Raw genomic sequence first — 72089 nt, forward strand, 5'->3', positions numbered from 1 at the left:
TGTTGATCCTTCCCCACCCGTCCTTCTTCTTCGATGTCTCCCTTTTGACTGATACCTGTCCATTCAAACTCTAGACGGGCCCGTCCCAAAGTTATTAGTGTAGCCGCGCCCGGCAGCCGGCGAAAACTAGAGTTCTCAACAGGCCAGAAGCTTAATGTCTGGCCCACCTGGGTCCTCATCAAACCCTGTACACTCAAGACACTGCCCTGCTGCCACCCTTAGATATCTATATGGACCTGACCTGACATTCCTTATGTTGATCTGACCTCATCAAACCCTGTACACTCAAGACAAGCTCCATATATGGCCAGTACAGAATTAATTCCATATGTTGATCTGCTATTTATTATTAATAAAGGGTATACGCGTGACATCACTGCCTAGTGGCAAAAACCTACTTTCTGGCCTCACTTTGGCAAACTCACTAGTGAATTCTCAAACTCACTGAAACTGCTTGTGAGTTTGTTACCTCGCTGATTCCTCAAATTCACTGTAACTGTGTACATAAAACATAATAGTCTGTTGCTCAGTGTAAACAGCACCCTGACATATCATACCGCCGTCATTCCCTGCTCCAGGTTGTCCCAAACATGGCTGCCCAGCAGTCTCCTCTCTCCAAGGAAGCATTGGTCCAGTTCAATGAATCAACTGACTCAGCGGGTTTGCCCAGCCAGCGACGGAGGGCTTCCATCTCTACCCGACGCAGCTCTCAGTCCAGAGATTATCAACCGTTTACAGTGAGCACAATGTTACAGCGTGCTCGGCACACAATTTATGTTTTACCTAAACACTTTATGCATGCATGTGCATATACCCTCTACACAGAGATTATGTAATGCACATTGATACCCATGTGACTGCTTGCTCTTAATTACAAAACAGTTTTAGTTGCAGCAACTTTAGGTTTACTGAGCCAATTCAACAAAATAACAATAAATCAACAGCACCCACGTTACTCACTATACCTCTGAGGGCTTTGCCCACAGTGCAGACATCCACTACAGGGGCTCTGTCACTGTCAGCAGCTAACTAACGTCCTCCTTGGTGCGACAACAGTCCTCTGTTCTCAGCAAGAGGTTCTCCCTTGGAGGTTGGCTGCCTGCTGGAAGGACCAGTTTCTCAGGCCTCCTCCTTCACCAGGTCTGTATGTATTAAGCAATAGTTGAAACAGAATGTGTTGTCTCTCATGGGAATTAGCCTTGTGTAGTTGGGAAAATGGTTAAATTATGATTTCCCACTTTCTACGTTTCTGTCCAACAGCCTCCACTACAGAAACTGGAAAACACCTATCGGACCGAACCAGAACAACAGTGTCGGTTTAAAACATCCCGAGTCCAGGAACTAATCCAAGCTGTACTGGAGAGTCACCTGGATGGAGCCCAGTATAATGACTCCTGCAGCCACCTTGGACCGCTCTTGGCAGACATGTTGAAGGGTATGTTGTTCGGAAACATCATCGTGTGATGCAGTGTTCACACTGGCAGATACAAAAGAGAAAGACACAATGCTACTGCACACAGCATCATTTGTATAATGGTAGCCTGTATCAATTTGTACCAGTGTGAATGCAGCATAATGAGCAGTACTGTAGAAGAGTGGTAGGAAGAGACATGACAACTTCTCAATATAGGAAACTCTTTTTACCGCAGCTTGCACTATAAAAGTGTCTCCAACAATGTTCAACCCAACCATCACCCAGGATTCCGCAACAAAGGCCACATAACTTATATAACATAACATAACATTTGTCACCAATAGTACACAGACAGCGAACATGAATCACAACAAACAAAAATCACTTCTTATCTCAAACAGTCAACACAGCAAGCCCAACTGGCACACCCAACTGCCGGCCCTCCCATCAGGCAGAACAGGCAGTTGCCTAGGGCATCATGAGGGGAGGGGGGGCATCCACCAAGCAAAAAACAAACAAACACAGTGCTTTAGAACACAAGGGGACCATGGTCATTTTTCAAGGGGAATCATGAAGAATTCTGCCTAGGGCACCAAATTGCTCAGGGCCGGCACTGCACCCAAGGATGGTATCCTACAAAGCCCCCACCTCTAGCTTATAGTTTATTAGCAGTAGCACATTGTTAATATAAAATACAAACATCAATACAAACATCAAAAGAAAATAAGTTATTGCGCTACAAAAGGAAGAAGCCAATATGCTTATTTGGAATCTTTTCCATAATGGAAGAGGTCATTAAATAACATACATTAGAGTTAAATAAGAACAATACAAATTAGCTGCCTTACAAAGAGACCAGCAGTGCAATAAAGAAGTGAAAACACAAAAGCACAGAAAAAGAAAGTCAAACAAATGAGTTAGAATTACATATCAGAACTAAATCTACAGTGTCTTCACTTTAGATTGAAATAATATAATCAGGTCAATGTAGAAACCTCATATATGGGTATACACGCGTGGCATTGTCAAGGTGATCCGTATGCAGTTGGCTGGCATCATCATCATGACACGCATCCAGTACAACCCAAAGAGGTTTAGAGCTAGCTAGCAGCATTTGCTACGCTCCTCACGACAGGATATTTGGCCTTACAACCCAGATATCCTCAGCGATGTCTGGCCTTACAAGCCAGACACCGTTGTGTCAGAGATTTCGGCATCTCGGTTAAGTTCTCACCACTGCAGCGGGTTCTAACCCAGACAACCAGCACTAGTTCGAGCTATTTTATAAGCATAAAGGGGGTTTAACTGTCCCCAGTAACCAGAGCACCCAACACAAAGCCCTGGAGGTGTCTCCTTCACTTACCAGGCACTGTATTGGGACAGGGCGTCAGCGTTCCCATGGAGACGGCCCACCCGGAGCCGGAGGCACACCTCAAAATCATAATCCTGGAGTGTCTTATGCCACCGGGTCAGGCTGGCCAGCTGTCACTCTGGCTCTCAGGAGCCCAGGAGCCAGGTCAGAGAGGCGCAGAGACTGCCTGGAGCAGGAATCGTTGACCTTGTTTTCAGTGACATTTCAATGGCCGTGCACACATTGTACAAATGTCTTACTGCACAACCACACCCATCTGGGTGAAACACCTGTTTTTTAGGAAGTTGCACAGTCTACTCTAGGCAGTGCTTGCTTAGTCAGATTGTTGAACATGACAGGGTGGCAGCCACTTAGCAACCATTTATGGAAACTCAGTGTCTTGACACTTCAGGGATTGAACCCTTGTGACTCCCTCCTGAGCCACACAGTAAAAACATTACTATAAATATCAGATGACATATCTTCTAAATCTAAATGAAATGGTGCCGTGCCGTGCAGGCTCTCATGAAGGACTAATGTATTTGATCATGTTCTACAGTAGATTTGATCAGTCCCAATCTGTCTGATTGATGGATCCTAACATAGTACTTTCTTCATTTCACAGGTAAAGTAAAAGAGATCACCCCACCCAGATACAAACTGGTGTGCCAGGTTGTGATTGGTCAGAGAAAGAACCAAGGTGTACGAGTGGCCAGTAGCTGTCTCTGGGATGATCAGCTTGACAACGTTTCTGTGGCCGAGTTCCAGAACCACTCACTCTATGCTGTCGCTATTGTTCACAGGGTGTATTTCGAGTGAGAAAGTGTTATAATGGCTTCTATGGCCTCCAAGCGAACCCATTAGCCAGTGACGTGTCAATTTAATATATTAGATTCCAAGAGTATGAGATTACTTAGCGTTGGAAAGAGAAAATCGGATCATTTTTTAACGAAAGCTGTGATTAAGTCATGTGGCCAACATGGTGCCATTTAGCATTAGCAGGAAGATGACATTTCATGGCTCATTATCTGGGTTAAGTGATTCATGCAGTGTACAGTACTGTACAGTACAGTACAGTACAGTAGAGCAGGGGTTCTCAACCCGTGGGTCGCGACCCCTCGGGGGGGTCGCCAAATTATTTTAGGGGGTCCCCAAATTATATTAAAAAAAAAAGCAGACCTACAAGCTCGTAGCGCGCCACTCGGTGGCGCGCTATGAACTTGTAGATCTGCTATTTTTCAATAGCTAAATTATAACAATGCTTAAAACACCAAAAGGGGTTCCCGCCCAAAATGGTTTAAGGTTATTGTAGCAGTCAATTTATATTGGGGGTCGGGAGGGGGCGGGGCGGGGGTCCCGAGACGTTGCCAAAGCATTTCCGGGGGTCCCCGGCCAAAAACTTTGAGAACCCCTACAGTAGAGGTATGTCAAATCATGCCAAGGAGTGTTCATGGACAGACGAGAAGAGAAGTCAAATCATGGGTTAGTCCTTGGGGTGTGTGGGAACCAATAATTCAAGAGATTCACAAGTAGCAATATATTTTTATGGCCTAATGTCTTGATGCATTGAGCATCCATTTTTCATACGAGTCCTTGGTTGAAAAATAAGCAATCATGTTCGAAGTACAGTGAATTTAAAAAGTCTACAATTCCTCTTAATTTTGTTTAATCTGTGCACTGCAGTACAAGTTCATGGGAGAATGTGTAATAAGTGCCATTTCAAATTACCATACACATGCAGTATGTTGTATGCTTTAAAGGAGAATTCCATGCTAGAATGCTTTCTTACCTTTCTTTGTAGTAGTTACGTTCCCACCAAAGAGGTCCAGGTGTTTTTTTTGTGCAAAATCTCCTTATTGGCTATTTCCCCTACCATAAGCCCTCAATGAATTGCATTGAATGGGGCGTTATGCTAATTTGCTTATTTCCATCTAAATAAGTAGTAAAGTGTGCCGCTTGGGATATTATTTACATTATGAATAGAGGATATATACAAAAAAATAATTTTGAGCGATGGAAATAAGCGAATTAGCACAACATCCCATAGCCCCATTCAATTCATTTAGGGCTTATGGTTGGGGAAAGCCAATAAGGAGGTTTTGGACAAAATAACACCTGGACCTCTTTGGTGGGGACGTAACTACTACAAATTAAGGTAAGAAAGCCTTCCAGCATGGAATTCTCCTTTAACTTGACCTTTTAACCGGCATATCAAAATGCTTCCCATCTACTACAGATAAGGGGTTATGGGCAGATTAACAGAAATGCATGGTAACAGTACTGTAGGCAAGACAAATCCTGTCAGTGTGCAGAAATAAAACATGATGCAAGTGTGGCAATGCATTTCAGAGAAAGAAGCATATCAAATTGTTTCTTTTAAATAAACTTTATTCTTAACTTTTCCCAAATACAGTACATAAAAAAGGTGAGCGGAATTGAACATTATCCTCATGTCAAGACACTAACATTTACACATTAATAAATAAAAAATAACCACGTATAAATAAAAATAAATAAACAAGGACATTATGTGCCAAAAAAATAAAGATTCTTCTGAACTGGCAGATGGCTTTCACAATGTTGGATTTTTGAAAACAATACCTGTACATGTGTATAATACTTGCATTCAGGATCACAGTTTTTAAGGATACAACTCTGTGCAGAGAAAGCAATGTAAACCAATGAGGAATACAGTACAACGGAGTACAATTTGTTTTCTTTTATCCACACTAGATATTAATCAGCTAAATATTTAGTATACCAGTTTTATTCAAAGCTTATACCAGGTAGTGAGACTGTAGTGCCATTAGACACATTTTAAACGCAACTCTAGGTAAAAAGTAGATCCCACTCGCAGAGCCCCATCTATGATCCCGTTAGTATCTGGTTCAACATTCAGAAAAGGGCTGTTATTGCACCATAGACATCCCTCAGAAAGGCACTTTATCCTCCTCTCCTCTCTCCTTGAACTCCAACCAACCGTTTTCTAGTTTACCGAGCGCAGTCCTTTTCAAGTGCGGCACACGCGCATAAAACAAAAACAAAAAAAGAATCAAAGCCTTTTGGTATCTATATATTATTAAAAACTAATAAAAGAGCAACACGTGGATGTAAAAATTAGTACAGCTGTACAAAGGAAAATACAAAAAAAATAATAATAGTGCAAGATTGTGGTGCCCCAAAGCCCCTGCGTTATGCCGTGTAACCATCAGTGAAGTTTGTTTCTCGTTTAAAAGAAAATAATACACTTGATGTTGAGAGCATGACTTTCAAAAGCTGCTTCTTAAACATCAGAATCAAAATTAAGGCCAGGTTTATTTTGTGTGCGTGACTGTGAGGTCAAGACCGTAGTGTGATCCTGTAGATGTAATAAACAATAACTGGCTCATACATAAAAGAAATAAAACTGTTTTGAACGTGTGCACCATATTCCAAAGAGGCCCGAAACCAGCCTCGGGTAGGAGGGTCTCGCTCTTTGATCAGAAACTGATTTACCAAAAGCAGTTATTTTTTTACGAGATAATCATCATTCCAATACAAGTCAATGGCCTAACGGTGATCTTACAGTCCAAGATACTTTTGAACAACACAGCTTAAAAGCATTGCGGCTTTAGGATCAACTTTGTCCCATTCGCTGGCAAAGGAACAAAGATCATTTCACTGTCCAGGTGCCTTTGGGAAGCCATGCCTGGTGTTGCGGGCTCCCAGGGCGAGCATAAAGCAGCAGGCTGGTTGGTTGGTTGGTGGCATTAAGGGATCCAGCCAAGAAGCAGTGGTCCGAGTGAGTGAGGAAAGTCAGTCAGTAGTTTGGGTAGTCCGTTAGATATCTGCCTGTGAGGCATCCATCAGACTTTGGCCAAAGAAGCCTGTTGCATGTCCTGCAGTACAGAGCAGTCATCAATGCCACCCAGGTAGATGACTTTCGAGGCATTAGCTGGATAGGCACAAACCCTTGATGCAGCAACCACCCGACTGGTTTATGTCAACCAAGACAGGTCTTCTAGCTTATAGCCATCAACCCGATAAGCAGCTGCCTCAAAGGCATCAGTTTACAGAGGACCCAATAAGAAAAAAAGGTTCCATGTCCCTTGAGGCACCTGCCAAGGAGAAAGCCTGCCTTCAGGGTCGTTAACCAGTCTTGGTCATCTCCAAGGTTATGGGTGGGTGGGCCTGCCGGTGAGGCACGGCGCCCCTGCACCCTCTCAGGCATCGGCGTGGTGCTGCAGCAGCTGCACCACGTACCGGAGGCGGTGCCGGAGCTCTGCGGAGCAGCCCAGCTCCGTCAGCATGCTGAGGAGGTACGTGTAGGAGACGCGATCGCGGCTGATGTAGGTGAGCAGGTAGGAGCCGTCGGACGCCTTGGACAGGATGACCTTGGTGTGGTCCGTGTAGAAGTTCACCTGAAAATGACGGAAATGGTGAATAAACAGTGTTCAAATTCAAATATCACAATTTTAACAAATCTATCAATATTATGATATTTTGGGAATGACAGTTGGTGCCTTTACAAAATGTATGCAATAAAATCGATAATCAGTAATGCCTATATAGTAATGTCTATATAACAAAATGGTTAAAGTTAAAAATAGAACAATCAGGTAACTAGGTTTAGAAGTTCACCAGTTTAGCCTTTAAAAGCAGGACAAAAACACTTGTGCCTCAGAGTCATCATGATATTAAAAATCCACAATCCCAGATTATGTCTTAACGATATGTATCGATACATTGCCCAGCCCTAGATTTTGTGAATACAATTGTATTGTTGACTGTTGAAGATGAGGGTCTAATCGGTACTAGGGCCAGTTGTGTCTAAAGTTGAATGAGAGACACACACATGCAGGCACATTTGGTAAAGCCTGAAAACAAGCCCTTGTGTCAACTAGCGACTGACGTCTTGTGAACTCGTACAGCTGCCATTTTCCCCACACGCAATAAAGTACACAGAACAACCCAACGTGTGCAGGACATCTACCTGCAGGGTGGCGTTGTTGAAGAGCATGACCAGAGCATGGTCCGTCTTCACCCACTGGAGCAGCAGAGGAGGAGCCTGAGCAGCCTCCTCGTCACATTGCAGATCTCCACCCTGACAGAAAACAAGACATTTATGGAACATTAGAGCCAATACGATCATCAATCTCTTCCCCCAGATATTACCTATGACGCCAAATGTCAACACTCATATTCTAGCTAGTTAAAAAAAAAAAAGGGGGGAAAAAAAACACATTAACTTTAAAAGCCCAATTCAAAATGTGTCAATCAGGAGGTTAATTGTGTACTCTGTACCCAGGCTCAGAAGAGTCCTTTAAAACAAACATCTGGCATGCTAAAGAGTGAAAATATCTGATCCGTGTCATACCTCCATAAGGTTCTGCTCCATATAGTTTGCCATGAGCACTACAATTTGTTTCTGGCTGTGGAGCTGCTCGGGCAAAGAGCTGGCCTGGAAAGTGAAATGTTTGTTGTTGGTCAAGCAGTAGTGGATCGTCCTGTTGGGAAAGGCAGAAAGGAAAGAAAGAGTATACCATTAGTGAAAAAGATAAATACGTGTGTTGGGAGTAATCACTCAACTTGAAAAACCAGAATGTCCTCTACAAACAAACCCGATCAATACAAGCAGCCGTAAGCTATTCTTTTTTATAACACTCTTTGTCTAATGCTTCATGCTTTCAGGGGAGACTTGGATAATCATTCTTAGTCCCACAAAAAGAGCAGCAGATGCAGGTGTATACATGCAAAACAGATACATGTTAAGAGTTTGTTAAAGGGCTCTTACTTGCGCTGGTTACAGAGACTAAGGTGCGTGCCCTCGTTGAAAAGCACGCCAACACTGTGGTTGGACAGCTGGTACCCGAAACCATATTTGTTGGAGTAATCAACCCATTTAGTCACCCACAAAAAGGACTGTGGTCTAGCCAGACAGGGAGGGTTTCTGGTTGCTAAGGAGGAGAGAAAAGAAAGTTAAATGTTAGATTTTAATAAATGTCATATGAGGAGGGAGGGAGGGGGGTAGGCAGGGGCATTTGGAGTTAGAATATCTGCTGAGGCATATTTGCGGTTATTTGCTAAAATGATTGAAAGGCTGAGGTAAGGAAAAGCTTTGGGTGATGAAACCAAAATGATCCATGTAATGCATATCTCTGTGTCAGAAGAAATAAGCAGTGTGAATTAGGCATATCCACAATTTGGCTAGTGTTGATGCTAATAGATGATCATCCATCTTTGGGGGCGTAATCTACCTGAGATTTAATTGTATCATTAAAATTAATCAATTAAAAACAAACAACCATGTCATTTCTCATTATAATAGTGCTGCCGTTTGCATGTGGAGTCTTTCCAGTGCTGTAGCTCTGCGAAGCTAAAGTGAGTGTTGCGCTGCTGCCTGGGAAGCTAACCTACCTGATGGCATGGCAGCCAGACAGCTGTTGAGAACCTTCATGGCTGATTCCGCAACAGCTGCAGGGGTCAGCACATCCTCGCACGCTGCAGGAAAGAAAGTGCGGGAAGGGGAGGAAACATTAGACTTGATATACTTCATAATGCGATTTGTTTAAGCTGTAGATCGGCTATTGTCAGTGCGCGACACCGGCATACAATTTAAGTATAAATCCTGGTTAAGATGTTCATATTACAAAAAAAACATTCCAATACAAGGACAGCTGACAGGCCAGTGTGAACGGAGCATAACTTGAACCTACGTTCAGAGCTGCTGGCCACAGTGCCCTTGAAAGAACGCGAGATCGACTTCCTGGATTCCTCTTCAGCAGGCGTAGGTTCCAGAGGCACAGAGCTGACCAGCTGACCGATAGGGGATGGAGTCTGGACAGACAAGACAGAAACAGTATTTAGATTTTATACTTTTTATGATGAACACTCACATGGTAATGTGTTTGAAGTCATGCAATTACCACATATGCGTTTAAAATACACATGTCAAAGGTTCATTCTTTTCTCATGTCAAGCCTAGGGGTACAATAAGTCCTCCTCCACTTAACATGTCACAAAAAGCTGTTATTACCATTCTGCATTTAGAATTTTACGTTAAAGAATTTATCATGGAAAACCTGTTTTGGAAGCCCATGGTTATTTCTATGCAAATGTGCTCCCAAGGAAACAACCTAATGCACTTGTGGCTAATGACTTGGGCAGTTACAGAGTAAATATATGGTGCACTGCTTACATGTAGCCATTTTTAGAACATGCTCAATGTCTGGCCAATAGTCAAAAGGGCAAATAATGTAGTTTGAATTGGAATCACGCAGGCTCTATAAATAGTTAACTTGACCAGGGCGATTAAAGGATTCGCCAGCTGCTGTTCTGCAGCAATGGGTCAAACTATTTGCTACCTGCCGGCGCTTGCTTGCTTACTTATCCCCGTAGACTGACAAGTGGCGAATATTGGTTAAACATTTAAGGCTGCTTCAATACTTCGTCCATTCATTTATGTAACAATTTTGACATGTTGCTTGTTTCAAGTTCATTCTTACGCCTACAATGACATGCCAAAAATAAGGATGCCAGGTTTCAAGTGGCTAATTCTGAATGCAGTGAATCACTTCTCTCCATCTTCTACAACAGAAGTATTCTGCCTCTCCAAATTTTACCCGTCAACAACGGGCTTTATAGAACGGAAACATGGCATAGATCCACTGAATTGCAGCGTCAAGTAACCAAGGTGTACATTCAAAATATTTTCTGGTGAACTATAAATATGCCTGACAGGATGCTTGCCTTCTAGCTGTTGAGTATATAACTTAGAATCATGTCTATTTTTACACATCATACGCATCTACATAGTTTATCAACAGCTTCAGTGGAATTACTACCCCGCCTTAGTGAAACACAACCAAAGCCGTTAACGGACGCTTGCACGCAACACTTTGAAGTAGGTCTTTCGTTTACATAATGGAAATCATACAAAGAAGACGTATCTTAGCAGTGGGGGCGGGTGCAAATTCAATTGAACTAAAGATAAGCCATCACGATATGTGGACTCTCTTGTGCTGGAATCCATCTATCCGTCCATTTATTTTGCATACATGATGTTGCCTACTTCTTTGATTAGTTGAATAATCTCAAATTATTCAATTTAGGAAATTCGAATTAATTCATTAGAATGGACTAAATCAACTAGTCTTATCAACAACTTAAACCCCATTTTATACTTTGTCTTTAGTCCGATTAACTGTTGCTGATATTTAGTCACTTTCCTGATAGCTGGGGAGTTTTATTTCTTTACAGAAGCAGGGAGAAAACACTGTACCTCATTAGATCCCACTGTCTTGTAACTGATCTGTCGACTGATGGAACATTTGACGATGCCAGAGACCAGTTTAGAAATATCTTTCTCATCCTTCTCTTCACATGGGCTCTTATCTGCTGAAGAAAAGAAAGTACATGTTAAATATGGTTCTTATCTAAAGATGTCTACAACAGTTTACATTTCTTCGGTTAAAGACAGAGGCATTTCTGAGTAAATTCCAAAACAAAGAGGACAATTCCAAACCATAGAGGACAATCTGTAAACTGTTGCATCTACGGTTGTGTGCAAATCTGCATAAAATAATAATGCCTCTCCATTATACGTACATGTGTGTGTGTGTGAGAGATTTCAAAGTGTGTGACATCCAAGGGGTGGCCTTGCTGCTTACCTTTGGATTTCTTCTTGCCAAAGAGGCTCTTGGCCATTTTGGTGAAGAACTTCTTGGCAGGGCTGGGCGGATGCAGCTCTGGAACTGTCACACAGCTACTGGGAGGCAGCTTGTCAGGAGTGAAACCCTGAGAGCCAGGGAGAAAATAGAGCGGCGGAGAACAGTCGTTTAGGATGGGGCACGGTTGGTGCAAGATTCTCATTTCAATGCCGTTCCTGGAAGTCAGCCGAGACTGAACAAAATGATCCAGGCCAAATTCCATATGTGAGCCAATTAAAGTGAGTAAGTAAAAGTAAGTAAAGTAAGTAAAAGTAAAGTAATTAAGATTACACATAAAAAAGGCATACTTTGATGAAGAACTCATGGTTGAGAATTTGGTCCAGGTTGAGTCTATCACTGGGGTTCTTCTGGAGGATGGCAGAGATTAGTTTCTGGGCAGTATGGGAAATGGTGGAAGGCAGGTTGTACCGAACCTCCTTAATACATTTATAAGTCTCCTTCAGGTCCAGGGTCTCAAAGGGAGGGTTGCCACACATCAGCGTGTACCTGGTCACAAGAACAAACATTTGTAAGTCAGCTACAGTACCACGAGTTTAATAAATGTAGTTTTTTGGATAAATACATGTCGCATGCATTCAACCCCAGATTAAATTGATAGTGAAATGAACTCATTATGCAATAAAACATACTTTTCTTCATAAAGATTTAAATAAACGACATCCAGTCAGATCGAGACTTGGGTCATGGTTCAGACACAGAAAAGCAAATATTTAAACGCATGAGGGCACAGCAAATAATTGGATTCGATTTAGTGGGGCTGTGTGCCATCGTGTAAAACTGAAAGTAGGTGAACTCACATCACACAGCCGAGGGACCAGACATCAGACTCTGTGCCGTGACCTTGTCTGTTGAGCACCTCGGGGGCCAGGTAGTTGGGGGTTCCACAAATTGTTCTGTGATGAAAAATAAATAAAAAGTACAGGATATTCGATGTAGTGCTGCAACCGTCGATTAGCTTCTTAGAGATTATTCTACAGATTACTTCTTCAGTCAATTTAATTATTGAGTAACACTTTTTATAATAAAACAAATGTATATACTGTTAACAACTAATCAATGTGGGGTTGAAAAAATGCTTATTCTAGTCTAAGTGCCAATGAGGCAACATTATACATTTGAAGATGACAAAGGAGGTGAGCCCAAGCCTAGTCACCACAACCATCTATACAACTTCAGTAATACAAGCTACTGTATCGCCTCCAGCACTTCATTCAACCCTTGGGAACCGGTTGTGCTAGGTACTTTGGAATTACATTATACCTATATTACATATATGAATGTTGAAGGTGATTAATGACTGACATAATGTTAAAACCATTCCAAAATGTTGCATGAAGCCATTGATTTAATACTTACAAGTTGAAATAATCTATTATACAAACAATGCATTATTTGAACAATGTAAACTATATCAGTTCTGATGTGCATCTTTTCTTTCTAGCAGTATAATAATAAATCATAAACCTGATTCGTGAAGAGAATGTAGATATGTCTATTTAAACATTGTTCCATATACAGAATAACTAGTATTCAATATTATTTATTACAAGAAGAAAATGGCCTCACTTTTTCCTCAGCTCGACTGTCTCCAGCTTGGCAGCAAGGCCAAAGTCTCCCAACCGTAGGTCCATGTTCTCGTTGACAAAGAAGTTGCCTGAAAGAAACAAAGGCGTTTGCTCAGTCAGCAGTCCGTACACCACAGTTGCACATACCAAAAGGCAAAGTGGATTCCTCACATGCCACTGTTGAGGAATTTGCATGAATGACATATCACAACAATGCAACGCTCAACATTAACACAAGGAAAACAGCTAAAAGAATTCAACGATGACAGATGCATTCATTGGTCAAACAGGTCGGTGGACACGTCAAATAGACTTGTTAACTGTGCACTCTTAACCTCGAAAACCCTATGCTTAGTTGACCCAGGGCCATATACTAGGTACACTCCTTTTTTACTGACCAATACAACAGAATAATTTTATATCATAAAGCTGACAAGTCACTGACAAGTCACTGACCAAGTCACCACATTGCAATTCATTGTGAACTTGTACATTGTGATCTTTTGCCAAAAGCTCAGCCCAGAACAGAGATGCTAGGGGTTCATGTGTTACACACATACCTAGTTTGAGGTCTCTGTGCAGGATTCCTCTGTTGTGGAGGTATTTCAGGCCCGATATGATTTGTCTGAGATAGTAGCGCACCTCTGGCTCCGTCAATGTGTGCCGTGCCTTCCAAATGTGTGCCAGGGACTGCAGAAGAGACAGGACAATGAGTGTACAGTCTAGCCTGGGGCTGTACAAAGCCGTGATAAATGTAGCAACTTGGCCGATAGGCGAGGACATAAATTCAAAAGGGAGATGTGCTCTGTTTATCTGACTGCACCACTGCAGAGTATACATACAGTAGCGAGCTTTAAACACACACATCGTAGTCTCACCTTGCGACTGCAGAGCTCAAGGAATATGTAGATGTTATCTTGGTCTTCGAAGTAATGGGAGAATTTTACCACGTGCTTGTGTGACAGGGTTTTGTGGAGCTCTATCTCATTTGTGATCTGTTGGGACAAAATGACAGTGCAACTGAAGCAATCGACAACTACCGTAAAATCCAGAGGATGAACTGGTGTTGTTATGTTGGGAGGGGGGCAGATAGTTAGGAGAGGATGACCTGGTGTCGTTATGTTGGGAGGGGAGCAGATAGTTAGGTTTGTATACCTTGTCCCTTTGATGCGGCTTCGACACCCTGCTCTGTGGAATCACCTTAACGGCATACATTTTGTTGGTGGCCTGGTCTGTCATCTCATAGCATCGTGCAAAGCCACCCTTTGGAGAGATAAAAAAGAAGCAGACATTGTCACATTAACATTCAAGACAGGTCGGTTATGGTGGCTGTGGGTCGTAAAGCAGCAACAGCAATCGATCATTGGTCTCGGTGGCAAAAGCCTCAGATCCTTCGATCAATAGCTGTGCTATGGCCAAAATGATTCAACAACAATGGCATAGACTACTACAGTCTGTTCTGCTAGGCTGGCAGGGAGAAGAAGGGGCTTCACATAATGGGAAACGATCCATCCAAGGCATCTGATCCAAAGACCTACTGGAAATACTTCATCAATTCATTCAGTAAATCAGTAATCAGTGGCCATCTAGATTCAATCTACATAATTCATTGGCGATTTGAGTGACCAAAATCCTATGTCCTCATGGGGGGCTCAAAATGAGCTTCCATATAAGAGGACAATTGATCTACAGCTTGCGTTTATTCGAGAATGTGATCAAAGAATTCAGCTTGTCGGCCTGAGGGATGAGGCAGACTGAGCTACTGCATTCATTAACCGTGAAATTGACAAGACGCTCAGCTATGCGGCAGGCAGCAGGAGAAAAGGAGAGAGAAAGGGACTTGGCTGCACGCCTAAAAGCAGCGTTTGGATGACGTGCAACACGTTGATGTACAACCACTCCTCTCCATTCATATAAATACAATTTCACACACAAAAAAGGAGTCGTCGTCGAAGGAGTCAAATCGTGTCCCAATGAAAGCTCGTGGATGTTCAAGTCGCGAATTGGACAAATTTAGTGGCTGTCCTTGGAACAAATATTCGTCACCCACACAATAGTGACACTTGATTGCCTGGTGAATAATGTTGAGCAGCACACACAAAAGGTGTGTGCGGACACACCTTGATTCATTCATCAATGACGCGCTCGACTCAATCAACCACGAGGCCATTACTTATCTTTTTTTAAAACCCCAAAAAATAGATGTACAAGCTCACAAGGAGTCGCATCGCGCCCCCCTGTGAGCTTGTAGATCTGCCATTTTCGAGACACTCGTACGACGGAGACAGAGACACACTCGTATGACGGAGGCTGTATTCCAGCATAAGACATTCAATCTATTGGGAGTCGGAAGATGTTTTTTTCCACCCCCAGTTGTCGCATCAAGGAATGCTGTCACCGCTAACAATTCTACAAGAAGCGACGCCGATCATCAGCTGTCGTCTCACCAAACGTGTGCGAAGCGCCGCCAAATCGCCAATACGAATATAGATCCCCCAATATGTGACTGTCGTGTGATGATCAAATCATAATATGAATGAATACCTTTCCCAAAAGCTTTCCTTTGCTGTATGATCGCCCCGTCTTGGCGTCGGTCACCACCTGGGCGACCTCCGGTTTGATTTGTTCGGGTTTGGTAGCCCGGTTGGTCTTCACGGCGGCTTGCGGCGCTCCTCCAGCGCCGCCGCCGCCGACACGAGCCTCCGAACAAGGCTTGAATAAATCCGCATTCATCGTGTGGCAGGACAGACGCTGGGCCGCGGTGAAACAACCCCCGGTATCCATTTGAGCAACAAAAGCAGCCGGTTAATTCACAGTTTATAATATGATGCGTCCTCCTCCTCTTCCTCGGCGGTAGCCCGGTGCAGTGGGTGATAATACAGTCCACGCACGGTACCCAGATTGCTTTCGTGTAGCGACTAGCGAGAATCGGGAAGGAGCGCTGCTCCCACAGCTATATACACGCGCGTCACGGACGGGGGCGGGACCAGACCGCGGGTGGGTGGGCTGCTGGGGGGAGAAACTCCACATGATCTGCCCAGGCATGTTCTCAATCATAGATCGGTGTTTATTATGGCTGCTGCCTTGCTTTGAGTGAAAATGTGAATGAAACGGCTTTATGAAAAGCAAACACGTTGATAATTGTTAATTTCGTCATGCTTTGATGGGGGGGAGAGCCGGGTGACACATCATGCATGCACAACAAGTCTAATCAATATTTCCATGCATCAATTACAACGGAGAAGGGGAATGGTTTCCATTTGTATGGATTTAACACTCAATTTGTAAACCGCGGGCATACATTTTTATTCATTTCATTGCATAATAAATTGGTTGTCACGACTGTAGTAATTTATTCTGCCACTGCAGGGCTGCAGGGTTTGCTGCAGATAAAAACAGGAGTCACTGTGGCCTAAAGTAGCCTATAGGCCTATTAACCTCTAGGACTCCCTCAACGTTTTGAGGCCAGCATTTCTATTTCCATCACCAAGCCAAACATTTGAGGATCCTTCCCACTTAAAGGACTACTTCACCACGTTTCAAAATACCACAATTTATTGTCTCCGCCAGGCCGAAGGCATGGGGGGAGAGTATGTTTTGCACTCCGTCCGTGTGTGTGTGTGTTTGTGTCCGTCTGTCACCAGCGAACCCGGTAGGCCTATATGCCAAATTTTGCACACACACTACCTGGATGCCAACGATGAACCTCTGCCCCAAATTTTCCAGAACGGCCTGTTATAGCGCCACCAGGAGGCCGACTTTTGAAAAACACTTTTTTTTTTACATTATTCCTCCAGATTCTGTCCAAAAATCCCGCAAATCGTTACACACTATCTCTAGTCATGTGTTCAAGACGGATCTGTTCGATATTTCAGATTCCATCCTAATTGGCTAACATTGGCTTTCAAAGTTTGCAGGATTGGCCCGTTTTGAACAAAAAGCCTCAAATTATGAACGGAGCGTGCAATTTACGTGAAATCTTTCACAGACTTTACTACTAGGCTGAGGATTATATCCCACCCCTTTCACATTGGCCTGTTATAGCGCCACCAACAGGTGGATTTTTGCAAAACACATTTTTGGAACAAAAACGGAGCGTGCAATTTACCTGAAATCTTTCACGGACTTTCCTGACCTGCCCTGGTGGAGACCTGTGCCCCGAGGGGGGACACTCAGTCCGTGTCTCATAGGAGGGCTGTGTTAAAACAAGATTTAGGCTATAAATATATATATATATTTGTATTATCGTGAGAATGATGGCTTCCATTATCGCATTGCAACTTTTCAGGAATAGAAAGCCTGCAGATTCTAGCTTGGAATCCCCATCAATGATGGAGGTGGATGGGTTTCTTATTCTGAACTGCCCACAGCCCTCCTATGACACACTATGAGTAGGTTTTTGTAACATTAGTGAGGACCAATTATATGAAGATAGGTTGAAAAGTGGTGAAGTGGTCCTTTAAAAGTGTCAGCTGAATTAATTTGACTTTCCATTTTTTGAAGTTTGAAATGGAGCAATAAAGAGAATAGCCTGTTAATATTAGAATATAAATTGGAATTTGGACCTATTAGTATTTTTCCGAGCTTAGTTTAGGACTCACTATAGGCTATTATTAATTTATTATGGTAATAGGCCTATATAAGTATTGTTCATGTTTTGCATAGTATTGTATTACCTATTTGTCTATCATTAATTGTTTCGATGAATTGAGTACCCCAACGGAAATAACATATACACCATAGGCTTTCTTGGGATTAAATCATTTTAGCATTGTTTGTATTGTATTTTACTGTGCCTTTTTCTGCATAGGGCCTACTCCTAATAAAGTATTCAATAATGGGAAGGGGGAAAAAAAGTTAAGTCTAAATACAAAACAAGGTTGCCACCTGGTGGAGAAAATAAGACTCGTCTTTTATCTTTTTGTATGTTGTGGTAATGATTTAAAAGCACACATTTGATTGTAGTTTACATCACCCAACAACCACAACCGTCGTTAAGACTAACAATATCAACAGCTCTGATGCCACACCAGGCTGTGGCATCAGAGCCTATGGGCCCTGTGGAAATGACTCAAACGAGGGCCTCGGGAGGTTAGCGCCACATCAAGATTTTGTTGGATTAAGTGAGTTATCATACTAATTAAGACAATTATATTAATACAATAATTTGTGTACACACACACACACACACACACACGCACGCACGCACGCACGCACGCACGCACGCACACACTTCAAACCTCATATTACACTTCATATAACAATATGAATGTATTCAACCTCTGTTATTTGTCCATTTGTGTGACATAAAATAAGTACCATGCTTTATCCTCGGGATGGCGCTCCATTGAAGTGACATGAACTTGAAATAACTGGACTGAATGAGAACAGCAGTTGATACTGTACATTGCTTTAATACAATGAATTTAAAATGTACCTTCGCATTCATATTCATATTTTAAAGAAACAATGTAGAGTCCGATATTATATTATATTCCTATAGTACACTTTTTGTCCATGTTTGACTTCCCATGTTACTTTATGCATGTGGGGTGTGGTGTCTCCATGTCATCTATTCTAAACTGTGACCACAGACAATCACACTTATTATTCTTGTCAACAGGTGTGATATTCAGAGCTGCAACATCCATGTACTGCATGAATGTTGTATTAGTAGAGAATAAATTCTCTTTTCTGTTATAGTGTGTTCAATTATATGTTATAGTGGAAAATGTCTCGGCCAATACTTCTGCAGGGAGTTAGAGGGCTCTGATAATAGAACAACCTTGAAGACCCTAACAGGAGCCCTCGTACAAGGTTTCTTCGACTATGCATGCACCTCTTGGTACCACAGCACCGTAGGCCCTTAAAACAAGGGTCCAGACTTCCCAAAACAAACTGGTCAGGCTACTACTGGGCCTCACCACCCGAACCCACCTCACCCCTGCCCATTTTGACAGGCTGGAATGGCTTAGGGCTGACGACAGAGTACAGCATCTTGCAATGGGTCTGGTCCACAAGATTCGATACACCACCAGGATACCCATGTACCTGTCTAAAATACTTCCTTAACTACTTTAACCCTACTCACATCATCTATTTGAAAATAACCGATCAACAAGTTCACAGGATGGGTAAAATGAAGGACAAATTTCACCAATGTTTAGCCTATATAAATGGCAAATGGTGCATTTATATAGCGCCTTTATCTTTATCCAAGGCGCTTTACATAGATTGTGCATTATTCACCCATTCATACACCGATGGCAGAGGAAAGCATGCAAGGCTGTTCATCGGGAGCAATTGGGGGTTCAGTCTTGCTCAAGGACACTTCGACACTAACTCTGGGGGAGCCCGGGATCGAACTGGGAACCTTCCGGTTCCCAACTCGCAACTCTAGTACCCCTGAGCCACTGCCGTCCTGTACAGTATACACACACACACACACACACTTCCCTGTTGTGTATTTTCTGATGGCTTGTTGTTGACTTCATCCTACCTGAAACCTACCAGTATATACAGTACAGGTATAGCTGAATTGACAACATAAATGAGAAGTTGATTGTGTTCATAATTAGGTTAGATCTGCTATTTCTGAGAAATGGTATGAAATTATTAAATGCATGACATGTTCTGGCCCACTTTGATTATTATGGGTACCATTTCTTTGTATGTTGAAGTTATGGTTTTTATCTGCCCTGTGCAATGTTTGTTTACAAAGCTTAAAAGGCAAACTTTGTATGTGTTCCAATGTCAAAAACACTTTTATTTGTGTGACAATTAATCAAGTAAAAGGCCATGACAGCCGTAGCATCAGTGCCTGAACATCCTGACTGGGATGGCCAATAGGGGAGACACCAAAATGAGACCAGAGGCAAATACAAGAGAGACATGTATTATTACCATGGCAAATACAAGCTTGTGAGTGGTGGGCGAACGGTAACGTAAATACCACCCCAATTATACAACTTCATCATTGGAAGGAAAACACATTTGAGAAGAGCTTGACTAAAATAAATAACACAAAAAAGATAGCAGGAGTAGTGCAACTTGCGTAAATAATATATATATATAAAAAATGCAACAATTATGACAGATTTGGAACATTTCAGACAGAATGGCTATACATCACATCTTAAAACATAATTATGGAATGATAATTAAGGCAGGGAGCAAAAAAACAACTTTGAGACAGAATTAATTTACAAAAAAATACCAAAAGTTAGCATATGGAGATAGAAAGTTTGAGCCCGACAACAATGATATATTAAAACATTGTAACATATTGGGATAACAGTGGATATTCAGCCTCTGGACAGCATTGGTAAACTAAACACTATTGCACTTTACATCAGACAGGTGGAGAGCCTATGAGCTCCAAATGTCACAGCAATAAAAGGTGCAATAAAAAGGTTTTTGCATTTAGGTGCCCAATAGTGTGCGAGCGTTTCTTTTGTTTTACGTTTAGCCTATTGACCACTACTCCTGGTATACTTTTACTGCTGACCATTTTCCAAAGCATACTGTCGTTTGTTTGATATTTGAAGAAGCCTTTGGATGCCAATCAGATAAAGTACAGCATGGAAATCCCGAATGCCATATCCACAGGTTTATGTGCCGTTTGCTTTAGGGCTTCAAATTCAGTTATACCAGGGATAACATTAAATCTCCACTATGTGACTACTGTATTTAAGTGAGTAAGATATTAATTTAAGTTACCAATCTGTATGGTAAATGTTATACAATATACAGTAACTAATGCAACTGTGGTGGAGGTATTCGATCTCCCTGCTCTTCTATTGAGAAATGTAGATTTTGTGGTAGGGTTGAAAAGCAATGCTGCCTGTAGGTTAAAATTAAATTTCTCCCAAGTAAGTAGGTGTGCTTTATTAGCTCATTGGTAATGAATCATTTCAACACTTGCACGGGAACATGGGTTCAAATCTCAGGTAGGACAATTGGAAGTTACAGATTGTAGCTGTAATGTTTCATTTTGCTCTACTGTACAGTAGATGATTGTGTCCAACATGAACCCAATCCCAATCAAACATCTAATAATTATATTGGTACACAGACTGTGCCACCCGGCCACCGTGCCCCGGAAATAGACATTCTTGAATATTTGTACATTTAACAATGGTGAATATTAATTTAGCTGGGAACACCCTAGATTAGAACCACCTCAATGACTATTCAGGGTCCATGAACCCCACATGACCACGAACCCATGCCTAAACAGAAGAGCACTTGTCTTTAGCCGCAAGGTTCTGGCTTCGATCCCAGGCACCACCAACTCAGGTTGTGAGTATCACGGCTTGGGTAAGTTAAGTGCTGGGAGCTGAAGGTAGGTGTTGCGCTCCAGCTCAGTAAATCCATCCCCCAGGGGTTTAGTGCAGTGAAAAGGGAGCAGACACTATCCCCCTCAGCTGATACTAACAATATGCCACTTCGAACTAGTTACAATTAAATCCAAGACTGGACTGCTATTTAAAAAGGTAAATGTGACAGATTAAACATTCTTTCCATTTAACTTTTTCCCCCTGAATACATATTTAATTAATGCAAACTGCTACTGTATGATTAGTTTGATGAAGTCATAAACCCAAAGTACATGCGGACTCAAGATGTCTGGCTGGACAAGACAATATTTTACTGTCAGAGTGTGAATATTACAATTTTGCACCTTTTTACAAAGGTGTAATTTCGGTTCATTGCTTCATTGATATTGCTCGATATAGGAAGAAAGATATTTGCCATGGACTCGAAAAGAAGCTTAATGGATTTACGTTAATGAACTGTAACCTCATGTCTCACTGGCTGCCTTAGCATTTTGATTGTTGCTGTAGTTTGACTAATTAGTAAACTGCCACTGTTCATGTAACTAGTACCAACACATTATTTTTGTTTTACACAACAGGGCCAAAGGGGCTAACCAGGGCTTACACATGTAATCAATTCCCTCAATACAGCATTTCTGTGACTTACGCCACATCATTGACGTCAGGCTGTTTTTTTGTGTAAATGAATGGCCTTCTTTTCCATAAGAGTTGCGCAAAAATAGCCGATCTACAAGCTCAACATGCTTTGCAAATATAGCAACACACGGTGAGCTGGTAGATCTAGCGAAATTGGAAAAGAAGTGACAGTCTAAGTGGTTAAGTCTCTGTGGGTTTTATAAATATTTAATCAATGGAAGGCATTATCAAGCTTGGGACTAAATCATAACCACATTGGATCGATTGGAACACAGGTTCTCTTTTCCATTTCCTGAAAATGTGTAATTTAGGTCAGGATATACAAGGTTTCCACCCAACATCTTTCTACCAACAAACTTCACTCAGTTGGAACTTTGGCCGTAGGGAAACAAAAAGAAGAAAAACAAACAAACAGAGCTCTTAATATTGTGTCTTATAGTCGTTTCAAATGTAGAACTGGGGGTCCCCTTTAACCCTGCTGTTGCAACCTATTGCCATTGTCAAACATTTCTCTACTCTGTCATCATTTGACTTCACTTGCGTTTAGAAGGGATAGATGGAATTGTGCAGTTTAGAAATCCATCATGGATCCGTCCTCTCCTCCTTTAAGTTTCTTTTCCTGGGACTCTGACCAGGCCTTGTTAATGGTCCTCTTCATCTCGTCATCACCCTCTGAGTAAATCTTCTTCAACATAGTCATGAGGCCCTCGCTGGGGTCTGCATTATCATCCACAGCAGGTTTACTGACGGAGGAGAAAAGAGAGAGGTTAGGGTTGTCTTTGTGCAGGACTACAGGTTTGAATGCATTAGTTATTAGTGGTTAATTTCAGTCCATTATCTACCACTCAGTCCCCTTAACACATTTTGTGCCCAAAACATCTGTGGACGTCCTGGGTATTACCGCACGTGCATAGCCCAAGACGTCTGTGGACGTCTTTGAAAATCAGAAAAATCAAAACACTTTTTTTTTAAACACGTGGTGCCAAAGTTTGTGTTTTCGCCATTGAGAATGCATTTGGCGTTTAAATTAAAGAACTCAGAAACTATAAAACATTTCAAAGTAAAACGTTCCAGCATGTGTCTCCACAGTCAGCTGAATTATAAAAAATGTGAATGGATTTTCTAGGTGAAAGTGATTTTGGGCAGTTTTGCGTGGGCTCTTAACATACAGCAGTGGTACATCTCAATGTAACCAAGGTGAAATCACTGTCAGAATGTGTGCACATGTTTGACAATGACATCAAATTCATATCTATGAAACTTACTCTTTCTCTTTAGACTGCTTCTCCACCTGTGTTAGACAGTCCCACTTCCTGACCGTCTGCTTCTTGCACATCACCAAGACCATGTCGGTCTTTATCTAATAGGGTAAGAGAATGAAGATTACATGATACAAATAAAATAAATACATAAAATAAGCCTCTACCCACAGGCTGTCAGGCTGCTGAATGAACAACCTGCCCCCCACCCTGAGCCTCCTTTATAGTATTAAAAAGGTACTGAAAATGGACTTGGTCTTTGCATTGAACTTTGGACTATGCATTGCTGAACTATTATGACTTTGCACCATTACATTGCACTAGCACTATTGCACTTTGGGTTATTGTACACAGTATGGTTATTTATTTGTATGCCAGCGGTGAAGCTCTAAACTGAAGTTTTGTGCAAGCAATGACATTTTTGACGTCCTTAAATACTGTACGTTTAACGCCTGTCACAATTACTACATCATCGCCAAATCATGTTCATACATTTTCAAATATTTTTATATTGCATAAATAGCAGATCTACAAGTTCACAATGTGTTACATTGCTTATAGATCGGTCATTTTAACAATTAAATTAAATTTTATATTAGAGTTATTTATCATATCGGACCTGTGGGAAGAGAAATGCAGACGTATGTTCCAATGTTCAATGCCCAAAACGCAATTAAATCATTAAACGCAATTATTTGTATGACAATTTATTCGTCAAGTGTAAAATGTCATGATCATGACACCCCTAAATTTGAATGTAGAATTTTGTAGTACTGCAACTATCGTGTAACAGAAGGCTGTAGAACGTTTAAATTGGGCATGTATTATGGGTGAAAACCACAGATGGTTTTTGTTGGTCCAGTCACCTTTTTAGAGCTGTCCTTTGGATCGATGGGGCCCAGCAGATTGGTCATCGTCATCTGGTGGTTCTTCCCCTCTAGATCCTTCACCAGCAGAGAAAAGGACCTGGTGAGAAGAATAAGAACAGATAACAACTGCCCTGTCAGACACAATGCAGGAAACCGACAACAGAAATATCAATTGTAATACCCTATGATGTTTATGTCTAAGACGGCTATAACAATTCTACAGAGGAATTCAACGTTGCTAAATTTGAAAGATGACCTATATTTTACTCCATTCTGACTCACTGGCAATAATCTAAATGAAAAAGCAAGAGGACTGTGAAATTGACATTTGTCAATGTGGCATAATTGTGAACAAAGTAAGGTTAAACCTAAATACATTATAAATAGATTATGGTAAATGTCAAAATATGTAGTTTGCAGATTTCTTCCCACATCCTAAAATCAAATCAAAAGGTGTAATTCGGAATCTTGAGTAACGACTCACTGAATTGAATCTCGAGTAACGACTCACTGAATACACTTCTCCCCAGACCTTCTGATGTGCTCATACTCTTTCCTCTGTCTCCAGTCATGTCTGTTCTCAGTATTGTTCACTTCCCATTGTTGTCGACGCTCTGTTGTTTTTGTCTCGCTACTTGTATTTTATTTCCTTGTTTTATTGTGAATACTTGTAAATGTATGTGAAGTCGTTTGTGTGTATGAGTGTATAATATATATATATATATTCTGTGAAAGTATGAAACAGCTGAGGTTGTGAAAAAAAAGAAAAAAAAGCAGTTGTAAGAAAAATGTATGCTTTTAATTCTGTGAAGTTGCCTAAACTGAAATAAAACAAAGAAAAAAAGGTGTAATTCCATGAAACTTGGTGGGAAATGGGAATGATCAATAGGTTGCCCGGAAGAAAAGATTAATGTATGGCTCAAAGGGTGAAAGGTGTCAGAAATTGACACACTGTATTAGCACATCACCTTACCTCTCTGTAAAGTTAACGTCCACATTTTCTGAGGGAATATTGTGCACGCCCTTCAACGTAATGTACATTTTTACATATTTGTCTGACTGGTCCCAGCCTGCAATGAAAATGCACATGTGTAAAGGATGGAATTTGAAATCTCTCTCTCATGCGTGGACTTAGTTTAGTCATGCACAAGGCTAAAGTACAGCTACACCTCAACCAACTAGACAGTGCCCAACCAGAAAATAGATCAATACCATAGTTGGTGATCTTGACTGTGTATGCTGCTTTTGTGGTCGAGTCGGCCTCTCTTCTGGCCTGTTGCTCCTTCTGTTGCCGTTTGGCTGCGATCTCCTTCTCAAGCTTCTTCTGCTCCTGTCTCAGCAGCTCCTGCACTCTGGTCCTCTCTGCCTTCTCTAGGAGGGGCCCCAGCTCCTGCAGGTCTGCTTCCAGCTGGTTGATCTATGAGACCAGGTGTGTGGTGGGGAGAAAAAAATAGATTAATAGTCCAGCAACAAACCATTTTCAGAGAGAGAGTGATAGGATTAAGAACATTTGAAAAAAGAGCAACATAATAGTCCCCCCCTCCTCCCCTCTATTTTTCTATACTGTTCATGTATTCCTCTTTTTCTAACTGTGGATTTGCTGTTTTTTGCATAGATGTGTGTATTTGTACGTCTTTAAATGTTTTGATGAATTGAAAATGTAAGACCCTGATGTAAACAAGTTTTAGGGCTTTTTCTGGTTTCATCCTCGTGGCAGTTTTTGTATTGACCTGTACCTTCCTTGGACTATAACTGTACCCATTCTACATCTATCTGTAAATGTTTTCAAGGTGCTGTTGTTACTGTACACAGGCTCTAAAGCAAAAGGGCTCCGATATAACCTTAGCTAGTAGTATGGCTAATTGATTAATTGAAAATGTATTGCAGAATTGGTACAGTTCAAGTTAAGTACAGGTCACTCAATACAAATTCTGCTAAAACCAGAAAAAGCAGACTTGTTTACATGGTTCCTCTATTTTCAATTTATCAGGACATACAATACAAATATACAGTACTATAAAACACTACAAAATAAATCATATAGGCCTACACGGTTAGAAATCAAGGGAAAACCAGAGAGAGAGAGAGTACTATAGCTAGCTTCTTTACCATCAGTCACATTACAGAGCACATTTCAGATTCTGCAGTATTAACAGTCATGAAACACTGACTGTCATTAAGTACGAGCGTCATGTGAACCATGGCTACATAACTACACTCGTGGTTTACATAGTGTGTCATTAATAGGGGAACAATGGTTAGGGTATACCTACTACGCTAACCTTGCTAACGGACATTAGCTTCAGTTCATTTCCATAAATGAAGTTTCCATGTGAACGCAGCAGCCACGACAGCTAACAAGGAAGCTAACGTAATTTCTGTCTTTCACAGGCTCGTAAAATGAACAAATGTGTATTTACTATTTACCTGTTCGGTTAGGTCCATTATGTAATATATGATTAGGGTTTTTGCTTGCTAAATTACTGAACTGCGAACGTTGTTTAGTTTAACTCATAGATAGGTAGGGTTATCTGCACTGCAGTGTGTCGGTCGGGTCGAGCACAGCACGAGCAGTTCTCGAGGTCGTACCGGCGTTGTTACATCGATAATGTTCCCAACCCTGCTGGTCGTTACTCTTTATGGTTCTGCGCAACCTCGCGTCACCCAGCCGCAGTAGTAGAGTAGTACTTGTACTCTTATTTTCACCATAAATTATCCAAATCCAATACCTATTAAACTTTTCCCATTTATGCTCCTCAGATCCTAAAACTAAGAAAAATGAAAAACTGTTGAAATTGTATGTACATTTCCCCCAGAAACCTCAAATATTTTTCTCTCCATGTCATTTTGTCTTTACATTAATGCATGCCTATTGCCTTTCCCTGATGTTTGTCAGTTATATATTATGGGATGCCATTGTACACAATACATTTGAGATTGTTACTCTCAAATCTACAGGCCATTTGAAATCTCTCAATTTTTAACAGGTGCCATCTGCCTACAGCCCACCTACTACAAAACCGTATCCATAAACGATTCAGCTGGTTCTATGGAGTCTGTGCCATGACATATATAGACAAATCAGCCACTATGTGGGCCAAGCTGCAGATCACTAGTAGGCTATCCTATGTAAGTAAGCCTTGCCGAGCCATGAGGCCCATAGGGCAGGAGCCCATCTCCCGTTTCTGTAGCACTGCTTAATAAGCAGAATTAAAGTTGTGTGACCACACCCTACCAAGTTCACCTTCAAATCGGCAGTGAGGGACAAAGTACTCAACCACAGTCCAATATTTACACAAGTATCTACACTTTGCCTACACATCAGTTGGCGTGTTAAGTGGTCAGACATGTGCAGTTTCATAGCATATCAAGCAAGACTTATTAGAATTAATACAATACTTTAACCAATCTGTACAATTGCAGCCTCATCCTTAGGTTAGGGGAAATTAGCCCATAGGCAACTAGGAGCTACTGTACCAGCATCTTGACAAAATATCTTTAGGAATAATTTCACAGACATGGGACCACTCCAAAGTTAAAGACAAAATGACCCAAGTAGTATATGACAAATTACTTTATTACAAAACACATTTAAAACCTCAACAACTTAAAACGGAACAAACATTTCAAAACATTAATAGTACAGGCGTTCTCCAGGGCTGCTCAGCGGCGGGAGCCTGACGCTTTGGGCAGACGTGACACTCGCTCCTCCTCCACAGCAGCCTGCAGAGCCTCCACAGCAGCTACATGGTGACAGAGGAAAACACAATTATAAATCATCATCATACCTTGATCAACTACAGCATCAAAAGTAGCAGATCTGCAAGCTCGAAACGCAGCACAGACGTGTTGCTTGCCGATCTACTACTACTTTGCCATGTTTTTACATTTGAAATTTTGAATCCTGTAAACTGTTTGACACATTAGGGGCGCATTCGGAAATAGCGCACCAGAGCACACTCTCCTATTAGTTTGCATTGCACAGTGCGCCATTTCCGAATGTGCCCTAGGTTTCCACCCGACAGAGACAGTCAGTTTGCTAAAAAATAAAGACTAAACACAAACCAGACAAATTCAAAGACCAGAAACGATAGCATTCAGTGATCCAATGTTGATATGGTGTGATAAAGTTGCTACACCCTCAGTCATGTTGGGCAGAAACTAGACCAGCTTAAGACCACATAAACTAAAGCCACCGAGCGTGAGCAGTGCCGTTGCGTTACACAAGGGGGAAGGAAAAAAAAAACACTTTTATGAAGGGGCACTCTTCAACAAAGACAAACACACAAAGCTGTGCATAGGAGGGGCTGGTGCCCCTCAATCATGTGAACCCTAGCATTCTTATTCTGGGGGGCATTAGCAATGTCCTTGCAGAGATTTAGTTTAAAGCAACGCCAAAGTAAAACACCAACTCATATCCAGTTTACGAAGTATATGGGTTTTCAATGGTTAATGTGGCACAGTACCAGTGACACTGCAGGGTTCCCTTCTGATTTTGGTGACCGCCACCCATAGAGTATATAAAAGGATAGAGACTGAACTGGCGCGAAGCTCTGCCCCCCCAGCTATTCATGTCAGTGGAAGTTGCTCAGTGGCGTTTTGAAGCACCCGGAAGACTGCCGGAAGTACCGTCTCAGAACGTCTACTTCCGCATTTGACCACCAAATTTTGGTGGTCAAATGCGGAAGTGCAACCGAGCGCTCAATGTTAAAGCCCAGCTGCACGGGGTTTCCTGGTCATGAATCCACGGGTCCGCCTGTAGTCCCTCCTCCTACCACTAGGGCCCAGAGCTTCAACGTTGAATAGCCTCACTGGCCCCTTGCCGCCACCCCCCCCTTGCTACTTTTGCATGTTCTATGACCGGGCATTAATTTCCCCCCCCATAAAACAGAAGTTGAAATATGGATACAAGGTTTCTGCCCGACAGAAACGATATGCCCTCACTAGCCTATTCATTCATCTGCTTTTGGTCACAAGAAGTATCATGACACTCAATCTAAATAGTGTAATAAATAAACTCCAACCTTGCAGACTGCTGGAATATTCCTGCACACGTCTGGAGTAGTCCAGCAGATCAGGGAGGGCAACCGCCACGTCATATGAGATGTGCCTCATTGGTTCAAGAACCTCACTGGCTCTCTGAGACACTTCACTGAATCTCTGGAAAACAATCAAATCAAGATGCAATTTTAACCAAATTAACCATACACATCCCTCTTCTGGACATATCATGATTGATAACATTGGCAAACATTGCGTTATGAGCTTAGCTATTTTGGGAGAGAATTGGTAATGGAAAAGAGGGGGCAAAGTATACCCAGGTCACCTAACATAAGTATATAGAATTTAAGTGGCCAAATACAATAACGCAGCTATAACTTGGAAGCGTCAAACACCAAGCCGGAAACTGTCTCAAAAAGTAGCAAGGACATGTTATTAGTCAAGGGAAATTCTACCTGTATCTCGCCCTGGACCTTGTCCTCTAGCTCCGACACCAGGGCGTAGGGGTCGGACTGGATCGAGTCCTGCAGAGGAAAACAATCAATGACATTCAGAGATTAGTACGATTTAGTATTTCAGTAAGACTTAGTATTTCAGTCAGGATATTTGGGCGCCGTGTCCAATCTGACCTCTTCCTCCTCCTCCTCCTCCTCCTCTGATGAGCTGTTGTCTATGGGTTTTGCTGCCTTGGCGGGTCGCTGGGCCTTGGGACCGTTCAACTCCTTCACCCTAATAGAAATGACAAGAAAACCCAATCAAGAGGTGACTTGTATCTGTATGCATGGCCATTCTGTGACTATGTATATATGCATGGTAAGGGTCAGGTGTAACGATACGCATTACAATACATGGTTGATGACAATGATTTATAATCCACAGTAACAAATAAATTAAATCTGTGTGAAACGTGTGGACAGTGCAGTTTCCTTTTAACCCATTTAGCTCCCGGATTCAAAGGTATAGGCTGCACCAGGTCTAAATGGGTTAAGGGAAATAAAGGGATATAAATAAGTGAACGGTGGTTATCTGGCATACAGTACATGGACATTGTATTTGAAGTAACACATATGGACAAACCCACAACTTGACATAAACAAAGAATACACATATTTATCGATAGACCAAGTGTAGCGATATTGAAAAGTAATTAAACCCCTTTTCTTAAAATTGCTAAAGACAACGCACACGTACTTAGTATTGATCAATAATTGATTCATTTGCATTGCAAAATGATTTGATACAAAGTCAAACGATATTTACATAGATGTTTCGATGCAGTTACTGAATCGTCACACCCCCTAATGTATTTACATTGTGAACCGTTCATTCGAGTGACTCTTGACACTTGGCAGACCTGTGTGGAATGGAAATTCTGCAATGTCCGAGCGGTTCTCCAAAACCGGCTCGTTCCCAACAGGCACTGCACTAGAATCTACTCTGCACTTTTACAGAGTAGATTCTATACACCGTAAATACTAAGTGGTAAGTGGAAGAAATTATCTGGAGAATATTTAACATTCTTGAGTTTGCGGTGTACCAATTTCCAGTCCCACTCCGAGTGGTCAGAGAAACTCAAGGACCAGGGACCCTCAGGGTTTCTAGAAAGGTTCCAAACAGGTCCAGAGCCAACTCTGTCAAGTGTACAAATGGGGACCACAGTTGTAGTTTCATGAAATAAACGTCTACCTGTCCGCATAGCGCAGAGTATTCATGGTGTAGTCACATGAAGCCATGCCTGGAGACACCAGTGCGATCTGGCGAGAAGGAGGTAAGGTGCAGGTACGTTAATATTCATGGTTAAACAACTGAGCACCAGTCATTTGCATGGTTTTAAAGCATTTTTCATCCGTCAGGTCTTTTTAGTCTTCTCCAATCTGTTGGCAGCAAAAAGACTCAAATACCAGTGTAATTTTGTAGGTTGTGGGCACTTCCAAGTAGAGAAGTCCTAGGCCAACAGAATTGCTAGCCTATGGTGCTTTATAGAACCTATACAAAACTTCGAGACAGGAGTAATTCCTAGCATACATTGATGATTTTCATCATTTGCAAAAACAAAGTGGCTCAGATTCCTTTTTGTCTGCGTATAGTACAAATAAGTCTGTTTTTGCAAATGGATTTCCATTTTCTATAAATAAAGTAGAAACTAACAAAGCGACTGATTTTTTTGTCGAGTAAACTGCAGTAGGAGAAATGGTGCAACAGTCATGACTTCTGCACAATTATTTCTTTATCACGTGTCACAATGGTACATATTGTAGTTATTACTGAAGGAAGGTTGCCTTTTGCATTGATTGACATGCACCTAAATATTTAAAACGCATTGCTTTTATTAAATTGATTTATTCCGAAACACGCTGGATGCCAGTAGGCATTTTAATTGTTCCATGTTTGTATACATACCATGCAGGTCCTGGACTTTTCACCGATGAAGGAGTCTCTGAGTACCTTTGTCAAGGTGCTCAGTCTGAACGGCACATGGTCCCCATGCCTCCCCAAGGAGCGAATGCATTCCTGTGGGAGTGAGAGAAACACTTTATTTCATTAAAAGCCCAGACTACAAATTACTGGAGAAAAAAAAGTTATAATAAATAAGAGTGCATGTGTGACCAATATATATTGAGCATCAACATTTTGAAGTGCATTTTAGAATTCAGTCAATTTTGCAGCTCATGGATTCGTGTAATATCCGATCACTGCCTCTAGATGTCACTAAAGGACCTCTGAGATATGTCAGCTTTAAATCAGCATCTAAAACAGTAAGGTGGCAAGAAAGAACTTCTGGGAACTCAGATCAAGTCATGTCCTGCATTTTATTTTTTCTCAAGTGCATTTTTTACGCCATACCTTTGCACTGAAGTAAAATAGGGTTGGCTAGCCATGTTGCATATTTAGATTATACATAACATTCATGTTAACTAAAGCAGATTAATAGAGTAGAAGTAAAATATTCATATAATTTCCAAAACTATGTAACAAAGCAGCAGATCTACACACACACAAAATGCGGTTTAGATGCTTGTGTGATGTTGTAGTCGAGCGTTTAAAAAAAAGAAAAAGTTAGAATATGGAGATAAGGTTTCTGCCCTTTCCTTCCACCACTGCGACTTCAGAGACAGTGTGCAGCCAGTCTTAATACCATAGACATATAAAGGTAGACTCCCTTTCCAGCTCTGGAGCGTATGTGCTCAAGGGGGGGCAAAACTTTCCTAAGATTCCTTGCGAAGCACCGTGGAAGCATGTCACAGAGCGCATGTTCGGGTCTGATAAGGCCCGGAAAAGATGCGCTGTGATTGGCTAGTAATCACTTGAGTGGCAGTGTGACGTAACGTGCCTGTCACACTTCCGGCGTACTTCCTGCCCCAGTGTAAATTCTTCCGGCCCTCCTTCAACACACATCGCTCCATCGAACTGCAGCGGCCAATGAGGCATCCATTTTTTGTATACATCTATGCTTAATACCTTCAGGGCCAGCAAGCTGCGGTTGATCTCATTGGTTTCCACCATTGTGGCACGGTCGTTGCTGCTGACGTCCGAGCCCCGCTCGTTCCCAGCCAGGTCGATCAGAGAGAACTTTCCGTGCAAGGTCTTGGCGCGGTTGTTGCATCGCAGGACAATCTGGAGGATGGCGTGGGAGCGGGACGAGTTGGCATTCGCAGACGTCTGACCAGACGTCCTATAGGAGTGACAGAAGAGAACAGTCAGTAGGACAGAGCGTCTGTGTCGGCTTAGCTTTGAAACATTTTAACCATTATTTTTGTAACTTTAGCGGTTGAAAAATAGCTATTTTTGGAGAAAGAAATGGAAATATTTGAAAAAGAAATTCACAGTGAACATTTTTAACTCAAATATTTGCTTCTGGGGTGCCTGGAACAACATATTTTCTGATGGGGGGCCTGCGGTCAAATACAGATACACCTTTTCATGTCAAGGACCAACAGAATTGAGCAACAGTGCACCACCGATACGTTTTTCAGAAAACGGTCAGGATTTGGAAGACATTTTGTAGAATCTGGTTTCAGGTCTTGATGGGTTAAAAATGGAAGTAGATTGGCTTGTAGATCTGCCATTTTTGAAAACGAAGACTTCACAAACATGGGTGACATTGTTAATAATAATATACTGTACCTGCAAGAACTGCCAACTTCTATGATCTTGATGACGTCCTCCGCTGCAGAGACACCCACTTCCTGCAGGCCGACCACCTGAATATTCTGCCGCTCATCCTCCAGAACACGCAGTTGGGTCTTGTTGTTCAATAAATCATAGACCTGAAATGACAAAGCACAAGTTCACTCAATCCTTTCCGGATGAAAACCATCAGAACACTTTGTCATGTTGGTGCATTTGGTCCACACACGCCCCACCAATTAGAATACATTACATGGCTTTGTTGATTGGTCAATCGCTGAATTCAGCAGTCTGTTATTTCTGGATAATGACCACTCTATAACAGACCGATGCCTAATCAAACCCTCGGAGCACCAGCTGCGCCCTGCTGATTTACTGCCGTTTCCAACATGACAGCCATGTAAACGCACACAATGTCATTTGCAGCCAAACATTGCTCTCAAAAATGTCTTTGAAAACATTTGAGTGAGAAATAGACAAAGCAGCACCCGAAAAATGCGAAAATGGATTCCATTTGATCAACTCACTTCCTCGTTTTCCAGCCCTGCAGCTGGGCAGGGAGTTCCAGCCACATATTATCGCTTAGCCACTTCAATCTGCTATGTCATTATAGACAACACACTATTAAAGTGTTTAATACAACTTTGCTAAAAACTGTTTACGGTACAAGCCGAGGGGTATTGACAATTTTTTCCCTCCACACAAGTCCATAATAGGATGTAGGACTTCAGGACCATTCCAGCCATGTTCCATCCCTCATTATTAGGAGAGCACGATTATGAAATTATGACCGATATCCGATCTCGATTTGCAGGGTCATATCTGCCGATATTATACAGAGGACCACAATGGAAACAAGCCTAGGCCTGGCCCAAAGCCTGTGTCTGTTTTCACAACTGAATGACTACTGAATGAGAAAAGTACACAGAAGAAAAATGTAAAGTTTATTTTTACATGGATTTTACATGAAATTTGGTTAGGCTTTTGTTCTAGACTAGAGATACTAGAAACGTTTGATTTATATTGAACTCATTGATGAATTTTAAAACATTTCATTCATTTACCATTTTTGCTGGTGAAAACCAATTATTTTTGTCTTATTTTGAGACCGTTCAGATACGGCATTTTTCTGGCCGATATGTCCGATTATGTCGTGCAACCCTACTGATAATTGGGCCTCACCAACAAAATGGTACAATTTCTGGACAGTCAGAACCCAGTCGACCAATGTCATCACCAGTAGGCAGGTTTGGCAAGTATAAATTTGTAATAATATGGCTTTCATTTCAGCATACCAACTTTCCAGAAGAGAATGACTGCAGTTTGTATTAACTTGGAGCCTCCAATGGCAGATTTTAGAACTGTCCATACTTAGCCCACCAATAAGTGAAACAGAGTGAGTAGACGGAAACTGTGCCATCTTATTAATGAGCATTGAGGACCCGATACGATACGAAGATTAGGTTGAAAATGTAAGTGATCGCTACACATTTGGGTACAACAGCACATGTTTATTAGATTAATAGTTTTCATACCTTGCCATTGTAAATCTCAAAGAAGGAGACGTATGGACAGAGATCCAAGTGGGCATACCTCCGGCTGGTAATTAGGCTGAACACATCATGGGCTGTGTAAGGGACAAAAACAAATTGCAAGTTGCCCCATTTCTGCCATATATAGCAGATCTACAAGCTCACAGCGCAATGTGAACGGTCAGCGATCTTCAGCTAAGAGAATCAGATTTTCAGTGAAGCTAGGGAACCCCGTCAACAAAATATACAGGATTAAGTGGTTTAACACCCAACTAGCCTAGTGGGGGCGCATGGATTAAAGCAATAATAAAATGACTGAAAGATGTTGCTAGGTCAAAGTCCTAGTGTGATTGGTTAGTGAATTAGCACAGTTTCATAAACAATTAGCATAATTATGTTTTGGTAGCCTGCCATAGCCAACCAGTTTAAGAAATCAAAGATTGAGGCTTTAACCTTTGCTTACATATCTGATTATCTGAGCTCATTAGGATTTTCTGGAACATTGACGTAGCATTTATTGCAAGTTTTAATCCAAAATAATGAATAACCAGCAATGAGCCATCTACAAGCATACAATGTGTGGTGCCGCGATGCATTTTATGCTCGACTGTGACCTTTAATCCATGAGGTAGCCATTTTTTAAGACGACATGGTTTTGGGTATGGAAATTGTATGAGTATGGCTTACCTGCCAAGGCATAGATGCCTTTAGTGCTGTTCTGGCGCTTCCCAGAGAAGTCGCCTCCCATGGTCTGAAAATAAGTAAAGTGACATACCATAAGCACATGGTACATTTTAACTACCGCATTAGTAGGCTCAAAGATTCAACCCATAGTGCATAAAATGTGTGATCTTGTGTTCTCCGGCACTATGAACAGACTGCACACTTACATGGGTCTTTCCACTGCCCGTTTGTCCATACGCAAAGCAAGTTGCCATGGCACCATCAAAGATCGACTGGACCAGGGGTTTGGCTGTGAACCTATTGGGGGGGAGGGATAATTAATCCTGTCCTTTTAACCACTTGGCCCAGAACAGGGATGCCATGTTTCCAGTGGTTAATTGCAGTCTAAAAACCAATGACCTGTAGGGAAATAGGTCCCACAAAGTCACAATACCAGAGCATAGAGTAGGGAACTGCTAAGATCTAAAGGCCTCGTCTGGTGTTCTAAACAGTGGCATTTCAAACTGAAAGGTAATTCAGACCAAATAAAGTTATTTGCAACATTCTGCTCAAAAACACATGCTGTCATATGGAGCATGAGCTGGTCTTTTGTTTCACCTCATGGCAGGAGTTTAAAAAAAAAAAAAAAAATTGGACCCGTCCGTGGCTGTATAGCACATTGGGGTTTGAGAAGCACTGGAGTAAAGAAATAGGCGATAGGATTACCTGTAGACCATGTCATTGGTGGCGCTCTCATCAAAGGAGTAATCAAAGTGAAACTCCTGATTCTCCAGGTACTTTGTGAGATCCACCTTGGTCTTGGGTTCATGGACCAGCACAGTTCCATTGCCGGGCACAGAGACCACATCAATCTCCCTTCTAGCCAGTTCTGGGAACATGACAGATCAGGGAAAATAAATAATCAGCCATCAAATGAAAACCTCATTTCGCAGTGGTTAAGTACTCATTTAAAGTCATACTGTATGGAACATGCATTTTAGTGTACTAGTCCGTTTTGGCAACACCTCATGGCTCCGTTAAAAAGGAATGCTACAGGGTAGAGGATACCAACAATGATGTACTCCATTCCCATGAGGTTGCCGACAGCAACCTCATAGGAACAAAGTATAAGATGTAAGTGGTAAAGGTCAGAAACATGGGATCACCGAGATGACCAACACAGATATAGTACATCATTTAGTAGTGTACATTTTATTTCATGCAAAACTGATAACAGGTTTTGATAACATGTTTCTTCTTTAAACATTGTTGAATGGCCCGCATACCTTTATTGTTGAATGGCCGCTTGCGGATGCACACGCATAGCTTTTGATCTTCCACCTGTACAAAGAAATAAAGATCAGAATTGAGAAACTGAGATCAGCGATAAGCCATCAAAGATGTTCTAAGCTGACTACTAGGTCATAGGTAGGGCTACAAAATATGGAAAATAATCCATTACAATTCAGGTAATGTTTTTTTTCTTTTAGACCCAGTCACGCACAGTCGCACACCTGGGTTTTATGTGAGCAGCAAACCGGATTATATCACAATATTCAACACCGCTTCCCAATATCTTGCAGCCCTAATAAGTACAGCTCCCATTAGCGATTCTGGGTGAATGCTACAATCATCCATGTACACATTACAAAATTGATACAGCATGCACCCATTGTGCAAAAGAATAAAGTTAACATCTTACTTCATCCATAGGTGTGGGAGGGTTCATGTCCAGGGTCTCTCTGAACTCCTCGATCATTTCATAAAACTTCTGGTTGGGCCGGGAGACCTCTCGGGAGACCTCTCCAAACTGCAGGAAACAAATGGGAATTAAACCAAAGGACAAATAGTCTACCAGCAGGCCTCAGCCTAAATCTGCCAGTCCAGTGAGTCACAAAAGCAGAAGGCATAGACATTTTTTTCAGGTGCTACAATGACCGACGTGTCAATCTTGCGCTCAGAGGAATTGCCAAATTTGAGTCTAGCTACTTTCACCTGCAACTACTGTGGTTAAATAAAAATAGACAAAACACAGTTGACGGCAACTATGTCTACATAATATACAAACTAAATTCCATAATTGTTTGCCTTTGCATATGCCTGTAAGGCCATTGTGGCTAGGGCAAGTGCAATGTGGGGTCTGAATGGACATAAACGTAGACGCCCTTTCCGGCTCTGGAGCGCATGTGCTCAAGGGAGGGCAAAACTTTCCCGAGATTCCTTGCGAAGCCCCGCAGACGCATGAGCGTGCGTCACAGAGCGCATGTTCGGGTCTGTAAGTCCCGGAAAGGATGCGCTGCGATTGGCCAGTAATCACTTGAGTGGCAGCGTGACGTAACGTGCCTTCCACAGTTCCGGCGTACTTCCTCTCCCAGTGAGATGAGGCATCTATTTTTTAATATCTATGGGGTCTGAAGAGGTGAGTTTTCAGATTAAGGCATTGTAGGGTTAGCTCAGACTTTGAAGAAAAGTGAGCGACCTCTTATGCCTCTCCATTTAACATGTTACTAGCCTAGCCTTAGACGATTAACTGGATTCCCTTGGCACAATTCCTAGGCAATTTGTCTCACCTTCCCCCTCTTGGTTTGAACATCAGGGGGTTTCACAACACCAGACATCCTTTTGTTGGGTTTGATTTTATCCTTTGGAGCCATGGATGCTCTTGGGCCTGTGTACAGAATATGCAACATTACGGTCAGTAAAAAAACCAACAAACAAGTCTAGTCCATTTTCTTGTTTAACACAATGGTTCATAGTCGGTTGTAGTTCAGCTAGTGGACAGTGAATATGATTCCACCCCCCCCCAATCCTGACCTTTGAGCACGTTTACAATGTCCTGGGTCTCGTCGTTCTCCTTCGCCTCCTCACGGAGACGATTATAGCCGCCGGCATCCTTCCTCACCTTTTTGGTGGCCACTAAGGAGAGAGAGATACGAGTTAGTTATAAATATACAGATGCATGCATGTTAGTCTCATGAAGCCAGATCAGGGGGTGAAGTAAATACCAACCAGTTCCAGTTGAGGGGAGGGCAGAGTTTGAAGGAGTTGGCTCTGCGAATGTGGGTTGAAGTGGCGCCACAAACATGCATGTTTGCCTTGTCGAAGCCCTGCAAACTAAAGAAGTGAAATGTAAGTCAAACAGCAACACGAGTTGTGATAGTAATGATTGAACTTGACTTTTACACAATGTGGAAAAGGAGATTATTTCAAAGTAAACTACAGCATGCACTTGGGGAGAGAAACAAAGACTTGGGGTTTCTGAGCCACAGAAGCAAAAGACAACTGCAAAGGTGCTGGAACGGCAGTCTACAGTAAGTGTCATCAGAATTTCACAGCTCCATCACAGATTTAACATTCTGGTTAAATCGGCAGGGCTGCCCTTAAAGACTGACATGCACCCCCACCGAAAAGTGAAAGGCTAAGCTCAGCAGGTATTAAAATCTACAAGACTGAAATGAAAAGCAAATTAAATCACATTTAAAAGCATATTAAATCACATTTGGTGATTATTACATTATCAAGTGAAGACAGCATTTCATGGAGTTGCCAATAAGGGAACATGCATAAAGTCATTGCATAGTCAGATGTGATAAGAAATTAAGTTTTCACATTAACACATCTAAAAAAATATATATTAAAATTTGCTTATGGCCAACTCTGGCCCATTTACATTTGCAAAATGACGTGTTGATAAATGTGCATGGTCTGTGTTAAAAAAACAACCATGTGATGGTACAATACACTCCTTTCCTGATAGGCTTGCATACGTCGCATAAAACCATTAAATTAGGATTTCATTTCCCCCTTAACCTGTAACAATTCAACTGTTCAGATATGATCATCAGCTACACAATGACTTTACAGGCAACATAATCCCAAAACACCCGTTCATGACCTTATGGAGAATGCTTAAGGAATATGTGATTGTCAGCTTTACAAAGAGAAACATGTATATAGCATGCCAACCTGTCTGTTCAGCCACAACAGCTGCTGGAACAGAGGCTTTCGTTTTTAAAAAGAAAGAAATTGTTGGGTCAATATATACAATGCCAAAATGGATGTGAATCAGAGTTGTAGTGAAAACCAATTTACATACCAGTTGGAGGAGCAGGAATCCTGGACGAGCGCAGGCGGCTAAGGTATTTCTGCAAAGGGAAAGAAAAGAGACAGGTGTACAGTTATCATGACAGACATGACACTATGAGCTCATGCAACAAGCCATATCACTCATGGACAACTTCATCCATATAGTGGTCATCATTAATGCTCATGATAAGTACCCATTTGTTTCTACTGTGCAGCGATTTACCAGACCACCATTACGCAGTTTTTTTTCCCAGCAAACAATTTCAATGTTTTAGATTAAGTACAATGGATTCCATTACAGCATGCCAACTTCCCAGTAATAGAAAGCATGGAGTTTTCTATTGAAATGTCTAGTCCTCCGAGCCACAGTAGACAAAATGATTATGAACATTAGCGAGGACCAATTATATGAAGCACACACCCATGCATGCAGTTTCATCTCCGGTTACAGACTCACTATGTGGATATTCCAAAATGGGGGGGGGGGACAACAAAACAAAAAGTACATCATATCAGCACAAACAAGGCTAGGGACATCTCCAGTGCAGGCCACCAATCAGTTTCAGGTTAAGGGAAAAGCCAAAGAAGCTAAACTTGTCAATATCTTGATTGCATGGAAACCTAGTTCACACGCAGATCCGACACACCAAAGGTCCGAAGCGCAGGGATATGCGATGCGAAAATGCGATGGTCCGACATGTGCTGCTCCCGTGCTTGCGGTTATGGTTAGGGATAGCCCGTCTCCGGACCCCCCGGGTTGAGCTCCTTTGGACCCCTACCACGTAGGGTCCGGTATCACCGGCTTCAAGCGACATGGGATGCAATCTGATTTACCCTGACTTAGCCCTGTGCTGTGCTGTGGGTGTCACGCTGACATATTCCAAACGAAGCATATGAACGCTATAGGAAACAACGAACCATCTGACCCCCCCCCCCGCGAACGGCTCAGAAGCCGTTAAGTATTTTTAATGTTTGTACGACCGTTTTGGCAGCTACCTGCGACAGAGGCAGGAACGCGCAGATAGCCAGTTCCGGCGCTCTGTCGCAGGTGATGGAGGCGGTACAATAGGATGTCAATAAGGAAGTCAAGGAAGGAAGGAAGAGAGCTGCCAAAACAGTCGTACAAACATTAAAAATACTTAACGGCTTCTGAGCCGTTCGCGCGGGGGGGGGGGGGGTCAGATGGTTCGTTGTCTGCTATAGCGTTCATATGCTTCGTTTGGAATATGTCAGCGTGACACCCACAGCGCAGCACAGGGCTAAGTCAGGGTAAATCAGATTGCATCCCATGTCGCTTGAAGCCGGTAGGGGTCCAAAGGAGCTCAACCCGGGGGGTCCGGAGACGGGCTAGGTTAGGGATTGAGGTTTCGGCTCAATAGTATGTCGGAACTAAAGCCTGTACCCGTTCACACTTGCCTTGTCTATGGACGGAGTCTCTTTCACAACCAAAGAGGTGAGGTGAAGCAGGAGCTCCTTGTTGTGGGCGCACAGGTCTTCAAAATCCACCTGTACACCACAGATTAACATGGGTAGAGGTTAGGCAGGGTTTCTGTGAAACATTCGTCAACCAAGGGTGAATACTTGTTGACCTGGCCGACTTAACATATCCATAAACACTTACATCAGTAATCAGTTTATCAGTAAACATGGTTAATGTTGGACAGGCAGTATAGTTCGTTCACTCATTAAAGGGGAAAACCACCCATTTTCAACATTTTACTATGTCATTAATATACCTTAGAGCTGTTGTGTGGAAATAATACAAAAGTTCCCCCATTCTGTGTTTCCTAGAACTAGGTCTGAAAAAAATCATTAACATGGTGAAACACATCTTGATGACATCATCAAGATGTGTTACCATGTTAATGATTTTTTTTCATAATTACAGTTCTAGGAAACACAGAATGGGGGGACTTTTTATTATTTCCACACAACAGCTCTAAGGTATATTAATGACATAGTAAAATGTTGAAAATGGGTGGTTTTCCCCTTTAAGACCAGGACAACCGATACGATTGTCGTTATACCCATTTAAAAAAAAAAAACAATCCTGTTACTATACAGAAACATCTAAAATGACACTGATGCTTTCCCCGTTTTAAGGTTTTGGAATTTTCCAAAAAAGTTAAGATTTAGAAGGCGTTTTTCAAATTGGCCTCAGGTCTAAATGGGTCGTTATAGTGGACATGATGGGCTATAAGGTTGCCATATAAATTACATCTGGCTTTGACACTTGCCTCCTTCCGTTTGATTGCATTCCTCTCTGTCCACTCCACCATAACCGCACCTTTGGCTTCGTCCACGGACTTCACCACTGAAGCATGAACTCGGCCTAGTTGCATATAGATTCATGAAATGGGTATGATGAACATAAATTTCATACATTTGAGTAAAAAGAAAAGAAAAAGAGATGGTCAACTGGATCACTCATACACATACATATACATATATATATATACAGTTGAAGATAAAATACTTATCCTATTTTAAACAGCAAACCTTCCCATAATTACACAAAAAGACTAGTTAGCGACAACTGCAATTATTATGGGAATATAGAGCAAAGAAATGACATGGACTGACCATCGCTTCTGCCTATGTTCACAGTCTGGCCGAGCAGACTTCCAACAATATGTGCCTCCATTTCTTCGAGGTAAGTAGTTCCGCCTGCGCCGAAAACACTGTAAAGTAACAAACGGTCGTTAGCCGAACATGACTTTTTGCGACATTAAACTTACAATGGATACTTTAGCCATTTAGCACCTTTATCCCAATCGATTTATCGGAATAAGCATGAACTCCTGTCAAAGTTCTCCACGTCGCAGTGGAGTGCCGAGAGAACAAAATCTAGTGGTGCATCGAATAAACTAGACACCAGGCAAAATATTGCATTTGTCTAAACAACTGGCCATCTAAATAACATTGTCATTTGGTCAAGAAAAGAAGAACAGCATTGGATTACCGTACTTACCACTAAAAAGAAGACTTATCGAGCGAACGCAGAGGTTCTTTTTTTTTGCAACAAAAACACACCACTGACCACTGTTTGCCTGCGTTTCGTTTGAATCAAAGTATCAAACCGATTTAGAACGCCTGATTGGTTGCGTTCTTCTTCTTTCGCATTTTATCAGCATTTGGAACACCTGATTGGTCGAATGACAGGAAGTTGTCATGATCAGACTGATGACGATTGGCGTTTGGTTTGACTCTTGTTTGACCATGGTGTTTGACTGGGGAAAATTCAATGATTGACTGATTACTTTATTAACAGTTTGCAGAAAAAAGCACAGGAATTTAAAACCCAAGAAAGCATACGGCTTGTTTCCATTGGGGTCCTTTATATTCAATATGATATTCAATTTGATATTATGTTATGTTATTAATTAATAATATAAAGACACACTGTTGCAATGCAAACCACATAGTCCTACGGAATTAATTTTGGATTTTGATTTTGGATTTAATAGGCATAACTATCAAGTATTGGTTTTGCAGTACATTCAATGAAGCAGTAATTGTGTAATATCATGCTTCACCACACTGTGGTAGTGTCGGAACATTTTTACACCATGGATGAATTCCAAACACAAGCGCACGGTGCCGCAAGCCCGCAAACATCACAGTCAGACTGTCCACATGCTGAATATCCTAAGTTTTCCAGTGTGCATCATCTCAAACAGTCTGTTTCTGGAGTGTTACTTTTACTTCATGTCTTCTAGAATTATTTTTGCCCTGCTGTCAACTGTGGTAGACATCCAGCAGAGCATGAGGGGGCTCCCTATTACAGCCCAACAAACCAGAAGCAGTGGTACCCAAACTAAACCTTTTGGGGATGTGATGTATTTTAGGTTAGCCAATGGAATACAACCAGGACAGCCTAAGGACTACTACCGGTATATGTACCAACTAACTACCAAGACCTCTACCAGTGGTTTTCAACCAGTGGTCCTTGAGGGGGTTCCAGGTGGTCCCCAGCTAAATGATTGAGACTTTGCATTGTAATCAAATGGACCCTTATAGATCTTTTACACTTGAGAGTGTAAAATGAAACCAAATGGACATGGGTTTCATTTTACGCTCTCAAGAATTAAATTATTGTTAAACATCTGCATTACTTTATTTACAAGAAGTATATTAGAGAATGTAGAATAATTGTTATTATTATGATCAACATTTGCCTGTCTCTCTAATGGTACCAACATCAATACAGCATGGAATTACATGTGGACAAAATCTTATCCAACGACAACAACATATTCTTTAGTTTTGGGTCTGAGAGACTAAATCACATCAAATGGTGGTCTGTGGCTCAAATGGCCAATAAATATTGGACCTTGTTATGAAAAGGGTTGAAACCCACTGGTGTACACTAGTATGATGTGGCTCTTGGTCAGCTTACTTTCTTTATACCTTACGTATTTACTTACACACAAAGCTTATGGTGTATCTCTCAACCTGCTCCACAGGTACACAAGCCAGGGTGATGACCCCAGACCCCCAAGCTCAGCTTCTTCCCAGCCCTGAGTCCATTCTCCTGTGACATGCTGTGAATGCTGGACCTTAGAGCCTTGCCCTAAATCCCTGACCACGGCACTACACCAGAATGCTATGTGCAGTACAAAACATCCAAAGCTGAGTGAGAAGATGGCAGCCATGGAGAATGAGGCTGGTCGGTACCATTGATACTGGTATTACTGGGAGCAAAGTACTGGCCAACTAGCCAGATGTATGGAGGATGGAGATGACTGGAGACGCCGCTGGAGGGCTCATCATGAACTAGTTGTGAAGACGGCTCAAGGTAGGAACTTTGTTTTTTCCTTCTTTGCTGCTGCTGCTGCTGCTGCTGCTGCTGCTGCTGCTGCTGCTGCTGCTGCTGCTGCTGCTGCTGCTTGTGTTGTATGCTGTGTGCATACTAGTGTGCTTCAAGCTGGTGAACTATTACTGTCATTTTGGGACCCAATGACTGGGTGGCAATGAAACACGTTCAGCAACTGATTGTGGCTCTGGAATTGAACGCTGATGTGAATCTACAGTTTTGTATGTTGTGTTGTATCACTATCTGCCGATGGAAGGTATGTGAGTAACTGCATGGGAACAGTATGTGTATGTGGGCGGCTCTTGATCGTTCACTCATAATTATCCTAGGAGTGAATTTGCTATTTCCTTTTTAGTTCGAGCTAGAGGTTTTGGGCTTTGACATAAAAGCCAACAATTCCAAATGTCAATTTTTGATTGACTGATAAACAGTAGGTTATGTGTGTTGTGTTGTGGTTGCTGAGGTTCGTTGTGAGTTATTGTGACTGACAGGGTGACTGTATGGTTCATGACTGGTAGCCGGGGAGCCACATAAGCTCAAAGACTGACAGGGTGACTGTATGGTTCATGACTGGTAGCCGGGGAGCCACATAAGCTCAAAGACTGACAGGGTGACTGTATGGTTCATGACTGGTAGCCGGGGTGCCACATAAGCTCAAAGACTGACAGGGTGACTGTATGGTTCATGACTGGTAGCCGGGGAGCCACATAAGCTCAAGGAATAGAGATTAACCTGTGATGTCATGACATACTTTTTATTTGTGTTTTTTCTATTCACTTGGTCATTAAGGTCAACAGAATGAGAGGTCTGCTCTGCCGGAAACATAGTGAAAAAAAGTTATGGACATTTTTGTATAGCCTAGTACCACACCATAGACAACCAATATAAGGCAAAATGTCATCATACTTTAAGTAGGATGTGACATGTCAAACTATGGGTTTTTCATGATTCTGAATCCATTCCAAGCATTAGTCACACTCAAATTCAGCCATAATCCACTTGCCCAAATGTGCTGACCGCATCACATTTGTGATGACGGCTATGGCCGTTTTTAGGCCAAGGAGTGTTTTTCGTACAAAACTAATGCTTGGAATGGATTCAGAATCATGACATGCCCCTAGCTAGACATGTCACATGCTACTTAAAGCATGATGACATTTGGAAATGTTTGCCTTATAGGTTGTCTATATGGTGTGGTATACAAAAATGGCCATAACCCTTTTCATTCTGTGGACCTTAATGACCAAATGAATAGAAAAAACACAAATAAAAAGTATGTCATGACATACACAGGTCCTCTCAAATTTTGGGTGACTGGCTCCCCTGGCTATGGCATGGTGGCAAAGAATTATTTCTTTCTTTCTTTGGGTATCCCGTTTGGTCCAGGGAAAAATACTTAAATAGTTGATGCATTCAAATGTGGCTGTATCCAACAAAAATATTGTGCCTTTGAAAACTATATATGTTTTTGTCCAGCTCATGAATGTAGCAGTGGCGTATCCAGGAATTACGTTTTGGGCAGGCAAGATGTGTTAATTGTCGTCTCCCCGCGCACAATCGTAGCACTAAAGGTTTTCAAAGAGATATACCTGCTGAAAGAGATACAAGAGATAAAAGAGATACAAAGGCATGCATTTACATTCCAATGGGTGATTGAGGGTTGCGCTCTACCGCAACGGCCAATCAGCTGTCCATTAATAGTTCTCAGGTCTTGTTTTTGTCCTCCTTTTTGAGTAGTGTAAACTACTCCTACAACTGGCTTTTTTGTGCAGAAAAAATGAGCATGGTTGCTATGTTCACCCTGTTCACCCGGGTGAGATTTCATTACGTCAGACATTTGTGCAGAAAAAATGAGCATGGTTGCTATGTTCACCCTGTTCACCCGGGTGTGATTTCATTAGGTCAGACATGATTTCATTACGTCAGACAGGCTATATTACACCACTCAGTTCACACGGGTGTGATTTATTTTCTCATTGTATGGATTTTGGCCAGGCCAGGCCAGAAATGGATTTGGACAGGCGGACGCCTGTCCTCGCCTTATTGTAGATACGCCTCTGGAATGTAGCCTGTGATAGTGAGAAAATGAACCCCCACCACTATTGTGTCAGGTAGGTCTATGATGGATCCACACAACACAATAGTGGTGGTCCCCAGGTTGCTCTTAGTCAGGATGTTGGTCCCTGAGTCTAAATCATTTGAAAACCCCTGCTCCAGACCTATACTGTAAACAGAGCTGCTAGCTTTAAAATCTGAGGCTTCTTTGTATGTTATTTAAATGGATTTTGGAAGAAATGCTGCTATTTACAGGTCACAAAGTGACTGCAAAAGATTGTTTGTTGCTATTTGTTTAAAAAGCTTTATACGACACAATGTGACATTGTATATACGCTGTATATACTTTCCCCATTTTCAACAGTTTTTAAATTATAATTATATTTTGACACTTGCTTTGGCAATGTAAACGTATGTTTTCTCATGCCAATAAAGCTCCTTTGAATATAAAACTTTGCTATGTTAATGAATTGAATTCATAGGACCTCCTCTGGACTTTTTTGTTATTCTATTAGCCCAAAATGTAGCCCATAACTGTACCCGTGCTGTTTGCATTCTGTCTAATAAAGTATTCAGTCATAAAGTATATGAAATACAGAACGTTAAAGGGGAAAACCACCCATTTTCAACATTTTACTATGTCATTAATATACCTTAGAGCTGTTGTGTGGAAATAATAAAAAAGGTCCCCCCATTCTGTGTTTCCTAGAACTGTAATTATGACATCATCAAGATGTGTTTCACCATGTTAATGATTTTTTTCAGACCTCTAGTTCTAGGAAACACAGAATGGGGGAACCTTTTTATTATTTCCACACAACAGCTCTAAGGTATATTAATGACATAGTAAAACGTTGAAAATGAGTGGAATGCCCCTTTAAGGGAAACTTGGACATAACATGGTGTGTGACTGCATGAGGCTCTCAAGAAAGGCCAGCTGCACAATATGAATACAGACAGAGTCTGAGTAACAGTTATACCCCTTCAGAGCTGAGCTGTTTTTGTTTTGTTCTCCCCAACAAAACAAAAACCAAATTTAAACAAATTATTCACTAACCTAATCCACTGGGGTGAAAGAAAAGCTCAATAAGAAATGTAAAGATCTTATCAGACAGTCATACCCAAGTGCTATAGGCGGCGCAAAAAACCTCAAACTAAGCAGGCTAACAGAATCAGTCTCAAATACAAGGCTCAAATACAAACTTGCCAAAGCATTCGTCAACAGTTGCTTTACTTAGCCTACAAAACTCAAAAGTCAAAACAATACACAGGACTAAAGCGTGAATCTATTTTGCGTCCGAGCATAGACATGGTAACGCCCCACCTGCCTCTGATTGGCCTACCGACACTGCACGTCTTGACTGTCCTCCGAGACGCAAGGTTACTGAGAAATAATACAAGACAGCTTGGCACGCGCTAGAAGAGGCAAACTAATATTGTTTGCTTTGATTGAATAATTGATTGAACACGTACGGCGTACATTGTACTATGATTTGGGTGTGTTCTAAATAAAGTGTTAGTGTTGATAATCGTGTATTAATCTAATTATAGTAAACTACCGGTAATACTATTATACTAAAAAGGATAAAGGTGAAGGGAAAAGAGACCTTTTTACAGTACAATAATGTTTCAAGTTTACGCATACAAATAAATGACACAATAATCAACACTTTATTTGGAACACAAATAAACAAATCATATTCCGGCGTACATGTTCAATCAATTATTCCATCAAAGCAAACGGCATAAACAATATTAGTTTGTCTCTTCTACAAAAATAAAAGTTACAAGTTACAGTTCTCTTGTATCATATCGTACTTTTATTATTCCCCACCACGGAGTAACCTCGCAACAGACTATCCAGCATAGCTATATATCCACCTCGGAGGACAGTCAAGACGGGCAGTGTCGGTAGGCCAATCAGAGGCAGGCGGGGCGTTACCATGTCTATGCTCGGACGCAAAAGAGATTCACGCAGGACTAAATGCCAGCATTCTATGGTGGAAGTGGTAGTTCTGGCCCCAAAACTGTGGAATGCACTTCCCGTTGCAATCAGACCTGCAGCATCACTCCCGATCTTCCGCCGTAGTCTGAAGACCCACCTTTTCAGACTCCATCGTGGCCCATAGCACTTACCCTACCCCCTTAGACAGCACTTTTTAGACTTAGATAGCATTTGAAACAGACTTATAGCATGTCATGTAGACAGCACAATAATTGCATTGTATGTAGTCATAGCACTTCATAGTATATATGTACAGCATAGTATAGCATATATGTATAGTTTATATGTATAGTGTCATTATATAGATATGTTCTAGTTACGTTCTTAGCATACGCATGTTTCTTGATAAATGCATTTTACATATGTGATGTATTCCCATGTTTTTGTTATTGCTTAATGTAAATCGCTCTGGATTAAGAGCGTCTGCTAAATGCCTAAATTGTAAATTGTAAATTGTAGAGGTAAATCGAGGCAAATTGATGTTAGTTGGAGTTCAATCCAGCGGTAGCAATAACTTAGACTGGACCGATTACAGGACCCGCATCTGTAGAAACATGGGGGAAGTGTGATTCATGACAAAACTCAGTGCATTGGACAGGCTGATAACCCAATGCGTATCAGACACTGAAAAGAATTCTTCAGACAGCTTTGTTTGTAACCTTTTTCCCATCACTAGTTAGTATAGTACACGCACACACGCACCCATGCATGCACGCACGCACACACACACAGTAGGAAAACAAACCACAACAACAGTGACTGGGTCATAACACATGAATGACTAAAGACAGCTATTACTCATTCTCCTCTGACTCAGAGAGTAGTTATGAGGTGATATCCTGTCAGAATGACCACACCTTGGCACCATTTACTGCTTAACTGCTACCAGACTAAGAAATAGCAGTAAAACTAAGAAAGTCTATTTTAATTTGTCATGTGTTTAGGCCTAATACTTGTCTTGTATTGGTATTCTGAATATATATATATATATATGAAACAAAAGTAAAATATCAGCAATAAGGAATGTACAACATTAATAAAAAGCAATTACATTGAAAATATATATATTTATTTAACCATTTTTGGGTCACATCCCCTAGACATACTGTACTAGTCCTACATCAGGGGTGCCCACACATTTATGACGTGAGATCTGCTTTCAAAATGACGAGCTCAACAAGATCTACTCACTGAAAAAATAATTGTACCATTGCTGAAAATAGTTTAAATATATAATGTACATGGGGGGGGCTTTGGAATAGGGAGGAGGGTTAAAATATGACCCCCCAGTATTTAACTTAAACGCCCAATGCATTCTCAATGGCAATAGCACAAACTTTGGCATGCTACTAGTCCTACATACTTACACCTAGAAACCCCATTCAAACCTATTTAGGTTCATCTTACGGTGGACATGTTTGCCTGAAATGGAATCTTTGAAATGTTTCATAGTTTTAGAAATATAGTGCATTCAAATTTGAGAAATTTATAATGGGGCTCAATGGCAGCTCTATGGCACGTCAAAAAATCACTTTCACCTAGAAACTCCATTCACACATTTTATAATTCAGCTTACCGTGGAGACACATGCTGGAACTTTTTACTTTGAAATGATTTGTAGTTTCTGAGTTATTTAACTTAAACGCCCAATGCATTCTCAATGGCAATAGCACAAACTTTGGCATGCTACTGTACAACACCCAGCATTTATGTATAGGTGGCAAAGCCTTCCAGCTAGTAGGATCAGTTTTCAAATGGTTTTCGATTGCCTTGGTGGCACTAATGATTCCATTTAACAATGCCAGATAACAAGATTGGGGTCCAAACAATGTCACACATTATGAAACCGTAAATATTTTGGACCAAAATTTTGGATAGTTTTGGATGTACCCAGAACATATAATGACAAACGTGGCCAGTGTCATGACCACATCTATTATTAAAACTACGAAACATAGGGTATTTATTAAATATAATATGTCATATAATTAAATATTCTCTTTTTTCCCCCCACAGAATCAAATGTTTTATGGTTGGGAATCAAGATTGTTTTATTTTTTAGGCCTATTTTTCTCTACAATGACATGCTCAGGAAGGAAGCATGAGCTCAGTTCGGGGCTCTCCCCAGTTTGGCAGAGAAAATAGTGGGATAAAAAGAAAAATATATATGACATGCTCAAAATTGGGAAGCCAGGTGGTTAATATTAATTATTTAGTTAGTTTAGAGTTTGAACCTCCTGATGTAGCTGATGTTTGACTTGTGCCTATATGCCCATGTATACTACTGTGTTGTGCCTTTGAGCTGTATCTGTTGTTGTTTGTCTGTGTTTCTTGTATTTGTGATCTACGGCCCTCATTTATCAATTGAGTGTAAAATCTGCCCCAAATTCGAGTGTAGGATTCGTAGTACACCCACGTCGGGTCGGCATTTATAAAGTGATCGCAGACAGCTGATCCTTCCTAATTTCATTCCTAGCAGTGATAAATGTGACGGCTGAAATCAATCTGGCACGCCCTATGAAATCAAGCCTCGCCCTCGTTTTTGCGACATGAACAACTGCAATACGACCTGGAAACCATGGTTACAGGGAAAAAAAAGTTTCACTCGCTTCGCTTGCCTAAGTTGCCTTGCTGCCCCCTCCCATACACACACACACACACACACACAAATTCAAACGTTGGCGCAAATCGTAAATGCCGAAAATTGCGGTAATTTCGGCGTACACCCATATTTTGGCGTACGCACGGTTGATAAATGAGGGCCTACGTGTTTGTGTGTTTAACCACATGGACCCTAGCGTCCCATTTTTGTCATTTTTGTTCATAGACAAACATTCAGCGAAAATAGCTGAATATTGGATATCAGATTTGTTGTAGAGGGGAAAATAAGAGGGGACCAAGTACAGACCCTGGGGTCAACCAAATATAAGTGAAACATGCTTCATGAATACATGTGGACATGACTTTACTTGAAGATAGATTGCCATTTATATCTATGTGTGAGTCTGTTCTCGAAATGAGAGAGCTGGCTTTGACATAATCACAAAGCAACTTACCATCCAATTTGAAAGATTTATTGTCCCATTAATTAAAAATGACACACACACACACGCACACACAGTGCATGTGCACACACACACACACACACACACACACACACACACACACACACACACACGGTCACGCTCACACACAAACAGACTTGAAAGACAGACAGCTGATGTAAAGCTGTGGTTTCAGTCAGAAAGGAGAAGATGATGGGGTCTCACGCGAGCCCCCTCCTCGGCTCCTCCTCCACTGTGACATCACAGCTGTGTGCTTCGTTGTCCTACGTATTTGCAGCAGTGGGACAATGTAACAGTAGTACAGGACCTAAGTACATTTCTGATGGCACTACTTTACTTGAGTATTGTACCTCTACTCCACTACATCTCAGAGGCATTTTTTGTACTTTTTACTCCACTACAATTTGAGAGCTTTGCATAGTTTTGCAGGTTATACAATTTGTATACATAACATTAACCACTTTCAGAGTTTGAGTACTGGGGTTGAGTTCTTGTCCACCACTACACATGATGAAAAAATGTGGCCTTGCCGAGGTGAGTCAGGTGGTTGAGATGCTGGAGGCGAGGTAGGTGGTTGAGAATGCTAGAGGTGAGGCAGGTCACGGTTGAGATGCTACCGCCAGTGTAAGAAGAAGTCAATTTTTCTGAGCGATGCAGTAATAACAGACTTTGGAACCGACAGACCTGGCAGGCATCTCATCTACACAGTAAAACCTCACCAGCTTGTGTGTGTGTGTGTGTGTGTGTGTGTGTGTGTGTGTGTGTGTGTGTGTGTGTGTGTGTGTGTGTGTGTGTGTGTGTGCATGTGCATGTGCATGTGTGCGTGTGCGTGTGTGTGCTTGCATGTGTGTTTGTTATTTGGGGGAAACTGACTTCCAAGTGAAGAAAATGTAGTTCTAAATTAGATTTCAGTTGAAAATAACTTATTTTCTGGGGACAACGCGGTTGAACGACGTCTGCATATGGCTTAAATGTGAGTGAGAGGTTAAAACATGCCAAATGATGAACCAAAAAAGGCAACATGAGTCACTGGTCAGGCTGCCACACACTGAAGAGTGAAGACGGGTAATGGAGAGCAGATGTTCCAACAACTATACTCGATTATTTCCAATCGTTTTGAAGCCAAGTGATAACATCGAACAGCCAAATAAAGCAATGAATGCTCCAACTTGAACTCAAGACAAGCACATCAGATGCTGGAATTTCGACTAATGCGAACAGTAGCCTACACATTCTAATTTTGCATCCTCGTAATCAATAAATATGTTTATGTGCATTTTGGAAGTTGTGTTTAAACAGCTACCCACCCCGGTGTGTTTTTGTTGTTGTTTTTGTTTCGTTTCTTTCATAAATTATTAATGCCATACTTGAACATAGGCGTACTACAGCGTCACACAAACGCATCAAAAGTAGCAGATCCACAAGCTTGAAACGTGGTGCAACGTGGCATAAAATGGCACATTTTGAGCTTGTAGATCTTTTGGAGTTTTGAGCCTAATGAGGTTTCCACCCAACAATCCGGATTGTTTCAACAAGCGCATTCACAAATGATTCATTTGAACAATAATAATTTTGTGTGTGTGTGTGTGTGTGTGTGTGTGTGTGTGTGAGATCACTGATATTGAACATGAGCCTTGTATATCATACTATAATTCACTCAATGTCTGAATGTCTGTCTGTCTGAATGAATGAATGAATGTCTGTCCTGAATGTCTGTCTGTCTGAAACACTGTCGTAGCTCCTCACTGCCTGCACCAATCGCTCCGACATTTCACACAGGCATTGACCATAATATTACGGAGGTCTTAACGAAGCCCTTTTTTCACTTTAACAAATGATTGATTAACTAGAAAAAGTGCCCTTCTGGGCACAGGTCTCCACCAGGAGGATAGGAGTGTGTGTGTGATGTTTGGCAAAATGTTTAGGAGTAATATAAACATGTTTTTTTGTTTGTTTGTTTCTTGCAACAATTTTCTTCATTTTGTTGAGGAAATGCAGAGCCAGATCACTCATAGCATCTCTGAGGATAGAATTCTGGATGAGCAGGACATACATAACGGCCGGGCTACTCCTGAAAACTTTGGAAGGCAATCTTAGCTAATCAGTGTAGAATCTGAGAAATCCAACAGGCTCGTCTTGATCACATGACTACAGAGATCATGTGTACCGATTTGCGTGAGATTTGGTTGAAATCTGTGCGACTAACATAAACAATGTGTTTTGCAGAAATCGGCCTCATGGTGGCGCTATAACCGGCAAATGTGGAGGGATGTAGGGAAAATGTTTTTCCATGGCCTCTAGGGAGTGCACATACATAAGTTGTCGATGCAGTTACAGGTAAAAACAGGAATTGGCCTGTTATAGCGCCACCGTGAGGCTGATTTGTGAAAAAATAGAGGCATGTCGTCCTCGGCCTAGTGGAAATGTGTGTGTATAATTTCATGGAAATTGGACACTGTGTTTGTGATTTGCGGCATTTTGTTCAAAACGGACCAATCATGTGAGCTTTGGAAGCCAATCAGGATGGAAGATGGGAAATTGTGCAGATCTGTGTTGATCACATGACTATGGAGATAGTGTATACCGAATTGTGTGATGTATGGATAAAATGTGTACGCGTTATCTACAGAATGTGTTTTGCCTAAATCGGCCTCATGGTGGCGCTATAACAGGCCGTTGAGGAATATTTGGGGCAGAGGTTCGTCGTTGGCATCCAGGGAGTGTGTGTGCAAAGTTTGGCATGGATCGGGCCAACGGTGCCGGAGATTAGCTGATAACGGACGGACGGAAGGACGGACGGACGGAAGGAAGGAAGGAAGGACACACACACGGACGGAGTGCAAAACATACTCTCTCCCCATGCCTTCGGCCTGGTGGAGACAATAATTAATTTATTAGTGCATTAAAATTACCCATCCACTTACATGGGAAAATGCGAAAACTCACATCAAGTATTTTTCTCTCAGAAACCATCGGAGCTACAGTTACAACTAATTATTAAAATTAATGTAATAAATAATTACATCAGTCGGCCTCATGGTGGCGCTATAACAGCCCACTTTACATTTCGCCTTATACGTCTTGAACCGTAGGTCGTAAAATAAATTTTTTCACTTTCCCTGGATTCCTTGGGTCATGACGCATCTCAAATTGGCCACTGACGCCAATTGCGCCAGGATAGACTTTCCGCCATTTTGACTTTTCTTCAAAACACACTTTTTGCTCTTCCACCTACAGCTTCTGTGCAAATCTCACCAAAAACGGTACACATGATCTCTGGCCCTATCTGATTAAAACACCACAGGCAGAATTGTCATAGTCCGTATCGTTCGGCTGTAATCGGTGTCCAAAGTTAGTGGGAGGGGCCTGTTTTACAACAAATGACACAAATCAACAACGGAATGTCCAATCCACCCCAAATTTTATTCACATGTTGAGGGTGGTTTAACCAACGGAGAGCCGAAAGCAATTCCATTTTCATCCATAGGGGGCGCCGCAAATGCGTAATTTTAAAACGTTTATTGCAAAAACATGCTTTTTTGGGGATAAATCCGCTATGTTTGCCATAGCGGAGCCTTCCCTCCCAATCAGTAATGTGATCTATTACATCGCATTACCCACACTGTACATAATAATCATATATTCAGAACGGTAAGGTCTAGTCAGTATAATTACATCAGGACATCTGGACAGTGTCAGTAGATGCAGCCTCAGTGACATGGAGCCTTACTGTCTCACTTCATAGATCCACAGGGGAACCTGGGAGGACACTGCACTTTATTGCACGTTGTATTGAATATTGTATATACATTGTATTGAGATATGGATATGAATTTGGCATTTGTTAGTGGATATCAACTGTGTAGCATTTAGTGCCAACGTAAGTGACCAAAAAGTACCAGGACTCTTTTTTTTGTATACATATATTTTATTATCTTACATAATTAATACATGAAAGAAAAGAGCTATGGGGAACATAGACTATGATACTTAAACAAACATAAATACCATTCCATCATGCGTGTATTCTTGCTGTCGGGCAGAAACCTTGTATTTCTATCTATTTTAGCTTGAAAGTTAAAGTATAGAAAGACAGTAAGAGTTTGCAACTATAAATTGGATCCATAGGAATTCCTTTCCTTCTATTTCCTAACAAGTAACGAATTAAAAACATACAAGGATTCCACCTGACAGTGACAATATATAAAACGGACAAATAGAAAGAGATGCAAGATGGAAATCCAGGCCTCTTCGTCTCTTCCACTGCTGTCACATAGAGGGCCCAACTCCGGTTCCTGCTGAACTGAGCCAGTGCTTGTTTTATATCAAACTGTTATCAGCTCAGTAGGCACAGGAGGTTGAGCCCAGAATACCTGTACTGTCTTGCTCTCACCACAAGGGGAAGCAGTCAGCAGGTGCCCACAGTGGCCTTAGACAAATCCACAGAGGGGTGCCCAGAGCGCAGCCATTACTGGGGTGTACACCCCAGTAATGGCTGCGCCCAGCAGGGCATCCCTCTGTGGATTTGTCTATAGATGCTGATGTGAGTCTCCCACTGTGCTCTTCAGTATATATACAGTACCACCATTCTCTTACGCTATAGTTTCCATTAATTCAGGTACAAAACAGCATGTAAATATGAAGATAGGACAAGAAATACATACACTGTATTATCACGTTCAAAGGAAACAAAATGCATAAAGTACTTAACACAGAGCAAGTCGACATTTTTCGCACGCACGCACGCACGCACGCACACACACACACACGCACACACACGCACACACAGTGCATGTGCATGTGCACACACACACACACACACACATACAGTGGCACGCACGCACAATCGCCCCGTAATGCCTAATTTATGCTTTGTCGTACGACGGTATATCACATGCCAAAAGTAGCCAATCTACATGCTCACAATGAGCTTGTAGATCTGCTATATGCATGTGATATTTGTCCTACGACAAAGCATACATATGCCTTACATGGCCACCCTGGCTGTAAATGAGCTTGGGGTTCACATTTAGATTGCTCCTTGTTTTCTCCAATGGGACATTTCCTGTACTTCCTTCCTGTATGACAAAGCACCCCTCCCTCATTCCCTCCATGCTTTACCATTCATTCTCTCTCCCATCCTCCTTTCAGCTTTCCTCTTCTCTATTTACTTATTATAACGGGGGGGTTGTTGAGAGGAAGAGAGCGAGAGAGAGAGAGAGACAGAGAGAGAGGGGGGGGGGGATTAAACGAAAATATCAGCCAACCCAACCCAAAAATCTTGTTTAATTTTAAATGTCAATCTCCATCTGAAAACTAAATGTAGACACAGTAAGCATGCTTCCACAGACATAGTCTATGACAATAAATGTTTTATTGTTGCTGTGTTACCATTTATTGGAACGAATGAATAAATGAATAGATAGATAGATAGATAGATAGATAAAATAAATACATGCAACAGCCTACAGTAGACCAAATCATCATGACATCGTCAACCAAAAATGTATTTCTGGGTAGATAACGCAGGCAGCATCACATTGGAACAGTGTTATTCATTAACCTTATTTCTTTACGTTGAACAGGACAATTATGTTATTGTTATTTAATTACTAATTGTTTTGTTATAAATATCCACAGGATGAGAAACTAGCCATGTTCTGGACACTGTATTTCCTATTGTTAAAAAATATTCTACACGGAAATACCCCATTTGATTACAAACATTCTGATCTGGTCTCTAGAGGGATGATAGCTAGTGATGACTGAACAACAACAGTATGAGCATCAGCAGCATGACGCTTCAGAATGCCGCTGGAATGGGCGTTCGTTCGTAGATCTACTGAAGCATTTTAACCAAGGCATGTTTGTGAGGAGCGGAACTTAGCCACTGTGAACACAGGCTTTCACTGAACTGTTCACGAAGCAAGCCAAGTCCTGAACCTCCAACAAACTGGATAGGAGCTGCCTGCCGGCCCGGCTGTTTGGGTGTATGTTCACTCAGGAGGCCACCACATCACACTGTTTGGGTGTATGTTCACTCAGGAGGCCACCACATCACACTGTTTGTGTGTATGTTCACTCAGGAGGCCACCACATCACACTGTTTGGGTGTATGTTCACTCAGGAGGCCACCACATCACACTGTTTGGGTGTATGTTCACTCAGGAGGCCACCACATCACACTGTTTGGGTGTATGTTCACTCAGGAGGCCACCACATCACACTGTTTGGGTGTATGTTCACTCAGGAGGCCACCACATCACACTGTTTGTGTGTATGTTCACTCAGGAGGCCACCACATCACACTGTTTGGGTGTATGTTCACTCAGGAGGCCACCACATCACACGCCTTCTTCTGGCTGTTTGGGTGTATGTTCAGGAGGCCACCACATCACACGCCTTCTTCTGGCTCTTCTTCTGCTAAATTCAGATAGTAGAAGACATGAACATGAAGTAAAATGGTAGTCCAGCACATTTGTAAACACACAAGAATAATAATAATAATTTGAAAACTACTATCAAAAAAACTATTAAAATAATAACTTTGAAAGCGTGAAGCGTTATGACCAGATAGCATCTGTTTTTTGTTTTTTTTTCTTGCCGACCAGCTGGGAAGTGATCAAAACAACGTACTTAATATCCATATATCAAGCGAAATGTACAAAAACATTGCCTGAGGTAACATAATTGGACTGCATATCATATCATTATTTAAAGACATCCATCTGGCAACACACATCAACAATATGTTATGTTGGCATAACTTTACTTGCTGCCTGTTTTAATGAGTAATTGATGTGCGTCGAGCTGCAACTATCCATTATCTTCTTAGTAGAAAGTCTATCAAGGGTTTTCCATTCATTGAAAAATATATTATATATCGACAAATATATCAACAAATCAATTAGATTATTGATTATTGTTTATAATCAATTCAATTGATTAACTGTTGCACTTGCACCCCTATATGTGCACACCTGGGGAACCCCACACCCTGCCTGTCAATGGCCTCACCCCGTTCTATCAACTATTCACCACAAAACTCCCCACGCTTGCTTTCGGATTGGTAACTACTGTAAGTACATTTACTCTACTGTACTTGAGTACAATTTTGAGGTATTTCTTTTTACTTTACTGGAGTATTTCCAATTCTCTGTACTTTTACTTCTACTCCACTACATCTCAGTGGCAAAATTACAGTTTTACTCCACAGCAATTATTTTAAAACTATTTTTTACAATACATGAATTGCCCACTTCAGCCCTGTATACATTTTGGCCATTGGAAAATAGCCGATCTACAAGTTCACAATGTGTCGCATCGCATTGTGAGCTTGTAGAGATGCTATTTGAAAAAGATTTTTATACATTTGAAAAACGGTGAAATGGGATGTTCTGCATGAGTACTTTCTATGGTACTTGTACTTTTACTAAAAGTACATTTTGAACGTTCCAGTCTTTTACTAGAAACATAGTATTTCCACTCTGCAGTATTGTTACTTTAACTGAAAGTAAACAATGCGAGTGCTTTTTTCCACCACGGTTATAAAGCAAGTCTGGCATCCCGGGTCAAACCCTGGCCAGGCTGTGAAATGTGAATAAACACTGTGGGAGGGAGCTGCTGCTGCTGCTGCTGCTGCTGCTGTGTGGCCTTTGGTTCAAGCTAGTTGGAAATCCCTGGCAATGTGATTTATGTGAGATCAAAACCAAATCACTCCGCCAGGAATCCCTCTAGCTTAACCCACCTGTTCTAATGCACCTGGCTGGGGTCGGCGAGTCGGGTGGGGGGGGATGGGGGGGCGGAGGGCGGGTGGCGACGAGAGAAGAATTTGAGAGTGAGAGAGAGAAAACTAAAGGCAGAGATACAGAGAGAAGAGCAGAGACAGATACTTTGGTTAAAGACAGACGAGAGGCGAGAGCGAGAAGATGAGGCTGAGATAGAATGGATATGGAAAGTAACAGGCGGTGGTGGAAGAAGTACTTTGATCTTTTGCTTTCTCTCTCTATTAATTCCTAATAATCTGAATCTATAAAATAACTTGCAATTCAAGTTTAAAAAAAATATTATGGTGGTGTAAAGTACAATATGCATCTGTGATGTAGTGGAGTAGTATAAAGAAGTATTGAGTTGTACTTGAAAGTTGTACTGTAATTCTGCAAACTGTTAATACTTCAATCAATCAATCAATCAATCAATCAATCAAAAAGAAATACTTGAGTGAAGTAAAAGTACCTCAAAATTATACTTAAAGGACCACTTCACCACTTTTCAACTTCTCTTCCTATAATTGGTCCTAACTAATGTTCATGATAAAATACCACCATTTTTTCCTACTCAGTCTGTGTCTCATAGGAAGGCTGTGGGCAGTTCAGAAACCCGTCCACCAGTGACATCATCAATGGTGAATCCAAGCTAATAGAAACGGCAGGCTTTCTTTTCCTGAAAAGTTGCAATGCAAAAGTTGAAGCCATCGTTCTCACGATAATAAAAATCTAAATATATTTTAAAACAAATCTTGTTTAAAAAAAAGATGATGCCTAATGATGATGTCCCACAGACTGATGTTCCACAGACTGAGTAGGAAAAAATGGTGGTGTTTTATCATGAACATTAGGGGGACCAATTATATGAAGAGATGTTGAAAAGTGGTGAAGTGGTCCTTTAAGTACAGTATTACTGGTTCAGACTGCAGGTGTCATGGGAGTATATCGTTGCTGTCAGGCAGAAACCTCTTATCTCCATATTTTAACCTTATTCGTGTTTTCCCATAAACCAACAGCCTAATTGATCATACTACTACCACGTCACACAAAAGTATCGAAATTAGCTGATCCACAAGCCTGTCGATCTGCTACTTTTGCACGTGAATCCTGAAAAGTCAAATCGTTGGACATACAGTTGGGTGCCACCGATATTGTCCCTTATCATTTGACCCATTTAGGCCTGACCTCAACATTTAAAAAAATCCTTCTAAATCCTCCAGTTTTCTGAAATAAATATTTTCACGATTTTTCAAAAATAGCAGACCTACAAGCTCGTAGCGCGCCACTCGGTGGCGCGCTATGAGCTTGTAGATCTGCTATTTTTCAATAGCTAAATTATAACAATGTTTAAAACACCAAAAGGGGTTCCCGCCCAAAATGGGTTAACTGTCCTTTTGCGCAGATCACGCAAACCTCAGCAAAAAGAAAAGGACAATATCGATGGCCTCCAACTGTAGTGAGGTTTCCACCCGACAGAGACAATATCAGCACCACAGAGGAGAGCCCATGCAGTCACTTTAATCACTAAGTGCACAAAGGACACGCTCGTGCATCACGCCGATGCACCTGAACAAAGACACCCAAAGTACACTACACAAACTGCACAGTAAAATGTTAATGTATTCATTTGAATGTAACCAAATGTATTCCAAATGGACCCTTACGGGTCATTTGGTTATATTTGTACAATGTCAGAGTTAGTTTCATACTGAGGGCTTTATCGGTGTAGCATACCGTATATGTAGAATATTTTAAATAGAATAGGCCTATTATAATGGACGTAATAATGAAATGTATCAATAATCTCATTAGTATTGATGACAATTCTTCGTGGTGTCTTTTATTAAAAAGTATATATTGTGATAGTAATCATTGCTATGGGCAGTATAGAGTATTTGTTCAGTAACATTAACCCTTTGTCTTCAATAGAGCAATTGTTTGTAACTCATTTTAACAACAAAAAATTATAATTACAGAACCTTTAACGGTAAATAATAGGAATAATAAAATAATATCTAATATATCGTCTCTGTCGAATCCCGCTATTTCGACGCACCGCCATTCCGACTCGCCCACATTACTAATCCTGTCCCTAACCCTAACCCACATTACTAATCCTGTCCCTAACCCTAACCCTAACCCACATTACTAATCCTATCCCTAACCCTAACCGCACGCAGAAGCCACATAATCTGAATGGCGGTGCATCAGAATGCCACTGTCACCCGAAAACTGTTACTTTTCAGAATTCAAATTCCAAAATAGTAGAAGTAGTAGAACTACAACCTCAAAATGTGTCACTTCACGACATGCTTGTGGCTCTTGATACTTTTGTGTGACACTGGAGTGCGTTCAAGTAGAGCATTAATTTAGGAAAAAAACAAAAAAGTTAGAAAGTTAGGAGATGTTTCTGGCTGCCCACACAGCGACAATATTTAGTTTATGTCTTGTTCCTACTCTGGGCTACACTGGGCGCGTCACGTATCTGACCCACTGGTGGAGTGGAATGGAAGCAACACAGAGCTTGTTAGCAGCTACACCGTTCGGTATGCATTAAACTAACCCTTTTAGAGTCGTGTACAGAATATCTATGAGAAAGTAAATATTTATAACACATATACAACTGTAAATATCATTGCATTGTCTACCTTCCATTCAAGTGTTCTAATAAAAATACGTTTGGCTGGTTCTGGCTGGTGATTTGCATTATTTATCCTGGTGTTGTTATTCTGGACAGTGCCTGCTGTGAATAGGAAAGAACACTGGCTCTGTTCCTCTTCGTGAAGAGGCCCAGAGGGTCAATTTGGCTCCATGCTTTATCAAATGTTTATATTAATGTTCATGTACATGTATACAGTACACAATAAAAATGTTAATATCAACAGTTTACCCTTATTATATTTATTCCCTCATCTCTTTTCTGTTGAGTGATGTACCCATAACCAAGAGGTTCGGGGGCGGCTTCTTCAAGGAGAGCTTTATGTGGGCTTTCATGTTTTAATTTACACTTCTCAAAGCCATACACTTCTTGGTATAGCGCAATTCAATGTAAAATGCCGGTTCCATATACAGTGTCATCCGCTCTGCAAGCGGGGATATGTCAGCTATATTGTACGCTTAATTTCTATTAGAGGGGAGGGCGGGATGCAGACCGATGCCATTTCTGCCTTCAACTTATGAAATAAACATTTCTGTTTCAGAGCTTTAACCTTGAGGTCTTTCAGTCCAGTTATGTACTTCTCTGCCATGCTCTGAGCCTGTAGTGTCATTATGCCAATCTAAGACCATAATAAATGAGGCCTAATTGCAGACAGGACCCATTTGTGGGTCATGGACACATTTTTGTTGGTATCTTTATGTTTTGTTTCCTACATTTTGGTTTTATTGTTATTATTTCAAAACACAATAATTTTAGGAAGAAATCAAAGAAAAATCGAAGAAATTCCATAAAGTAGAAAACAAATGTTTACGTAGTAGTGAAAATACAAGCAGTGAATCTACAAGTAGTGAATCTACAAGCTCACAGTGCAGCGTGAAGTTGACGCGTTGTGAGCTTGTAGATCTGCTGCCTATTTTCACTATTTTGGGTCCTGGGCGAATGTCAAACTTCTCTTTTGGGTCACGGGTTAAAAAGTTTGGAACCACTGCTTTTAAAGACTTGTTGACATAGTCTCTCTAGCATGTGACATCCTGAGTCCATCACGGTCTCAGCTCACGCAGTGCCGAAACGGGAAGTATTAAAGGAGTGATTTCAGGAGGACCATTGAACTGCTCCCCAAAGAAACAGGAGCCGAGGAGCGAACATGGCTGGCCTCTCCAAATGTTTATCCCAACACTGTGTTTGGTAGAACAGGAAATATGAGCGACCGGTCCAGAGTAAACACACGCCTTCCTGTGCTGTTAACAACCACGTGCTCAGTTAACCGTTTCTGCCATTGCTGGCCACTGTACGGCCAATTAATAACTTCACTCCATCCATTCACTTTGAGACTTTGTTTTTGTCTAGGGAGAGAGAGAGAGAGAGAGAGAGAGAGAGAGAAAGAGTAATGTGGGTGGTATGTTTGAATGTGGCGATAGGCTGGGCAATGGACACACACACACACACACACACACACACACACACACACACACACACACACACACACACACACACACACACACACACACACACACACACTCAAGCACGCACACATGCATGCATGCATGAATGCAAGCATGCACAAACACACAAACATCAATGATGTCTTCTCATTGTATCCTTCCTAACAAGCTTATAGCTTTCCAACGGTTTGCTGTACCTGTATGAGTGAGTGACTATAATAAATAATAAACCCTCTCTATTCTTGATTCTAGCTGTCTGTGCACTCCAGCATGTCTGACAGTCTGTCTTTCTGCTTGCCAGGCTGTATGTCTTACATGCCTGTCTATCACCACACCTGCCTGTAATTGTATCTGCCTGCATCTGTCTGTCTGTCTGTTTTTGTGCTGTGGTGTTGATGGCCAAACCCCAAACTGAAGCCAATTCTAAAAACGCCTTCTAAATCTTGACCTAAGAAAACCTTCAAATATTTATTCACAAAAAATATTACAGCATGTTGCTATATACGATACATAGCAACAGCTACCTCAAAAGGGGTTCCCGTACTGAAAGGTATAGTTACAAAAAGGGGTTCCCGTCCATAATGGGTAAAGTAAAGCTCAGCACAGCTAACATGGACTTGTCTTGGCTCAGGATAACCAAACTGCAAAAACCGAGGGATTGATCATGGCAAGATGGTGACATCTACCATTACCAATCCGATAAAGATGTGACGCCTGAGGATGGGGAACCTCTGGCAATGAGAGAGAGTTTTGGAGGTAATTTAGCGGAAGAACGAACAAAAGCGCCGGAAGCCTCGACCCTGTAGTGGAAACCAGTCTCATGCAACTCTCTAGCACTTATTATCGGTATGGGAGTCTATTGTCAGGTTTGACAGCTGTCATCTTTTACAGTACGGGCCCGGCGTTCTCCGTGACTTCTTCTGGTTTCACTAGAATAGACAAAAATAGCCCCGAGGTAGTCTGCTCCTGGAACTGACTCTGACTGCTAGCCACGGTAACTCAATAGCTTTGTGCTGTCTTGTCTGTTCTCTGCTTCACCCTGCTCCATCTGCTGGTGTGTGTGTGTGTGTGTGTGTGTGTGTGTGTGTGTGTGTGTGTGTGTGTGTGTGTGTGTGTGTGTGTGTGTGTGTGTGTGTGTGTGTGTGTGTGTGTGTGTGTGTGTGTGTGTGTGTGTGTGTGTGTGTGTGTGTGTGTGTGTGTGTGTGTGTGTGTGTGCGCGCGCGCGCCGTGCATGCGTGTGTGTGCGCGTTTGTGTGTCACTGACTGCTGAGCATTCTACCACTGTATTGCTGTACTAGCACAACAGTATTGAACTATAATGAACTGATGGTGGATGATAAGCATGTGGAACATATAAAACCATGTCTAACAGGACTCCAAGATTGTGTTTGTCAGCTAAATCATTCAAGAGACCACACATAAAGACTAGCTGGGAGGCACCTGGCTGCATCTAAAGCCAGCATCCTGCTGAAAAACGAAAAAGGGGTCTAGGCCAGGGGTCCCCCTTAGCTATTCGAAAATGGCCAATCTGCAATAACAAGGTGTCGTAATGTGCCCGTTATGAGCTTCATAGCTGCTATGAAAATGTTGACAAACGGTGACAAATCCTCTCTCATGGGGGTCCCTGAAGCAAACGTTTTTCGAATGGGGGTCCACTAGTCAAATACATATCAATTTGGGGGTCCTTGACATGAAAAGCACTGCTCTAAATGTCCTGTCCTGAGACATCATGAAGATAAAGTTGTTAAAAACCACTACAACACTGGTTCACTGCTTGCATGCGGCTGCCTGCTGGATATGGCTGCTTGACAGCTAAATGAGCAGCAATTCAAGTGGCTGAACTCCAGCCTGCCCGAGCTACTCAATAACAGCAGGAAGAACATGACTAATGCCCTCCGATCATACGCGCCTTTTTCCTTGCTCATTTGCTACTCTCAATTCTCTCTCTCTCTCTATCTCTGTCTCTCTCTCTCTTTCTCTCTCTCTCTCTCTCTCTCTCTCTCTCTCTCTGGCCACATCTGAGAAAGAGGGACGTCCACTCCAATGCAACAACGATGATTTGATGTGAAGAGAATAGAAAATGGAAGAATATCTTATGATAATGGCGGCAGAATATTAAAATAACAATTGGGCTGAGAATATCGCCTTTACTCTGCAAGCTGTATAGATGGGTTCATGTTCCTTTTTTATTGTGAGGGACAGAGTGTCTGCCCTTGTCTTATAGCATTCACTTTCAGTGTGTATAAGAAATCAGCAAAATAACTAACTGTCTAACGCTTGAGACACTGCCACTGATTGGCCTGTAGTCTGGCAGGCCAATGAGACACTGCCACTGATTGGCCTGTAGTCTGGCAGGCGACTCTGTCTGCCACACAATCACTGGGGTTTAAGGCCTGTACTTCTTGTACTCGCTGACGTAAGTTCCAGCCAGGGCCCCTTCTCTTGTGATTGCCCCGTGATTCCAACAGCCTCAGCTGTGCTCTGTTATGGCTAGACACTCGTGTTTGGTGGCTGGCCATGTTACGAATAATTGCTCAGGGCCTGTCTGGGACCCGCACGTGATTGGTTTGGCCTATAGTCTGCCCCGCAGCAGGTCCTTACAAGAGGTCATAACCCCGGGAGTGTTGACCAGGGGTCAATATAGTCGTTTCCTGCTCAATGTACAAGGATCACATCTGTGGTTTTCGGAGGCTTGATCCTTTGTCAGCGCTCCAAAAGGCAAGCTTCAACGTAAGAGTCTCTGAAGTCCATGCGGTGATGTCATCCTGTGTCTACAACACCGGGGCGTTTGGTCTTGTCATTGGGACAAAGACAGCATTGCCTTTTCGGGGAAACTGTGGGAGGGTTTCCCAAGCTGATGTTAAGAGATAAAGTTGGCTTTGTGCCCAGGCCGTGTTGAGGGGACAGCAAGGACAGAGAGGAAGAGGGGGGGGCGGAAGTGGGGTGGGAGTGTAAACGATAATGGAAGAGAGGAAGCCAAGAGAGAGAGAGAGAGGGGGAAGGATAGAGGAAGGAGGGTATAGTTGTACCGTGTGACGTAGTCGACATGACGTTATGGGGCAGACAGTGATAACTTAAGCTGGGGGAACAGAAGGGTCTCAGAGGTAGTTTCTGACAGCCAGTAGCTGCTTCTTCCACACTGGGGCCAAGTGAGGATAGGGCTAAGATAAGTCAACATCCAGAAAGGCATAAGATTAAAGGACTAGTTATCTGAAACCATTCCTTTGCTGACAAGTAACCGGTAGCCTTAGAGAAGAGAAAATAAATCAGGGGAAATAATCACAGAAGTCAGTCTCACCAGACTAAAACAAATAATAATAATCCCAAGAACACTTTAATGTACAGACACATTCACATTGTATAACCACTAACAACAAGGCAACGCTGGGTCTGTAAGAGTTAGCCCAAAATAAACCAATTTGTCCTGGCCATGTGACAAAACAAACTCTGCAGGTGACACGCTGACACTGGTATATACCATTCAATATGAAATATTAGCAAAGGGTCTATTGTATCCTCTGTGCTTGGTTTCAGCTATCTCCGCAAGGGGATTACCAGCAGCTCCCATAATTCACCATGATGAATCTTATATCCTCGCTTCCCTGTGGCGACCGAACCATCAGGAGAGCACTGAAATTGCCATTCATTAATCATTCTGTGCTCAAATATCCTGTCATCTGATGGCGGTTGTTTGGTCCAAATATGAACCATGTGACAAACTCAGACAGAGCAATAAATCTCCGAATCACGAGAATAGTTTGGTAGAACAAACAAGTGAAAACATTTGCTGCAAGTTGGATGTTTTGCAGGCAAAACTGTCATTTTCCTTTCCGTGCGTATTAAAGACTGAGTAAATCAAAAGTTAAAAGGGGTAGCCTTCTACCTTATTATGTTTGGAACCCAAATGCTAAGATTTTTATTTCAAAACAAACTGATTTTGATTTCAAAACAAGTGCATGATTAATGGTGCCATATTTCCTTTGGCATTAAAACCCTAAATGCCCCAAACCCTAATCATAGAATGTGATAAGCTTTTTCCAAGACACTCTCTCTATCACCGACTCAAAGATATAAATGAAGTAAGTAAAAAATAAGGCCTAAAGCTATTAATTACGAACCTCTAGGATGGTTTACGTCCGTGTGTGGAAGAAATCAACAAAAAGATAATTATGCTGAGGTTTGGCCGCCTCAGCCAAATCACTTCCACAGAGTCTCCTCACCCACTAAACGTCTTACAGACCTGGGTCTCCACTGCAGCACTGGAGTCAAAACAGCCCTTAAGGAACCCTTAACTTTATTTACCCCTCAACATGGAAGAGGCTCCCTCCCATTTCTTCTCTTTAAGTGCCCTCTGTGGACACAAAGTCTTGAATCAAACTAAAATACCAAATTAAAGCTTTGGCTGCTTGAGACCAAACAGACCCTTTAACTATGTACTGTAGGCAGTACAGTACATCAGTTATAGAGGGTAAAATAAAATAGAACAACATGGCCTGGAGTCCTTACTGGACTGCATTATTGAGCTGGGAGATTCTCTCTCTCTCTACCCGCCTTAAAATAAATACAGTACAGTTCCCCATGCAGGGGAGCAGGGAGATTCTCTCTCTCTACCCGCCTTAAAATAAATACAGTACAGTTCCCCATGCAGGGGAGCAGGGAGATTCTCTCTTTCTACCCGCTTTAAAATAAATACAGTACAGTTCCCCATGCAGGGGAGCAGGGAGATTCTCTCTTTCTACCCGCTTTAAAATAAATACAGTACAGTTCCCCATGCAGGGGAGCAGGGAGATTCTCTCTTTCTACCCGCCTTAAAATAAATACAGTACAGGGGAGCAGGGAGACAGCAGGCAGCTCTCAAAGTCTGACCTCAGCCTCAAATGCTTTTCAATGCATGATGATGACCAGTGTTGGAAAGTAACTAAGTACATACTTAATTTTGAGGTATTTGTACTTTACTTGAGAATTTCCAATTTCCAAAACTTTTACTTTTACTCCGCTACATCTCAGAGACAAATATTGCACTTTTACTCCACTACATTTATTTGAAAACTTTAGTTCTATTAAGTTAGCGTTTCGAAAAATACATTTCACCTATAGGAGGCTTTCCTGAAGCGAATAGTATTTTGTTCACTTACTTATAGAACCATGGTTACTAAAGTAACTTTTCCGTTACTAGCTACGTTGATTATTATTACAAAACATACACTAACCACATCAGCCCTATATACATTTCGGCCGTTTTAAAATAGCAGATCTACAAGCTCTGATCTGCTATCTTAATATTTGTAAAATATTTGTATACGTTTGAAAACTTGAAATTGGGCCATTCTGCATAGTGAGTAGTAGTACTTTCTACTTTTGGTACTTTAAGTACATTTTGATGCCAATTCTTTTGTACTTTTACTCAAGTACAATTTGAATTCTGGACTTTTACTTGTAACGGATTAGTTCTACATTACAGAATTGATACTTAAGTAAAACAATATTGAGTATACTTTTTCCTCCACTGGTGGTGACTTTTGTCTCCATGTAATTTGATCTAGTTAAAAACAAATGCATGCTTCTTCCCCCCATCCCCGTCCCCAATATCCATGTGAAAAAGTTATCAAGTTATCTAAATTTATATAGAAAAAAGTGTTGAAAAGTGTAGCTCATCAATCTTACACTGTAGCATGGCAATGGAATTACACAATTTCGAGTGTTCGCTCACAATAGAGTGCAAAAATATTTCCCTGGCTTTGACAAATATCACGAGGAATACATAATATACTGTACATACAGTATACAGTAAATACATATAAATGATTTTAACCCATTTAGGCATGACGTCGAAATAAATAAAAAGTCTTCTGAAAGAATATTATATTCAAATATTTGTGCCACATTTTCACGATTTAAAAAAAATAGCAGACCTACAAGTTCATAGTGCGCCACTCGGTGGCGCGCTATGAGCTTGTAGATCTGCTATTTTTCAATAGCTAAAGTATAACATAATGCTTAGTTAAAACACCAAAAGGGGTTCCCGCCCAAAATGGGTTAAGACCAGTTTGGGGAAATAATAAAGAAGGAAGATGTGATTCCAGAGTGCAGATAAAGCTTTCTCCTCTTTTCGGATAAATAAACTAACGGATGTAGAATCCGTGCTAATGCGTGCTTTGGCCCAATTACAGAAATGTGTGTTCATTTACCCATCTATAACTCTGAGAGTACTACAATGTAATCAAATGGTTGCATGTGTAGAGTGACTCAGAGTTAACATTGAGGAATGTGAAGTGCATGACAACTGAATTTCCACAGCCAGGATCAAGGGTCTCTCTATAGTCTCTATTCTATATCCCCCTAGACTAGACCGTTCCCATGTCAAGGGGAGCCACAGGCTCTGGCTGCAGGCAGCCCCCCATTTTGAAATGGCTTAAATTATGGTTATAGCTGAGATTTTAGATCTGTTATTTTTGCTATGGCACAAACGGTCTCTTTAGCTTATTTGTAAGTTTGTAGCAAAACTTGTAAATAAGAGAACTTTTGTTTGTACCGTTTTGTGGCAAAAGCTTGTAAATATCTATGACCCACACAGAAGAAAACCCTTTACCTGTACTTTTTGTGGTAAAAGCGCTCAACTTTCTTTCTTTTCCTGCCTTGATCTCCTTACCCCTCCTCTCTTCCTCCCGTTCTTTGTTTTTCTTGGAAAACTATGCCCAAAAACTAGTTCACCTCATTTGTTTTTACCTGTAAAACTGTGATGTGACAATAAAGCTGATTCTGATTCTATTTAAAAATACATAAATAGAGAAGTAAATTCAGACTCTCTCTCTCTCTCTCTCTCTCTGTCTCTCTCGCTTCCCCGGGCACCGCTTGGCCCTACTTTGAAAAAACCTTTTCCTTCTAGACAACCTTGCACATCTTCTGAAACAGTTCATTTCTGAAGAGGAGACGACTGCGTTCCCATTGCTGCATCTGTAGCAATGGGACCTGACATGATGGGGGTGGCAACAGCGTTAAGTAGCAATCACACTTTCCCACACGTAAACCAAGGTACCAAGAATTGGGGGAGTTTATGGGCTTTTGGAAAAATGCAATAAAAAAAGAAAAGTGGAGAAAAAAAAGAAGCTTTCTGTGAATACAGCCATCTGTGGAACCTTAAGAGAGCTTCCTGTAAACAAGACTGAGTAGAACAAATCCGCTCACACTCTTCCAGTGCTCTGCCGTCGCCTCAAATTATCCTTTCATCTTTATTTTCCTCCTGGTTTTTTCCCGTTTTTTTTTTCTTTCCTCTGGCTCTGCCCATGCACTGTTTCTATGGATCTCATCTGACTCTCTCTCTCTCTCTCTCTCTTACTTTACTCTGTGTTATTCTCTCTCGCCCTCTGGCCCCGTCCTCAACTTGACATGTCCTCAGTGCACCTTGCTGACGTTAATGTTGCGTGTCCTGCTTTGATTCAGGGTTGTTAAGGAAATACAACAGAGAGACTGTCTTTCTTTGCACGGCAAGACAAAATGTCTCCACACATAAAGCATAACTCTTTTTGCTTTATTTTATTTAGTTTTATTTTATTCTTTTGGCGCTCTACCTGTGCCATGTGTTTCATTCTTACTGTGGTTGATGCTAAGATACCGGAGTTACACAAATACAGGTTTGATCTTATATTATTATTGCAGTTTTTCCACAAACACTTCAATACTAATTTCAGAAACTTTAGGTCAATTCTAAAGACCTTGGATACAACACGACGGATAGTCACAATTTCCACTTATTTCAAATGGATACAAATAAACACGATGAAGTTCCATCGTGGATGGAAACATCATGATCATCTGAAGTGTAAACTATAATAGCTTGGTGTGCGGCTTGTATCTTTAAAAGGTCATATTCTGTATTTCACACGGCACCCACTGTCGATGTGCATATAGTTAGTGCTTCACTAAATAAATAGACACATTACCTAATAAATGACATTTCCTTTCATGTCATTAATGCCTCACGGATACAATTAAATAACTAACAATCCTCCTAATGCCGTTTTATTGCCATATTTAGATTATGAGGACATTTTATTTCGTCTATATGTAATTTAATATATAAGTCTATATGTAATTTAATATATGAGTCTATATGTAATTTAATTGTCTTTTTCCACATGAGTACGAATGTAATTTTCACTATATTTTGGAGCTATACATTTGTTCCTGCTGTCTACCATGTATAGTTTCTGTACGGCAATAATATGCTCTCTTTACTTTTTATTGTATTATATAAAGTATATAAATCACAAAAAGGACTATATTGAAACTATCAAATCCTTTGTTATTGCAATATTAAAGTACTGTACAATCAACTTAATTGAAACTTTCAGCATTATGGTGTGTGCGATCTAAACGTAAACCAATGCTTCTAAAATGTAAGATTTACACGAGGATACTGAGGAACAATGCAAAGTTTAGTACTGACCATTTTGACTGTTATATGTTTTTGAACATTGTCTTTACATGTTAAGATGATATTATGAATGATATATGTACAGCTACACATTTTTAAAACTAAATCGAATCTTTTTTTTTAATTCAGGATATAATGTTATTGAGCACTGAAATGTGTTGTAATATTCATTGCTGCCAATATAAAAAGGGAGACTGAGAATAGCATTAGGCTACTAATCCTTTGCGATAACCTCATAGATATCGGAGGAATTTCAAAAACATTCTGTTTCTCATAAAACGTTAGTATTACTGTGT

General features: G+C 41.4%; 3 protein-coding genes across 5 annotated transcripts; all 3 read right to left on the reverse strand.

The window, feature by feature from the left end:
- Window positions 1–5132: 5132 nt before the first annotated feature.
- plk3 (polo-like kinase 3) lies at window positions 5133–15956 on the reverse strand. 2 transcript variants are annotated; one of them, XM_079529828.1, is made up of 15 exons: window positions 15583–15956; window positions 14194–14301; window positions 13917–14033; window positions 13599–13728; window positions 13040–13127; window positions 12271–12366; window positions 11761–11959; window positions 11414–11540; window positions 11026–11138; window positions 9461–9581; window positions 9162–9245; window positions 8539–8701; window positions 8122–8251; window positions 7738–7848; window positions 5133–7165 (listed from the first exon to the last, which is right to left on the reverse strand). In XM_079529828.1, exons 1-15 carry the CDS (start codon window positions 15820–15822, stop codon window positions 6968–6970), a joined length of 2025 nt encoding a protein of 674 aa, XP_079385954.1. In that variant the 5' UTR covers window positions 15823–15956; the 3' UTR covers window positions 5133–6967. The 2 variants fall into 2 exon arrangements, with proteins under 2 accessions (XP_079385954.1, XP_079385953.1); XM_079529827.1 differs by having other exon boundaries at window positions 11026–11141.
- A 3961-nt stretch (window positions 15957–19917) lies between these two features.
- On the reverse strand, window positions 19918–26734 carry cacybp (calcyclin binding protein). The gene is made up of 6 exons (XM_079529977.1): window positions 26569–26734; window positions 25354–25558; window positions 25115–25211; window positions 24139–24238; window positions 23279–23373; window positions 19918–22756 (listed from the first exon to the last, which is right to left on the reverse strand). The coding sequence occupies exons 1-6, from the start codon at window positions 26584–26586 to the stop codon at window positions 22585–22587; spliced, it is 687 nt and encodes a 228-aa protein (XP_079386103.1). The 5' UTR covers window positions 26587–26734; the 3' UTR covers window positions 19918–22584.
- Window positions 26735–27697: 963 nt separating this feature from the next.
- Window positions 27698–42658, reverse strand: kif2c (kinesin family member 2C). 2 transcript variants are annotated; one of them, XM_079529910.1, is made up of 23 exons: window positions 42523–42658; window positions 42135–42232; window positions 41789–41883; window positions 40968–41057; window positions 39562–39610; window positions 39432–39467; window positions 38475–38579; window positions 38280–38381; window positions 38036–38133; window positions 37168–37275; window positions 36752–36806; window positions 36192–36354; window positions 35693–35783; window positions 35490–35553; window positions 34806–34897; window positions 33268–33410; window positions 32602–32815; window positions 31543–31653; window positions 30829–30896; window positions 29772–29871; window positions 29598–29666; window positions 29166–29301; window positions 27698–27884 (listed from the first exon to the last, which is right to left on the reverse strand). In XM_079529910.1, the coding sequence occupies exons 2-23, from the start codon at window positions 42193–42195 to the stop codon at window positions 27805–27807; spliced, it is 2130 nt and encodes a 709-aa protein (XP_079386036.1). In that variant the 5' UTR covers window positions 42196–42232; window positions 42523–42658; the 3' UTR covers window positions 27698–27804. The 2 variants fall into 2 exon arrangements, with proteins under 2 accessions (XP_079386036.1, XP_079386037.1); XM_079529911.1 differs by lacking the exon at window positions 39432–39467.
- Window positions 42659–72089: the final 29431 nt, after the last annotated feature.

Source organism: Electrona antarctica (assembly GCF_951216825.1).
Source record: "Electrona antarctica genome assembly, chromosome: 19".
Classification (NCBI taxonomy): Eukaryota; Metazoa; Chordata; class Actinopteri; order Myctophiformes; family Myctophidae; genus Electrona; species Electrona antarctica.

What these genes read in the sequence shown, in the direction of transcription:
- plk3 (XM_079529827.1), bottom strand. Translation starts at nt 15,822, where the DNA reads ATGGATACCGGGGGTTGTTTCACCGCGGCCCAGCGTCTGTCCTGCCAC. An exon ending in ACAGTCGAGCTGAGGAAAAA is followed by an intron (nt 12,367 to 13,039) that starts GTGAGGCCATTT and finishes TTTTCATCACAG; the next exon opens with AACAATTTGTGGAACCCCCA. An exon ending in TCTGGCTGCCATGCCATCAG is followed by an intron (nt 8,702 to 9,161) that starts GTAGGTTAGCTT and finishes TCTCCTCCTTAG; the next exon opens with CAACCAGAAACCCTCCCTGT.
- cacybp (XM_079529977.1), bottom strand. An exon ending in AGTCAAGATCACCAACTATG is followed by an intron (nt 25,212 to 25,353) that starts GTATTGATCTAT and finishes TTTTCATTGCAG; the next exon opens with GCTGGGACCAGTCAGACAAA. An exon ending in AAGCAGTCTAAAGAGAAAGA is followed by an intron (nt 22,757 to 23,278) that starts GTAAGTTTCATA and finishes CTCCTCCGTCAG; the next exon opens with TAAACCTGCTGTGGATGATA.
- kif2c (XM_079529910.1), bottom strand. Translation starts at nt 42,195, where the DNA reads ATGGAGGCACATATTGTTGGAAGTCTGCTCGGCCAGACTGTGAACATA. An exon ending in AGACTCCGTCCATAGACAAG is followed by an intron (nt 39,611 to 40,967) that starts GCAAGTGTGAAC and finishes TTCCCTTTGCAG; the next exon opens with AAATACCTTAGCCGCCTGCG. An exon ending in ATATTCCAGCAGTCTGCAAG is followed by an intron (nt 27,885 to 29,165) that starts GTTGGAGTTTAT and finishes GTCACCATGTAG; the next exon opens with CTGCTGTGGAGGCTCTGCAG.